Below are 54,759 nucleotides of genomic sequence, written 5' to 3'. Positions count from 1 at the left end.
GTTTACTACCAGAAAGCGTTATTGACTACTTTTAAAACTTATAGGGGTAGAAAAATCTCATGCACACTCAGAGGGAGGGGATATTGGAGAAAAGTCTTCAGTAGGGGGCCAAAGCAGGAGAGATCTTAATCTAAAAGATTCCCTTTTCTTGGGCTTATAAAAAAGTTAAAGGAAAAAAAACTTTTTATTATAATTTTTATTTTATGTTAAAGCTCGAATTCAAAAACTCTTGTTAAAGGTGAAAGAATTTATTTATTTCACAACTATAATAACATAGTCAATGTAGTCTCACAAGTAAAATTTGAGGATGATAGCGTGTAGCAACTTTACACCTACTTCGTGAAGATAGAGAGCTATTTGGGATAGCCAATAATCCTAGAGGTGGGGCTATTTTGATATTTCTTAGGTATATGCATTTACTAGAGTCTAACGTGGTGAAGGAGTCGATGCTTTATTAGTGATAGAGACTATAATTGTGTCCCTTTCCCACTCTATGCATGTGCATATTCCTGGAAGATCTTCTAGTTTTACTTAAATGTAAATTCTAAAATCAAGAAAAGATAGGGTTAAGAATGTAATTTATTTGTAAATGGGGATAGAGTGGTTAAGAGAATAAGGTGTGTTATACATTATATACACACAGACGTTGTAACGATACTTCTACATAAATTGACTTTATCATAGCATATTACCTCTGTCTCAATTTATATGATACAGTTTGGATTTCAAGAGTTAACTTTTTTTATTTTGACCGTGTTCGGACATACAAACTTAAGTTTTTAGAAAAATAATTTACATATTTAGAAACTATACAATAATTAACAGTTCACAATATTTAAAGGGCATACGAATAAATCGCGGTCAAAGATTTTCTTGTTTGACTCTCGACATAAATTGGGACAAAGGGAGTAGTATTTATTATTTTTATCAAGTCATCAATTACGTTATTACAGAGCCTAACGTATTTTTATCAAGTTATCAATTATTTTTATAATAGAACTTAATATATAATTATTATTGTATAAGTGAGCTGATTGTACAAATACTTTTTTTCCTGTCAATAAGAACTTAAACATTATTCACTCTAGTCCATTTTACTTGTTATTTTTTTTTGCACGGAAGAAAATATTAACTTGATTAAATATTCTTATTTTAAAAAAAAGATACTTCCTTTTTTTTTTTTACCACATTAATTTCTCTTCACATTTATTGAGTAGGGATAACACTGAAAGCTACTCCCTCTGTCCCAATTTGTTTGACATTTTTCGCTTTTTGAGAGTCAAACTTCTTAATTTTGACCGCGTGTTTGAACAATTTTTTTTTTATTTTTCGAAATAAAATTTACATATTTGGAAACTACGCAAAAAGTACAATAAGTCACCATATTTAATAATTAAATTTTTTTAAAAGTCATATGAAAAAATTACGGTCAAAGAACAACTAATTTGACTTTGCAAAAGCGAAAAGTGTCAAATAAATTGGGACGGAGTGAGTAATAACTAATTGAATCTTAATCTTTTAAAATGATATTTATTTTGGACTTTTTTTTTTGTAAGGACAAGAAGCCATATGAATGAGAGTGAGTAATACGGAAGGGCAAGGGTATTTATGTGAAAGGATCAAGTTTGTTACTCCAAGGAACGGCGGTTTTACTGCATTGCACATGTACCAGGAATAAATGGATAAACATGGAGAGAGATTTGCGTGGAACTATATCCAATATGCTTTTAATGGGAAATATTTAAATGGTACTTAGTAGTTAATACTGACACTGAATTTAATAAAGTTCCCTTGTAAGAATTTTGAATATAAAAATATTAGAAGATCAAAGAGTAGGAACACTGTATTTCTTTCGTTCAATGCATCTCCATGATTGTCTAACAGGTACTTACTTCCTCTTCACTATTTCTTCAACTGTCCTTCGTACTCTGTTCCACTAGCTTTCTTTTTGATTGTTCATAGAATTTAGAAACTGTTTGTACTCTCCTTTTTTTTTTCCTGATCTGAACAAGACTGACAGTTATTTATGTATAATAATAACTAGATAAAGGGTGTTCGGGAATTTTTTCTTTCAGCATATAGTGCGGCCATGAACTGAAAAATTTGAATCTTTCTTGGTTGTTTTGTGATGGAAAAGGGGTTTTCCAGGTGGGATAAAAGATTATGATAATTGGAGGTGTAAAGTAAAGATGATATGATCTTGTGTTGATTTAAAGTTAGTTAATTCTAGGTGTATGATTTCTTCAAGACTTGATCTGATATGTTTATCAGAAACTCACAAGGGATAAAGAAATAGGACAAATCAATAGTTAGTTATGCGTTGACTGGATAATTAAGCTGTGTGGAATTCATATGTCTTATGGTTTATCTTGACCTTTATCTTATTTCCTTAGCTGACTAGAATCGATTTCTGTGCATATGATTTTTCTGTCTGTCTGATTTCATGATCTTGATAGAGGCTTGACAAAAGGAATGTTCCACAATGAAAAAGTGACATTTGAATCTTCTCCAGATGTACTTCAATTTGTAAAAAGGAACATTTTGGTCCTGTTGCCATAAATATAAGTAATACAGGAGAACTCTTTCTCCTTATCTGGAAGTATGGTAAAGTGAACTTTTTTCTAGCTACACTTACCTTGGTATCTGGATGATGAAGACAAATGATGCATTAGTGCTTTCGCCATGAGATTCTTATCGAGCAATTTTAGGAAGTAAATATCTGATTTCTTGTAGAGTTTGTCGAAAAGCTGTATGCAGAGTGAAAATAAATCATTCGGATATCTCTGCTCCAAAAGAGTAGTTGCTGCGGTTGCAAAAAATTTCAGTTGATAAGTGAAGGTTCTTCTGGTGCTCAATTCAGTTTTTTGGTCTATAACCAAACTATATGGCCTAACTTATTAATTCCTCTCGATGCTTGTCTTTGAACCAGATGTGTTTTATTGCTGCTACAATTATATCCTTCTGCTGCTTATTCAGGATTAAAAGAAATGGATGATAAGGTATCAAGCTGGTAAAGTGGGGTCAATATGAGGGTGAACTGCAACTGTTAAATTAAAAGACAGCTCGAACATTCTCTCTGTTCCTGATGTCTTCTGCTGAATTAAGGTCTCGCCACAGTTCTAGAAATGCAAAAAGAGAGTCACGGGATCCTTCAGGCTGCAAGGAATTTAAACTTCATGAATTTGAGAAAGATAATTCACATGAACTTTTAAGCATGGTAGAGCCTGAGCTCAAAGTCTATAGCTCAGAGAGTGTTGATATTCTGAAATTATGCGGGGAAAACCAATTGATCGAGGAGTTCTATCCTCAAACATATTGCGATGATGTTGCAAAGCTAGACCACCAGCTCAAAGGCTACAATCCCTCTGCATATAGTTACAAAGATACGCCATCACTCATGCTCGAAAATGTAGTGGGTGACGGTTCACAGAAAACACCAGTAAAAACGGATGCCGGAGGATTTATGGACTTTGAATATTACAGCCGCCTTGATCCTGGAGACACCAAAAAAGCTTGTTCTAAACTGGACTCTGAATGGATTGGAGTAGAGAAGGCGGAACCATGGTGGCGCACAGCTGATATGGAGTTAGCTGCCTCAAGTTCTCCCAGGTCATCTGGACGTATTGCGAATTCGGATCTTTCATGGCGTCAGTGTTTGGGAAGTGAGTCATATAATTGTTCTCAGTGGTCTAACCAGGTAAGTATGACAGAGATGGAATCTCTGCCTACTCCTGATTGTTATCCAGGACAACATCCTTCACACAGCCAACAGAGGATACTGTGTGTTCGCAAAGGGTGCTCGACACGTGGGTTAGGACAACTAGTAAGGTATTTATCTAACTACAGCTACCTACTATCTTTTCTGGTTGAAGAACTAGCTTCTAGCTTTCTCCACCATAATGTTCTTTCTAACATATTTTCCTTGTCCAATTTTGCATGACTTGGGAAGACTTCCACAAAGATTGAACAAAAATGTTTCAAGGAGTTATAGTGTGCGAGTTATAATGGTTGAAAGATGTGAAGAAGAACTAGGATGTCACATTGAATTCAAAATAATCTGAAGCTGTATTAGATACAAATACTGATGGAATTAGTGACTGTCTTTTCCATTTAAGCAAAAAGATAATAGTTTTAGGATGGATTAAAGTAGAGGGTGGTCTATGGTAAGAGTAAACTTAGTTCGTTGAATTTGTAACAAGATGCGGCACATGAAAAAAGAAAAATATGAATAATCAAAGTTGAAAGATGTTCAGGTAGTAAATTAGACCTGGAATGTGGATAAATTAAAGTGTCAACGCCCTCAATTTGTTGAAATTTCATCGACATGAGTGCAGCTGAGTCGAATCCTCTACTCTTTTACCCCTAGGAGGCTTCTCTCAATTCAAGTAACTTTTTTTCTTTGCATCTATTCGGGTAATGAATCACCCACCAACTTCACGTTCGACATTTAAAATGATGTTACTGCTAAAATCACTATACTTGTTAGTGTCATTCTGCTCGCATCAAGTTTTATCTTATTAAAAACCCAATAAGAAATTATCAATTTTCTTTTTCTTTTCTCGTCTGTACTAAGGAGACAAAGGAAAAGGAGAAAAAAGATTAAGACTGTCTTTTCTCTTCATTTTCTGCAATTTCCACCCACTTTGATAAGCTGGTTGGGGCTTACTGTTGACAAGTGTGGTGGAACGATGAATCCTTGAGAGTGATATTACATATCTCTTATAGTTGGTATTTTCTTTCAAGCACCTAACATTTCATAGTTTCTCTCTCTCTCTCTCTCTTTAAGGATTGCATAGTCTCTTCATTCAAATGAATGAATAAAGTATGTCTTGGGGCTTATGAAATTCTTCGTAGTGCTGAGTCTTCTGCAATATTGTGAAACACCATAAACAATTGCATGACATTCTAGCATATTTATGACATGTTTCTAAAACATTTTTGTTCACAAATTTAAGCATTTTAATTAAAATCATAACACCAACTCTACCATTTGAATCATGCCTGAAGCAACTATATTTACCAGGAACTCCAAAATATATTGTGGTTGACCTAGCTTCTCATTTCTTCTCTAATTATTAAGAACACTAACATGTATCGTTCTAATTCCAGTGGTGACGACAATTTAAGTACTGCCAACATCCTCTCAGCAGAAACCCAACCAGGATCAAGCGATCTCAGCAAAGGACAGCTGTTAGAAGCACTGTGTCATTCTCAAACCCGTGCAAGAGAGGCCGAACAACTGGCACAGCAAGCCTACAACGAGAAGGAACATGTGATCAAGCTATTCTTCAGACAGGCTTCTCACCTCTTTGCTTACCGGCAGTGGCTTCAAATTTTGCAGCTTGAAGCTCTTGTTCTCCAGCTCAGGAATAAAGATGAGCAAAATTCCGTCAACTATTCACCTTTCTTTCCCGTTATCCTAAACAAAGGCAGGAAACTGAAGAAGTGTGGATATAATAAGCCTATTAAGAGGAAGCCAGGAAAGGGAAAAGGCAAGATAAACAAATCTGCTATAGCTTTTGCCTTGGGTTTGAGTCTTGCTGGTGCTGGTTTGCTACTTGGTTGGACCATGGGATTGCTATTTCCTGCTTTCTAAACTATCTCTGGTTTACTATATGACATTCATCACATCTTCTCTCTATTCACACGTGTTGCTAAATTTAGCATATGTATGTTCCAATGTGTTTTCCAATCAGATTATTCTAGTAGGTAGGATTGCCCATTCTGTAAATATATGACTACTACGCCTTAATCCCAAAGGCATTCTCTGTAAATATAGTTGGGCTACACTATAGTATATATGTTGTGTGTGTTTTCATATCAGAATGCTTTAGAGATTATTCCAGTGGGTAGGATTCTGCATTTCTGTTACTCCATATTTGGGCTAGCTGTTCTTTGTGCAGATGACTAAAAAGTTCGTGAAGTTTTCATACGTATAACCCCGCAGTTCCAATTTATATGATGGAGTTTGACAATTTAAAAAGACAAAGACTTTTGAAACTTGTAAATTTAAACCTGTAATAATATTTACGCCAAACTCATCGATAGACACCTGTGGTCATCCGGTTCTTTCACTTGGAACACTTCAACTAAACTTTGTTTCATTTAGACACATGAGCTAGACACCTGAGGTAGGGTCCGATGTGTCATTTAGACACTTTTCGCTGAATCAGTCAAATTTACAAAGTGTGTGTGATACACTCGCTGTTGACGTGGCAAATGATGAATAAAATAAGGTTAATTAAAAAAAAAAAATTAAAATATTTAATAACAAATTAAAAGTAGTACTCTAAAAATGAAAAGAAAAAATTTGATTTACACCCAATCAGAAAAAAGACAGACACTGTTGTAAATTGAAAGCAAATAATACAATATAAAACAAGATATATAGACAAGAGATATGGGAGAGAACACCTTTATTATTTATTTCTTCTGTGTTCATAAAAGGATGAGATGAAACATCGATTTTATAGGATATGAAACCACCAAATGTAACATCTCTTTATGAGAGTATTAATAAGATACATATATATCTAAATAACATCCACTTCAATTAATGAATACAATGAATTCATAACACTCCCCCTTGGATGTCCATTTGAGAGATAGTGTGCCTCGTTAAAATCTTACTAGGAAAAACCCAGTGGGAAAAATCCTTAATGAAGGAAAAAGAGTACATACATCTTGTAATAAGCATTGAGTGCTGCCTCATTAAAAACCTTAGCAGGAAAACCCAATTGGGACAAAACCTTAGTTAAGGGAAAAAGAGTACAGCGCGTATTTGCTCCCCCTGATGAGAACATCAATCCAAATGATTGAGTCTTCGCATTCCGATCTTGTGCACTATCTTCTCAAAAGTTGCAGTTGGTAGAGACTTAGTGAACAAATTAGCCATATTATCACTTGAACGAATCTGTTGCACATTTATATCACCATTGTTTTGGAGCTCGTGTGTGAAGAATAATTTTGGTGAAATGTGCTTTGTCCTATCTTAATTTTGGTGAAATGTGCTTTGTCCTATCTCATTTGTGAGTCCTCCCTTCAATTGAGCAATGCATGCTGCATTATCTTCATGTAAGATTGTGGGTATTTTGTCACATTTCAAACCACACTTTTCTCAAATGAGATGTATCATTGACCTTAGCCATACAACTTCTTGGCCTGCTTCATGAATTGCTATTATCTCAGCATGATTTGATGAGGTAGCTACAATAGACTACTTTGTAGATCGCCACGATATGACAACACCTCCACATATAAACACATATCCTGTTTGAGATCTAGCTTTGTGCGGGTCAGATACATACCCTACATCGGTATAACCAACAAGATCGGGACTGCAATTGTTAGAATAAAATAAGCCCAAATCGATTGTCCCTTTTAGATACCTCAATATGTGTTTAATTCCGTTCTAGTGTCTCTTTGTAGGTGTGCAACTATATCTTGCTAACACATTAACTGAAAATGATATGACAGGCCTTGTTGAATTGGCAAGATACATTAGCGCACCAATTGCACTAAGATATGGTACTTCAGGACCAAGAATTTCCTCATTCTTTTCTTGAGGTCGGAACGAATCTTTATTCACATCAAGTGATCTAACAACCATGGGAGTACTTAATGGATGTGCTTCATCCATATAAAATCGTTTCAACACTTTCTCTGTATAGGCAGATTGATGGACAAGGATACCATTTGTCAAATGTTCAATTTGCAAACCAAGGCATAATTTTGTCTTTCCAAGATCTTTCATCTCAAATTCCTTCTTTAAATAATCAATTGCCTTTTTGAGCTTTGCAGGAGTTCCAATAAGGTTTATCTCGTAAACATATACAACAAGTACAACAACTCCGATATTGTTTTCTTTATAAAAACACATGGGCAAATGGCATCATTTGTATAGGCTTCCTTCAACAAATACTCACTAAGACGATTATACCACATGCGTCCGGATTGCTTCAGACCATTCAATGATTTTTGCAATCTGATTGAATACATTTCTCGAGTCTTTGAACTACATGCTTCAGGCATCTTAAATCCTTCAGGGATTTTCATGAATATTTAACTTTCAAGTGATCCATAGATATAGGCTGTAACCACATCCATCAAATGCATCTCAAGTCACTCATGGACAGTGAAACTAATGAGATAACGTAACGTTGTTGCACCCATAACGGGTGAGTACGTCTCTTCATAATCGACATCAGGCTTTTGTGAAAATCCTTGTGCAACAAGGCGTGCCTTATATCTTTGTATCTCATTTTTCTTATTTCTTTTTCGCACAAAAACTCATTTATAACCAACAGGTTTAATACCCTTAGGTATTTGGACTACAGGTCCAAAAACTTCCCGTTTGGTAAGCGAGTTTAATTGTGATTGAATTGTCTCTTGCCACTTTGGCCAATCACCTCTTTCTCGGCATTCTTTAATAGATTGGGGTTCAAGATCCTTACTATCTTGCATAATTCTTGTTGCAACATTATAAGCAAAGACATTATCCACATTTATTTCCAATCGATTCAAATTAGTCCCAACATCAATTGGATTAATTGATATTTCCTCATTTTCTTGAGTCTCAGGCTCATTGATTTCTTCAAAGAATATCAGTATTGTTCAAATCTTGAATTTCTTTATGAGGTTCTTTCGTAGTGTCATCTTGACCATTTATTTTTCTTTTTCTAGGATTCGATCCTTAGAACCCAATGGTCTACCACGCTTAAAGTGTGCTTTGGACTCACTTGCTATGACACTAGTAGATGGTCCTACAGGGATATCAATGCGAATTGGGACATTCTCTGCAGGGATATGTGATTTGGTAATCCTTTTCAAATCTGTAAATACGTCTGGCATTTGATTTGCTATTTTATGCAAATGAATAATCTTTTGGACCTCTTGCTCACAAATAGAAGCACATGGATCAAGATGAGACAATGATGGATTATTCCACAAAATTTCCCTTTTTATTTCATTATTCTCTCCCCCTAATTTTGGAAAAATTGTCTCATCAAATCGACAATCTGCAAATTGAGCAGTGAACAAATCTCCTGTTAATGGTTCAAGATAGCAAATAATGGAGGGCGATTCAAACCCAACATATATTCCTAATCTTCTTTGGGGACCCATCTTAGGCGATGTGGTGGTGCTACAGGCACACATACGACACATCCAAAAATTCTTAGATGGGATATATTAGGTTCTTGACCCAAAACCAATTGCAACGGAGAAAATTTAAGATAATTTGTCGGTCTTAGATGAACAAGTGTTGCTGCATGCAAAATAGCGTGACCCCAAACAGACGAGGGCAACCTCGTTTTCATAAGTAATGGTCTTGCAATCATCTGCAGACGTTTAATTAATTTTGAGTGTGAACATGAGCTACCGGATGTTCAACTCTTATCCCAATTGATAAACAATAATCATAAATGTTTGGGATGAAAACTCTGCATCATTATCAAGGCGAATAGACTTTATCGGATTATCAGGAAACTGTGCCCGTAATCGAATTATTTGTGTCAATAATTTCGCAAACGCCAGGTTGCGAGATAACAGTAGGCACAAATGAGACCATCTAGAAGAAGCATCTATTAGGACCATAAAATATCTAAATGATCCACTAGGTGGGTGAATAGGTCCACAAATATCCTCATGTATACGTTCCAAAAATTCAGGGGATTCAAACCCAACCTTTATAGGTGATGGCCTTATAATTAACTTGCCTTGATAAGAAGAAGGACAAGAAAATTCATTATTTAAAAGAATCTTCAGGCTCTTTAATGGATGCCCATTTGAATTTTTTATAATTCGTCTCATCGTTATAGATCCAGGGTGTCCCAGTTGATCATGCCAAAGTACAAAGGTATTGGAGTCAGTAAACTTCTGGTTTACGACAGAGTGTGCCTCAATCACATCAATTTTTGTCCAATATAAGCCAGAAGACAAAGTAGGAAACTTTTCTGTAAAACTTGCTGGCCAGAGACATCCTTGGTGATATCAATATATTCAAGATTCATCTCTTCCATTGTTTTAATGCGGTATCCATTTTGACGGATATCATTAAAACTTAATAAGTTCCTTCGGGACTTAGGAGAGAACATAGCATCGTTTATAATAAGTTTTGTTCCTTTAGGCAAAATTATGATAGCTCTTCCGGAGCCTTCAATCAAATTAGTACTACCAGAAATGGTATTAACATTTGCCTTACCCATAATTAAATGAGAAAAACATTTCTTGTCTTTGAATATTGTGTGTGTAGTAGCAAAATCAATCAAACAAATGTCTTCATAACTGGATTTTAATCTAAGCTTACTCTGAGAGTTATCCATATCTTCAAATGGAATGACATACACAAACTAAAATAATAATCTATCAAATATTAGTACTTCCAATAAAAATAAATACAAACCAATAATATTGTATACACAACTGAAACTTTACTCCAATATAACGTTTCAATTTAATGATCCAAATCAATAATCATGTAGGCATATTGTTTAATTTACAAGGTCAATGTAATAATTTAATGGTACATTTCAGTGATACCCATTAATTTCGTTATTAGAACTATTTGCAGACTGATCAAGTAATAGTTAAGTCGAATTAATATCAATCACACATAGTAAATAAGTCATTTAATGGGTTAGATAATATTAGACATACGATAATGCAAGAGTAGTATTTGAAAGAACAACAATGACATGAGACGTGATGTAATGAGAAATAGGTCCTCTGCCTAGAAAAGTTTTCATCATGTAATAGAACTCTTCTCATATTCTTAACTATTGGTAAATAAAATATACATAATTCACACTCCAGATAATCAATGCATGTCCTTTTCTTAGTCTACCAGAACATGATGCCTCATTTTTTTTAATCAAATGTTTACGACATTACAATTTAACACAAATATTACATGGGACCCAATTCCTCACTTTCAATGAAAATTACTCTTTGCTAGTTCATACTATAAATAACACAGAAGTTAACCACTGATCCCTCCTCTTCTTTTTTTTTTTCCTTTTTTTTTCAACGAAATATTCAGAAATAGAACACCAAAACAAGCATTATCTAATCAAAACAGAATGAGTAGATTTCATTAATAACTAACTATAATAATATGGCTAGACTAATTAGTGCTAATTGAAAAGCTAGTACTGATGTAAACGACTATTGTTACATGATCATTTATTCTCTAGTTACTACGACTAGAAAAAATTAAAATAAAATTACTCAATCACCTCTAACAATAGATCCATCACCAATCAAGTGATCTATCTTTCCTTCAGGGTGCTCAAAGAAATCTACTACATCCATGATGTCATCTTGATTTTCAGAGATAAAATTAGCTTCGGGATTTTTCTCTTTCCTTTTCATTGATGCCTGATAAAGCTCAACCAAGTGCTTCGCCGTACGATAGGTACGTGACCAGTGTCCACTTCCACCACATCGATAGCATTTGTCTTCTGAGCTACGTGCTTCTGGCACTTCATGCTTATCATCCTTCTTTTTCCCTATCTGGTAGTGATTCTTCTTTGATGAATGATTAACACCAAGAGAAGAATTTATTCCTTGACCATTATCACAACCACGACCACTATCATGACCACGACCATGACCACGACTGGGGCCACGACCTTTTCCACCCCTAGAGTAGCGGGCGTACACCTCATTCACTTAGGGGAATGGTGCAGCGCCAGTAGGCCGATTCTCGTGATTTTTCATCAGCAAATCATTATTTTGTTCAACCACAAAAAGATGAGCAATCAAATCACTATACTTTGTGAAGCCTTTCTCTCGATATTGCTGTTGCAGGAGCACATTCGAGGCATGAAAGGTGGAGAACGTTTTTTCCAACTTATCAGAATCGCTAATCGTCTCTCCACATAGTGTCAATATAGAAGTAATTCTGAACATCTCAGAATTGTACTTCGTAATTGTCTTGAAATCTTGTAGCCTTAGATTAATCCATTCATGTCGTGCTTTTGGGAGGAAGACCATCTTCAGGTGGTCATACCTTTCTTTCAAGTTTTTGCATAAAACAAGTGGATCCTGAATAGTAAGATATTCAATCTTTAGGGCCTCATCAAGGTGATGACGCAAGAATATCATAGCCTTGGCATTTTCTTGGTTGGAAGCTTTATTTTTTTCTTTAATGCTGTCTCCAAGACCCATAGCATCCAGATGGATTTCAGCATCTAGCACCCATGATAGGTAGTTCTTGCCTGAAATATCAAGGGCAACAAACTCAAGTTTCGTGAAGTTAGCCATAAAATAGAGATAAGAAAAATAGTACCTTAGCCTTCGAAAATTTCTTTAGACAACAGAGTTTCGTGCTGATAACGTGTTGTAAATTGAAAGCAAATAATACAATATAAAACAAGATATATAGACAAGAGATATGGGAGAGAACACATTTATTATTTATTTCTTCTATGTTCATAAAAGGATGAGAAACATATCTTTTATAGGATATGAAACCACCGAATGTTACATCTCTTTATGAGAGTATTAATAAGATACATATATATCTAAATGACATCCACTTCAATTAATGAATACGATGAATTCATAACAGAGACATTGAAAATTCTGAAATGAATAGTTGTTCTTGGTGTTCTTCACCATCTTTCATGTTGTTCTTGTTACAACTACAATTGTAATCCAAATTTTCAAGAGAAACTCCTCCAAATTTGTTATAAATTCAGCTAAGTTTCCCACGAAGACCCAAAGACAATCCAACATTTAATTTCTCAAAATTTTCATCAAATCAATTAACCCATTTTAAACCTTCAAGCTTTCTAAAGACTCCACTAATGGCAAGTTTTTTTTTTTTTTTTTTTGGTTAATCTTTTTGGGAATTTTATTTTTCTTTTGTTTATTAAATAGATTTATCCAAATAAAAATCATCTTTCTTCACCTGTAAACGCTTAGGGAGAGAGAAGGTGGTGGCGGTCTTAATTTTTTCCGATGAACAAGATAGCAATGGTGGAAGGTTTGTTAAACGGAGAATAAACAGAGAAAAATAAAGAAGAAGAAGGAAATAAAAACAATAAAAAAAAATAAAAAAATCTGTTTTTTGGACTATTCACGCACCATTTTGGTGTAGAAATCACGCAAGTTGCCAAGTCAGCAAAAAGTGTCTAAATAAAACAAAGTTTAGTTGAGGTGTTTAAGTGAAAGAACCGGACGACCACAGGTGTCTATCGATGAGTTTGGCCTAATATTTATATAGCTATAAAGCATGCTATTAATCCAAATATAGAAAAAGGAAAAACGATATTCTCTTTAAAATGGACTTATTTAAGAAATTGCACGGTTTGCCCTTTAAATGGATTGATCTTTAATTTTTACCCTTCAAAATTAAATTTATGTGTATAAATTTTTTCAAGTGAGCTGACATAACTTGTGAATATTATGATGCGTAAATTATGCTCCTCTAGACATAAGTTCAATTTTAAAGAGCAAACATTAAAGACCAGTCATTTAAAGGATAAAAATTAAAGATCAACCCAAAATAGGAAAAAATCTGCAAATGGCCGATTTAAATATTCATCTTCCATGGGAGGAAATGAGATGTCATGCCAATGAGTTGTTTTATTCGATATGTTATATGCTGAAATTCATAACTTTCATGCCTTTTGTACTGAGTGGATAAAGGTTCTAATTTTGTCTAAGAGTGTTTGCCGAATCACCTTTTAACATCAAAACGCCCTCACATTTCCTCTCCACCACAAGCTTGACAGTTATGTTGGAACAATTCTGTCCTCTAAAACTTAAATATCTTTATCCTTTTAACTCTCGTGAAAAAGAAAAAACAAGGAAAAACGTTAAATCCATGTTGCACGTGAGGAAAAAGGGTGAAAATTTTAATTGCTAACACATCTAGGGGCCGTTAAGAATTGCAACGCCAGCATTTAAAAAGAACAAGATTGTCAAAGATTAACAATTACGTTGAAAAGGAAATGCCAACCGTAACAAATCAATAATCATTTAGAAGAGTCTAGATTTATGAATATCAAACAACTCATCATAGTTTAAGTGACAAAATTAATAAAAAAAAAGTAGTAGTACATATACTTATTAATCATAAAATGCAGTGATATATAATATTATTAACTGGGAGTAATTTTCTTTCTATATATTTGCTTATTTATGTATTTAACTGGAAGGTTCCACTCTGACTCAAAATCAAAGACCATTTGTTGTAGAATTCATTCATACTCCCTTCCCTAGGCCAAAGCGATTTCTTTGACTTTTGACCTGCTCAAAGACGACGGTTCCCACTAACTTTTCCATTCACCGTTCCTTATCTGCCACGTATATAACCAGCCCCACTTAACCACCAAATAATTATAAGAAAAATATAATTAAAGTTAAAAACCAAAATCGAGTAGCCATTGTCAATGGAGGTTTATTTAAGGAAACCAACATTATAGAAAAACAAATTACATCTTGTTCCCATTTTAATAATTCTTCATTCTGGATTTCATTCATTCATAATAATAATACCAACATAACTTGCTTCTCCAATTTTCTTGCTTCTTCTTTTTTTTTTTTTTTCTGGAAACCTGAATTTTGGAGGAAAAAAAAGAGCCAAACATGCCTTTCTGCGAGGTGAGCAAACGCCAAAACGGTGTGGATGCAACTAACAATAATGGAACCAATATTTTTTATAGAACTTATGGTCAAGGCCCTGTCAAAGTTCTCTTAATTATCGGTATTCTTCATTTTCCTCTACATTTTCTTGATGTTTCTTTTTATAGAATTGGGTTTGTTTTGATTATTTTTTTTTCTGTATTGAATAGGATTGGCTGGGACACACAGTTCATGGTACCCACAAATCAAGGCACTGGCCGGAACTGTTACACCGAATGATGCAGAATCGCCGGCCGGTGAAGGTGGTGTTGAGGTGTGTGCTTTTGATAATCGTGGAATGGGCCTAAGTTCTGTCCCCACTAAAAAATCTGAGTATACGTAAGTCCCATTTACCATTACTTTTCCATAGTTGGTATTTCCATCCCTTATGGTAATTCCCTAAATACTCAATCTTTTTGGTCTGTTCCAAAAAGAGTAGATTTTTCAATTCAACATTTTACCTGACAAGTTTAAGACCACAAGATTTGAAGATTAAACACATTTTAATTTAAGACTAAAAGATTCAGAAGTCTTCCTTTGTTTGTCACCTAAATTGGGACGGAGGGAGTAGTTATTTGAGGAAAATTCTGATAGTGAAGGAACTTTGATCTACAGTTTTCTAGAAAATAATAGGAAAAAGCAAAACTTTTTATGGTTAATATAGACAACTAGTAGGAGTAATTCAAGATTGAATTTCAGTTCGCGTGGAGGCTCTAATTAGACATATGAGAAGACATTCAACTACTTTTCTATTACTTAGCTAACAACTAAAGTTAAGTAGTTAGAACGTTAAATTGATGATGGGGTGTTTGCTGGTGCAGCACAAGCATTATGGCGAAAGATGCAATTGCATTAATGGATCACTTGGGGTGGGAAAAAGCACACGTCTTTGGCCATTCCATGGGTGAGTTTCTGAATCTGTCCTTTTGGTTGGCATTGCTGACCTTGTCCATCTCTATTATTGACTTGGTACATCCTTTAATTAAATTTGCATTGATATTTTTGAGCATAAAATGTGCAGTATATCGTCTTCAGTATAATCCGGTCCCAACGCACTAACTTGACTAGATGAGTATAGTTGAATAGTTCCAGTTGAACTTTTGAGTAGTTTAAGGCATTTCAAATTTTAGAAACTAATTTTTGCAGTTCAGCTTAACTCAATGGCTATTAACAACTTGGATAAAAGGTGAACAAGATATTTGAGAACCAAGTTCATCCCGTAGCTGGGAAAACACTTTTTTGATCATGGTGCTAACTTATATGTTTACTTGTACTTTTTTACAATCATTTAGGAGCTATGATAGCTTGCAAATTGGCGGCAATGGTGCCTGGGAGAATTTTATCTTTGGCTTTACTGAACGTCACAGGAGGAGGCTATGAATGCATACCCAGGGTATGATCTTCTCTTCAACTATTGGTGATTGGTCATATTGTTCAAGATTTAGTGAATGATTATATAAAAATCAGCTTACTGAAAATAAAAGAATAGAAGATATTCCATTAATTGAGATTACTTGAGGCCATTCTAGCATTTTTCATGTTTTCCCATTATAGATGGCGTTGATGGTCATGTTATGAGAGGTGGAATTTGCACACTGCAAGTGCTTAATCAGAACTTGGACTTCCTAAGCAATTTAATCGTTATTTGATTCTTTTATTGGGGATAATACTTGCTTATTCTTGAAATAATAAAGGTTATCAAATTGTTTAGAATGCTTTGTTGCTCACTAATACCTATGAATATTTGAAATTGAAAATGGAAATTCCATGACGTCTCTATCCTGTCCTGAAGTCCTGATTGCACTAGCCAAATCATGATGTAAGCTTGAACACACAGGTGCAGCAATCAGCATTCAACATTTGGTACTTTTGTGCTGACTGGATCAGTTTTATGTCTCTTAACCAATAATTGGGCTTCACTAGCATGGATTGTAAGACACAAAATTTACCTTCTTAAATAGGATTTGCTCGTAAGATTTACAAACTGGCTTTAGACTTTAGTGCATGATCTTATTGGCGATTGTTTCGTGATTTACTGCCGGGATGATTCTTATGTCACAGGCCTCACGGCATATAGTTACTTGGTGCTTATAAGGTGATATCAGTTACATACTTATCCTAATAATAGTAAGAATAAGAATAAGGTGCGTTACATAATTATTAAGAATGTATCCATTAGCATATGTAGCATTGAGGCATGTCGGTATTTTGTCCTATTCCAATAGGAAAAAACACAAAGATTTAGGTTTTTGTAGAATATCTTTATCTTGTCCATGTGTGTCTCTGTGTGTGTGATAGAGAGAGACAAATTCCAGTTTCTGTATGAGAAAGGAGCGAATACTATTCTTATTCTTCTGGCAATAATGAATAATCAGTTGCATCACTCCACTTGATACCCCTGCAAATCTGCAATTGGATTAATCATAAGGCGATTATGAATAATCAGTTGCATCTTCTCCAACTGTATTACTGTAGCAGCAATCCCATGTGCGAGGAAAGGGGAAGTTTGTATACTCAGATTGTCATATGAGATAAATAAATATCACAAATATTGCGTATACTTGTAGGTTAGGCAATCCTACTCTCCTTTGCTCTGAGAAGGCCAGGAGATACTTGATGTTGCTCTCAAAGGGTCAGAGAACCCTCTTAATCCAGTAAAATGCTATAGGCCAGTCTGCTGCTTCGATAGGCAGCACAAACATTCGATGGAGTAGTTCCTAATTCCACAACGTTTTTCTACATGGTAGCATAGAAGACTCGAACAGTTGATCTGAAAAATAAAGAAAGAGTCATGTTTGCATAGATAAAATGTACTTGCTGGAAAGACATCTTTGTTTAACAATTACCTGACAAAATTCATCTACTGATAGAACTGAAGGAAGTCAGGTAGTACAGAGATGAATAATACCGATTAAGGGATGGGAGGTAACATTATGCATGTGATTAAACAATATTTTGCTGTCTTTGGAAGCAACTCCCGAAGAGTTATAGATGGCTGGGATGAGTCTGTTGAGATGGATACAACAAGAAGAGAAATCAGTACTTATCCAAAGGAGCGAGAGAGTGAAGAATAGTGTGTTGAATAGCTTTTATGGAAAAGGTCCATAAAAAGAAAGTTACCTTAATTTGGTGGGTATCTAAAAAAGGTTGAGTGATGCATCCGTTGAAGAGTCTGAAAATTGTAAATCCATAAAATTGGAAGATAAAGAAGAGACAACAATTACAAGAGAAAATGAACACTGTATCTTAGTTTAGCGCTGGTGTACCCTAAACATTTATACAACTCAACTGTACCCCAATTGATGATATAGGATCAAGCAAACATCAGGTTAAATTGGTCAGCAATGTCTGAGGCATTTGAACTTCTTTTAATTGATAACGGATTTATAGAAGTGATCCCATCTAGTTTGGAACTAAGACATACTTCTTGATGGTTTCGTACATTTGAGGTATTTCCGTAGTAGGCCCTGAGTCAAAGTAAGGAAGTTCTGACCTAGGTAATGGAGCAAGCTGTCACCCTTATGCAAAACCAATTCATGTTAGATCTATATTAACAAGGCACCAGAGTCAAAATCCTTCTGGTATACCTCTTGTATATTGGAGCTTTTCTATTATCAATAAAACTATACTTGATCAAAAAAGATATTAACTAGCAACATTATGTCAGATGCTCAAAATATTCCGAAGAGTTTCGTGCTTGTTATGAATAAGATCCTGTAATATTCACGAGGAATTGTATCAAAAGATGCTAACCAAATTACTGTTATACCTTAAAAGCAATGCTTCCTCTGTCTGTTTCTCATTATATACTTGTACTGAGTGAAGAGTTTCTTTTGTTGATTCTCGTGCTCATATGGTCTTTTTGCCTGCAGCTTGATCGTCAAACTCTATCAATTGCTGTCCGGTTTTTGAAGGCAAAAACTCCTGAGCAGAGGGCTGCTGTTGATTTAGACACCCATTACTCAAAGGTTGATTCATTATCCATTTAATAATGCTGAAAAATTCACTTCCCTCCTACTGCAAAGTTGCATATTCATGCCATGTATTGGTGTAATCTAGATGGTTTTATATGCATAATTTTTTGTACAATTGCTGATTAGTTGGTTTATCATCACTAGATATAAAAACTCTAATCAGTGATAATATTTACATGGCTAGGGAATGATATATGACTAACATATTTGTGTTTAATGGTTTGCAGGAGTACCTCGAGGAATATGTGGGAACTACAACACGAAGAGCAGTATTATATCAAGTGAGTGACCTAGATGTTTCTTAGGCCATCTTTTATGTTTTTCAACCATTGTAAAGTAATCTACAAGAAACAAGACTTAAGGTGCTTACTAGGTTTTTTCCCCTTTTTTTTTTATGGGGTGTGCCAGGAATACGTCAAAGGCATATCAGCATCCGGGATGCAGTCAAATTGTGGGTTTGATGGACAGATAAATGCTTGTTGGACTCATAAGATATCACGGGCTGATCTTGAATCTATCTGCTCTGCTGGATTCCTAATATCTGTTATCCATGGCAGGTAAAGGCATTATCCAATAGATGCAATCTCAAACTGCCAGATACATTATTTAGACATAAATCAGCATTTTCTTCTGTGTAGGGATGATGTCATTGCTCAATTAGGCCATGCAAAGAGGCTTGCGAAGAAGTTATATCCATATGCTAGAATGGTAGAACTTCACGGAGGACATCTTGTTAGTCATGAAAGGACAGAAGAGGTATAGTTTTATGTCTTCATTATGCTAACACAAAAACCATCGACTAATAAAGAACTTTCATATGTATAAGTGTGCTGCATATTATTAAACAACAAAAAAAAAAAACGTGTGCTGCATATCATGTAAAAGTGATGTATTGGGATGGTAGTTAGTGAAAAATATCCAATTCTACATAAAGAGATTGGGAATTTGTTCCAAAGAGCCTGGGGGAGGGGTTACTCTTATTAGAACTATTGATCTGCAATTTTGTAGGTGATTCTGAGAATCATTTGGCCAACGCAAAAATCAATTATTTTGTGGAGACTCTAATAGGCAAAAATCAATCTTTAGGTGGAGTCACCAGTAGGACATTTCAAAATGCACAATATCTTATTAGATTCTCTAAGTTTTATACTTTTTGTGGCGTCAAATGATTTAACTATGCAAAAAATCTGTAAACACCACGTAGATGCTAGCATCTTTTTAAACACGCTGGAAAGTATAATCTGCCAATTATCCTAAATTGTTCAGGCATCTGAGTATATTTATTTGCGTTTGGTTTTATTAACGGGAGGGTATTTTACACAATGCAGAGTTGCAGATTGTATAGATCTCTAGCAGTTTTTTTTTTTTTTTTCATTTAAATTTTGTTTTTTTGGAGCTATGGCCCTGTAGTGTCATGCAGACAATGAATATTGCAACAGCATACAGCTTGTAGGTTCTTGAAGAAGACAAAAATAAATAGGAGAATCAAACATTCACGTGGATATCATGACCAAATGAAATCATTATGTTGGACTTTTATATTTATGAGTCAGTCATCAGTTTGACCTTGTAATTATGTTTGCTGACCTGGTTTTGTTATATCTCTCAAGTAAAATATAAAATTTTAGTTATGTCCAATCTATTGGCATTTGCGTTGCTGGTTTTGTTATAGCTCATATGTGTGCTGATTGTTTATGGAAGAAGTAAATGACAATTATTAAAAGTTCTAGGTCAATGACGCACTTCTTGAGTTGATCAAGGCATCCGCGAGTAAGATTAGCCCGCATGACTGGACAAATTTGCCGGAGAAAAGGTCTGGTAAGTTTAATATCTGGCGTTCCTATTCCTATTCTTCTAAGAAAGAGGCAGCATGAAAATAGACTATTTGGAGAAATAGGAGATAGAGGAATAATGTATCTCTGTAGTATATATAAACTTCCATGAATCACAAAGTCCCATAAGTTTAAGCTTATTGGTTAAGTTGCATTTCTCTAATAGGTGCGTATCTTTGTCAGGATGGAATATTACCCCACTTACAAGAAAAAGCTCTCCAGAAGGAAGCAGATCGTCTGTCATGGTTGACATTGTAGGAAGGCTCCAGATATTCTTGGTGTTCTTTTTTGGCCTGTTTATGTTGGCATTTGAGTATATGCGAAGAGGTGTAAGTCGTCTAAAACCAGTAAGAGTAAACGCAGCCCTCACATGAAGCAATGGTGGCAAATTCAGTCCCACTGGTAACTTAACCGGTGAAATTAAGCACGGGATTAATATGCTTGATCCTGTTCTAAGATGACCACGAATTAACTGTACAACGTTTTACATACAAGAATCGCATTACGAAAAGAAGGAAAGGAGGACGGATAAAATGGCAAAACTACACTGTGCTGACAAAAAGATCAGCACCAGGCATTACAGCCCTTGCCACTTTTTATTTTGTAGTTGGTTAGGTCGCAGAGCAATTTCTAAATTTCAATGTGTCGAGTGCAGATCATATTCCTTTTTCTAATGATAATTATCTTTTTTGATGAATCAAACAAGAAACTGCAGTTCTCTGATATTGTACTCTGCATTATGCTAAGTCTTAATACGCCATATTCTGATTCACTTTGTATACCCTGACATACGCATAGTTGCTTTTCTGTATGAATTTTTAGCCAGCATCAATTTCCGACTCCGTCAAGTTTTCAAGCAATGAAGTTAATGAAGATCCAAAACCACAGGTGTCAAAATTTTCAAGGCTTAATAAATGATTTAACTGCTTGATTGCTGTAGCATTATTTAATGTTAATCAGATAGAGTTCTTGTTCCACAGCAAACTTAACCATAACAAACTGGTAATGTGTACATAGTTTCATCGAACAAAATCAGGAAATTTGAACTACCCGACTAGAATCTTAACGGAACCAGGACCAGGTAAAACAAACAAGAAAACAAGAAAATAAGCTAACCTGAAATAGGTCAAACTTTCCTCTCTTCCCTTTGTTCACTCCAGGGCAACATCCTACACGGGAGAAAAAACCACTTTTCAAATCATTAACCCGGCTGTTAAGTAGAATAAGGATGATTTTTAAGCTTGATAATAGCGAAACAATTGACCACAGCTCAAGCATCACATTTTACTCTGGTTCAGGAACTTCCAGTAGCTTTTACCAATAAACCATATCCAGTCTATCCCCAGAATACACACACACATTGTGGTATCTCTAGACATGTAATTTTATATATTATAAGAAAACTACAGCTTGTGGTCAAGGTTTGAAAGGTTGACATAAAATTTCCACGGACCCTTTAATTAAAGAGTTTAATAACTGGTAAAGATGACCAATTTCTTAGACTGACGATATTTATAACTTAAACTCTTAATTAAAAGTTGAAAAGCAACGGCACATGCGTTACAGGATTGATTCCTAAAACGGACTACCTCAATTCCTCAACTACCAAAAGACATTAACATGAAGCCATATACTGTGAGACAACCTGTTTTTTCCCAGAAGTGGAGTTTCTTAGCCAAATAACAAAGTAAGAGTAGTTAAATTCCCAAACAAAAAGCAATTATACCTTGAATCATCTTTATTCATCTCTCTATGTATGGTTCTTAAAAGAATCAAGATTTCAAGGAACAAAGTCACAAACAACAACCAAACCTCAAACTAGGAAAGAACATTGAGACAGAAGTAATTAACCAATACTGTTATGCAGTACTTTTTATTTTGATAAGGTAATACAGTTATCCAGTACGCGTGGTGATGAAAGCTAGCATGTACTTGATAAAATAGCGTGCAAGTTAATTAAGACACCACTGTCATAAAGAAAGAAGTACTAATTAGCAACATACATACAGAGGGAAAATGAAAGAACTTGCCTTGCTTGAGTAAACTTTTTCATTGGAGAAGTGAATTTTCCAGAAGAGAAAAATGCATCAGCTCATGGTTATGGTTAGCATCAAAAGAAAAGGGGTAACGGACAATGAATGAAAGATTAAAAATAAAGATGCTGAAGTTGGCATCTGAATTATACCCTTTCCAAATTTCTTTACTTTGAAAAACAAATAATAAGGAGATAGATGGGCCAATAGAGGGGTATTATACCAGTGGAATATTCTTGTGCAACTTACACATAGATTTTTAGCCAGACAAGATTAATATACCACTTAAATCGCCTGTTTAGCTTTAGACTTTATAGTGGATAATTCCCCTGATTACTAGTTCCATTGATTCAATTACACATTAACACACGCCACCATTTTTTACATTATCTTTCCTTCTTTTTAACTTTTTGGACAAGTTACGCAACTTACCCAAAAAAAGAAACGAAATGTTATTTTAATACTACTCCCTCCATCTCAAATTATTTGTCGAGGTTACTAAAAATAGTTGTCTCAAATTATTTGTCGTTTTAGAAGTTCAAGACAAAATTAATTATTTTTTCTCCATTTTACCCTTTTGTGGGATTTTGTTATTAACAAATAACACATAAATAGAATAAACACTTAGTGAAAAAACATTATAACATAGACATAAATAATGATAAAGCTGTTAAAAGCCCTTCCTAATTAATATTTCTTAAAAGCGTGTAATATAAAAAGGCCAACTTATACAAATGACTACACTTTGGGGATTCTTTTTTAGGCATAGATACACTTTTGTTAATTACATTTCGTAGCTACAGTAACGTGTATTCAAATTCGGTTGTATTCCAATTCGGCTGTATTTCGTTGTATTCAATTCGGATTATTCAATTTGGTCGTATTCATTCGCAACAATTTTTACAATGTATTCAACTTATTGTATTTAAATTTGGTTGTATTCAAACAACATAAATGCATCAAAAACAAAAGGCATACTCAGCTGTATTCAAAATTCATTGTATTCAGCTGTATTCAAAATTCACTATATTCATTTGTATAAAAAAAAAAATCTCTTTCGAAATACAAGTGAAAAATACACAAAGAAACACTCTATTTTACACTAAAAAATAACTAATACACTGAAATACACTTAGATTTGAGATACAAGAGAAAAAAAAAATACACTTAGATTTTGAGATACAAGAGAAAAAAATACACTCAAATATGAAATACAAGAAATAAATACACTCAAATCTTAAAATACACCGCCGGAGATTTTTCCATTGCCGGCAACGGCGCCATCGTTCGATAAGGATCCAACCAGAAACCATTTCTTTCTATGTATTCAACACAAAAACAAATACATCTCATTCAACACAAAAACAAATACATCTCAAACAATAATAATCGATATTATTTTAAAAGCATGAATATAAATGTTGACTGACCAAAGTATCCTTCAAATATTGAACAACTTATATTCCCTTAATTTAAAGATAAAATTGTAATTTTTTAGACGTTGAAATCAACTAAAATAGTGACAAAGTGCAACAAGGATTCTAATAGACACAACATATATATAAACACAATAGCTAATAACGTAACAAGCAGTTAAAACAATGAGGAAAAGTACAGATTAGCCTCTAAACTCTATTCATGTATTTTTTTTCTGGTTCTTTTTTTTTCAATTGAATGTATGTAATTATAGCTTATGGAAAGGCGACACATATACGGATTGATTAATATGGGGAAAGTGTTGTTTTTTTGTCTACGAAGATGTAAGTTTCGTATTTAATTTCTTTTGGTCATACTTCTATGTCTAAATTGCTGCAAATAAAGTAACATCAGGAATGTTTTTCTTTTTTCGAGGAATATGAATGTGTTGTGGTTGAGCATTACTTATTTCTTAGCTTAATTAGCTAATCAACTTTAAGTTAATTTAAATAAGAAAATGGATTATCGCAAGTATCCTGGAATTTAGCCAGTACATTATAAAAGTTAGGAGAACTTTTTGTTTATATGAAGGCATTGACAAACAGATTTATGTCTGAGTTTTTCGAATGTTTGCAACATCTGTCCGTGCAACTTTAGAATTGTTATCACCAAAGGATATGGTGAGGTCTCGGGTTCGAGCTCTGGATATAAAAAAAATCTTTGATAGGTAGGTAGCGCTACCCCCAGAAATGGGTCTTACCCTCGCGAATAGTCGAGCTCCAATATGAGTACCGGGCACCAGGTGAAACCATTAAAAAAAAAAGAATTGTTAGTAGAACTTGCATTAAAATTGATTTTTTTTTTTTAAAAAAAAGGTTTGCATCCTTTTGAAAACACTTAAACTCCTCCATGGAATGAAAAGTGGTGTGCATAGAGATTTAGATAATATTAATACTTAAGATATCATTACGCTGGCTATATGTTTTATATTCCTAATTATCATGGAATATACGTGATCAACAGGATATTTCAGTGGAAAAAGAAAAAAGAAAAAAAAAGACACTCCGTAGACAGAGGTTGAGTTTTAATTGGATACTGACTCTCAATTTGATCCTCTTTCCTTCTTAGAAATCGGAACCAAATCCTTAAAATTATCCCCTTCAGTATGAACAAATGAATTCATGCCATTGCAGTTATTACTTTATTTGCAAACAAATACTTAGGTAGAAAGAAGGGGAAAAAATGCTGAGACAAAAATATGTTATAATATTATAAAATGTCTTAAGAAGAAGAACCAAAAAAATTATAACGTGAGATGCAAATTATGTTATAATGTTGAAAATTCTTTTATTCACGTGAAATTATTATTATTATTCACTAAAAAAATTAAAATTAGCTAGGAATTTCGTTGCTAATCCGTCGCTATATTTTTCGTAGCTAACAAAAGTTTGATAATCCGTTGCAATCAGGATCAACAACTTAACTTTCTGTTTAGCTACAAAATTTATTCATCACTAATTCATGTTTTTGTAGAATGATTATTATTAAACTTAGGCTGAGGTTAGACTTATAAAAGCACGATTGTTCAACACAAAATGTTGATCGTCGGAACATCTATGTCTATCATTAACGTGCAACGCACGTTCGTAGAAACTAATAATAATAAATACTCAAATCTGAGGAATACATTCAGACAGAGGCGGACCCGGGATTTTAAGACGGCGGGAGCACCATTATCTTAACATACATGGCAACAAAAATTTTAATGACGACTAAGGGATAATACCGTGTCGGGCCGGTCACTAATAGCGTAGCAGTGGAGAAAATACAAGTATATAGGCGAAAAAAATTGTTTTGGAGCCGATATTTGATCTCGGATGGTGACCAGTGAGCACTCAGGGGCACTCCTACCAACTGAATTACTTTTGCAATTATGTTTGAGGGGTCCTTTTAAAATATATTATAGTTTTTCAAGGTATATATATATATAGGTTTTTTTCGAAGTTGGGAGGGGAGGGGGGCACGTGTCCCCCGACCCAGCACGTTGGGTCCGCCCCTGCATTTAGATCTAAGCAACTACACTCAGATCCGGCAACGGCGCCGTCGTCCGGGTCGTCTAAACTCACAGACATGTGACATAGCCTTCCATAATAGTTCAAAGTGCTTCTCTTTTCTAGCGGTACGCCTATAAATAGAACACAGTTTGTCCATTGTAAAATTAGTGATAAAATTATCATGTGTAGGACTGCAGCCACCAATTAAGGAAAATGTGGACTCTTTTTATTAATACAGTATTATTTTCGGCGACAGCTAGCCGACGGAGAAGAGAGAGTGAAAAAGGAGAGAGAGTTCATGGAGAAGAGAAAGAGGGAATTGAGGAACAAGATTGATATAATGGAATAAGACGAGATGAGTTTTGAATTAGTTATCTTGTGTAATTGAAATACAATATTTAACTACCAGATATAATTAAAACAAAGTGTAGCTACTAAATATAAATAACTCCTAATGTCTACATCACGTAAAACTTTCTTTAAAAAAAAGGACAAATAATTTTATTAAGCTGAAGAACAAAAGACCTTTCAATACAAAAAATACCCACTTATATTAGTACGGGTCGGGTTTCCCTGCCAAAATTCCAAAACCCTAGCAATCAACAACCAATAGCTTCACATCTGCTGTAAAACAACTCTGTCCATGGATTCCAACGTGGCGTCTTCATGGGACTTCAACTGGTATTTTCTCTTCCTATAGTCCCTCTTTCCTTATATATATATCGACAAATGCTTTTCTGCTAATATTATGTGAACATATGTATATTAAAAGGATATATTCATACTCTTGCAAGTTTGTTCTTGGTTTTAGCAAGTCATTTGAAGATTACCCATATGGTTTTACTTGATTCCTTATTACAAAGCTGTTTTCTTCTAGGAAGAGGGACTAGGAGGTAGGTAACTGATTTTCAAGTAATGGGGCATAGCAGAACTATCTTTCAATTATGTTTTCAGAGAACGGAGGAATCAAAGTGCATATATTGAGATACTTGTAGAGAAGCTTAACACTGAACCTGTAGTCTCAAGACTCGGCGTAATTCAATTTTACCTTACAAAGAAGTACTATTAGCTTTGTTAAGTTTCATACTGACTTTTTCACTGAGAAAGCTTGTTAGTTTCTTGTTTATTTTTTTCTATACACTAGCCTGTTTTCAACTTCAAAAGTGGATAGTTTAGCTTCACGGACATCTTCCTAATTTGTCGAATCTCTTCTTGATGCCATGCCACCCTATCTTAATGTCTCCTTTCCTGCAGAATACTTGATATAGTTGAAGTATTTATGTTCTATATGTTGTTTGTCCATTTCTTTGCTGTTCTTTTTTTTGTCAATTAATTAAAAACAAAGACCTGTCTATATACGGTTCCATTTTGGTAGTGAAATGAGAACTTGATGCATTCTTAAACTCAAGAATCTGAACTGAAGAACAGAGCAGCGAATTTGTGACATCTATACACTATGTTAATGCACTTTTGATTTGTATTCATGTGCAAAGGAGTGAATTTTATGAGGTATACTTTCTGCAGCAACTTGGAAGTAGATCTTGGATCTGAAGAAAATGCTCAGATTGTCTATACTGCATTGACTGTTGATAAGGAGGTGAAGTGTGATACTGATATTCTTTTAGTCATTGTAGCATCTGTCTCATTCTAACTATTGCTTCAACTCTGTTCAAATAAAAATTGCAGTTGCAGCCTGATAAAGTGAAGAGGCATATGTCTGTATCTAACGGGAAGCTTTCAGTGTGAGCACTTGTTTCTACTCACTTACTTGTTGAAACCAGTTGATTTTCTCACTTTTGCATTTTGTTGATCCTACTGCAGTTAGTAAGTTACTTTTGTCAATGTGTTCTTATATGTTCGGGGATATCTGATGGTAATTTGTAGATATCTTCATATTGTATACAAGTTCTTAAGAGCATAATTGTAATGTCGTGGTTGCGTATTTTATATTCCTTTGCTCACAAGTATCATTTACTGAAATCAAGCACTGCATATTGCACTAGAGTTTTCTTTGTAAACTCTTTCGTGTTTGCTGAAATATACTTAGCAGCAGTCATTTATCTTAATAGCAAATGGCCTAGTCAGAGGAAAACTTGTTCAAAATGACATTTCTTCCTTTACCCCCTGATTAGGAAGGAGGAATGTCACTCTTATATGCCCAAAATTTCTGAATGTTGACATCCAAGGGTGTGCCCTAGTGGTCAATGAAGTGGGTTGAGAACTATGAGGCCTTAAGTTCAAATCTCAGCAAAGACGAAAATATTAGGTGATTTCTTCTAGCCTTGGTGGATAGAGTTACCTGGTACCTGTTGCTGGTGGGAGGTAGCAGGTATCTCGTGGATTTAGTCGAGGTGCGCGCAAGCTGGCCTGGACACCACCATTATAAAAAATAAAAAAAAATTGAATACCGAGTCTTCAAGTTAATATGCTTGCTATTTCTTGCTAACATTCTGCATTATTCAGCTTTCTGAACTCTTTGATGCTTTACAGGAATTTTGAGGCTGTTGAAGCAAGATTTCTTCGTGCATCATTTAGTGCATTTGTGGATGTACTCACACTCGCAACAAAAACCATTGAAGAATTTGGTCCAAAGAAGGAATAGATACCTCTATTGAACATTGTTGGACATTGTTCATTTATTGATGTGCCATATAGAGAAAGCCCATTGATGTTGTAATTGACTTTGTGCCAGCTGATAAATTAATTTCAGATTATATTCATCTTTATAATTGATAGCAGGTATCTCTTGAACTACAAGAAGCACTAAATGGAGTACTTGCTTTGGCCTTGATAAAGATGCTCAAGCAATCTCTTACTGCTCAAATCCTCATGAATCGTTGATAATAAAAGGTTTTAACAAAAAAAAAAAAAAAAAAAAAAAACCTGACATGTAACCTTTCGCCTACACCAAAGTTCAGATGATATCCTCATTCCTTATGCTTCAAACATTCCACCGGAATTTCGTCATATACATTTTTTGTTGCTTCAAAAGGCAAGGATAAAAGAAAACGAGGGAATCAGGAATTATTGACTTATCAATAATTTGCAGATGCATTATTTGTATAAATTGGAGAACTATGTGGCAATGTTGGTTTATGTCAAATGAGGCAATCATGTCATAATCCACAAACAATTTTTCAGCTTCAACTACAAATAACTCTTTTCATTTTCAACTCAAGTTTTCTCCAAACGGACCCTTAAAATCCTTGCTATATTACTTTATCATCTGTCAAGACCATGTCCAGGACCACTAATCAATATTATATAATTGCAATTACGAACTGCCAATACATTGCCAAAATTTAATATACAATTGAGGAAAGGTAAGCAGTGCACCAATAAAAAAGCCTGTCCCTGGTTTTCTGTATACAACTGGAGAAGGGTAAGCACTAATGTAATATAGTAACAATAAAGCATGTTCCTGGTTTCCAGCTGCAAGTGCTACCACATCCACCTCCTTTAGTCACATTTTTCTTTGAACTTGTTACTGTTAATATTCATCTATATATGTATATAGCGTTTCATCTTTCTTTGATTTGCGTCGACTGAGCAAAGATTTTAGCAGACGTTTACTTTTGCTGGCATGTTGTTCAAGATCTTTGGTGTTTATATTGTCCACATGAAGCCGCATTGAAGCTGATTTACGAGGCTCTGCACCATACTGCTAAAACACAATTTAACAGTTAAAAGAAAAAAAAAACTAAAAGTCGACTATGCACGAGTCAATTTGCAGATTTCAGGATAGAGGAGCATGATCTTATTTGACTGGACCTGTTAATTTCAGCAGCAGTTAAAAGCTATTAAGACTGGACCTGGATATTAACATATTAAACAAATGAAAAACATATAGGATGCAGTAATTACCCGTCTCCCATTGGAAGGGTTTGGAGTAGTAGGCCGACTCTTATTTGGGGTGGTTGGCCTAGAACTTTTGGGGGTGGTTGGCCGACTAGCAAGAGATGCGGTTCGTAACAGAGGAAACCGATGTGGTGAAACTGTTCGCTTGTCTGTTGGCCCATTACGCCAGAGTACAAAAAGAAGGATAAAATTAATTACAACCAGCAATGAGAACGAGAAGGTCAAAATTATAAGCACTGGGATGCAAAGATATTATATAATGCAAGAAAAAGATGGGTAGAGACCTAATTCCTTTTTCGGTGTGGTTGTTCCGGAGAATGAAAATTTTCCATACTGCTGAAGAAGTCGTGGAGAAGGTGATGGGGAGAATCCTTTCCTGCAGCGTACAAATCATTAGATGGTCATGCATGGTAAAACATAAAGGGCTTTTAACACATTTGACCGCTCGGCCAAAAATAATTACAGCTGCTAACCACTATACAAACTATACACTACTACATTTGTGGGCTATTACTTTGATGGGCGGCTCAGTGTAAATATCGTAAACATAAAAGGTATCAGGTAGCTGGATACAACAAGCAGCGAGAAAAAATTACCCAGCTGTAGATGGTGGAGTCTCTCTAATTGTTGCTCGCACAGCTGCGTTAAAAGAAACCAGCTTCGGTCATATCATTTTTCCACAAACTATTTTAACAGAAACTCAAAAATTGAAGGCAATGCATAATATGTTACCATTTCTAAATTGATTCCAATCATCTTGATCGTCAAGACTACACCCTTGGTACTTTATCTTGGTGGTGAGATCAGCACCATTCGCTGTCTCGCCAACTGAAAGAAAATTTTCAAAAATAGTTGAATGTTCTATGTTCTGACTTGAGAGTGACAAATACTGCTAAAGGAACAGAATTGAAAGATGTACACTCATGTGATATAATCATAATTACCTGGTAATATATATCGCTTGTGGTACTTAGGAGTATGAATAACCAATGACTGCTGCAACAGGCCCTCGTTATCAATGTAATCCTGGCATGTCTTTAGTCTCTACAAGAAAACCAGGCAAAATGAATAAGAGCCGAGTCATTTACAGGTAAATTGACAGTTCAAGTCAAGCATATATTGCTCCAATGCTTGATCCATTTAGTAGAGCAACAAGATGAAATAGGCATATATCTACACATATATGCTGGATCCGAGTCGTTCTGACAGTTGAGTTCCAGCTCTATATATCCAAATTAGGTCCGCACAAGCAAGCCAAACAAGAAATAAGACACAAATAGATTAACTAAATCCTGATCACATGTATACAATTCTTGAATTCCCAGAGAAAGTCTAATGAATTAGGATAACAGTATTCATTTTTATGAAGTAAATTAGGATCACACCATAACAATATAAAACAGCAGAAAAGGCTCATAACTAGCTTCACTATTTGTGTGTGTATAATCTTCTTGAAGAAAAAAAGTGTGTGTATTTGTGCATTCACTTCACCTATAAAACATTCTAGACACAACACAGAATTCTTCAGACAAAACACCAAGAAAAATGGCATATTGCGAAGCATTTGATATATTCAAGCATTGGATCTTCAGAAGGTGTTAGCATGTGGCAGTCCTAGATTATGGCTACTACCACTACAATACTTAATGAAAACCTGTAAAAGTTCATTTGCAAGGATCATGAACGAATTATATTTCCTCAACCACATGGAACTTGATATGCATCTTGATTTCAATTATGGAGTTCATTCGAATAACCTATCTATAAGAAGTATTGCAAGATCTTCATATGTTTATGTGGTGAGGAGGACGAAAGACCAAACAAGTACATTTTTAAAGGTACAAAGGTATTTTTCAATAAAAGTCACGATCGATATCGTCACTACTCACTAGCATCAAGACTGTCACTATCGTCGGTATCGTCATTATCATCAATGTCGATCTCATCAAGAAGAAAGCCTTTAGGCTGGTTATCCAGGAACTTGTTCAGAAGTACCGTAATGAAAGGAATATAGGAGTTTGTAGCTAGGTATTTGACCAAATAGGATCATCCAATTCCTATAGAACCTATCACTAAAATATCCCTACAGGGGGATAAGGCTACGCGAAGCGAAAAGGGTTTTCCATGAGATGGGAAATGAAAACTATTTTCCCCACACGAAGTTTTTGAATAAGTGATTGTCTGATAATGACCAAGGAATATCAATCTTTCTGCTAAACAGGATGGATTCAATTCATAATTCATTAGATGCGTTTTATGAATGTCAACTAAGTATCATAAGTAAATAGCTCCCGGTTAATCAATCATTTGATAACTAGAGTCATTATTTGATAAATGATCACTATGAATCAGGCTCAACAGAATTGATCAATCCTTACAACAGTTGAATATATGACATTAAAAAGAGGATTAGTCACACATATGCTATTACATAGTGGTCACTTTTTTGTGCAAATTGCCATGGTTTATCCTACGCATAATACATAAATAGGCCCTCAAACTTGGTCTCATTTTTTAAGTATGACCTCCAACTTTGGGTGTGCACAAGTAGGCACCTTAACTTGTCTCCACTTTGTCAATTGAACACTTTAACTTAAAAAATGATCATCTAGACACCTCCAAAAGTATGTGCCACGTCAATGCCACGTCAGCGCCACATCAGCATTTGTGTTTATGTGTTCAACTTTTTACAAGTTGAGGTGCCTACCTGTGCACACCCAAAGTTGGAGGGCATACTTAAAAGATGAGGCCAAGTTTGAGGGCCTATTTATGTATTATGCCTTTACCCTATCAGAATTCTTTAAACGATGGTCTTCATAAAATTTTGATATCCAGAAAAAAAGACTAAAGGAGTAAGTTATTACCTGCTCAATGCAAGATATACGCAGCTCTGTTCCAGAAACTTCATCGACTTTTTCATCCAAGAGATCACTGACCTTATATGTCACAGAGCCTAAATGATCCACGGTGTTCACAAGTGCTTTAATGGCATAATCTTTCAACGTATCTACCACACTGTAAGAAGAGAAATATGTCAGAAGCCATAACAAAAAGACATGGAAAATGAATTGAGCTTTCCAGCAAGTCGACAGATAACTCACACATCTTTTTGCTCGTCATTAGAGTAAGATAATTCAAAATATTCAGCTGCTGTGTAAAGTTGTTGCCTCAGATTCTTCAAATCCTGAAGAAACAAATGCGAGTCACAAACACATAAGACCTAGATACATAGCAAAAAATTAAAAACCAAGTCAACAATGAAAGTATTTTAAGAATCCAGATTCTTTACCACTCTTTAATGTCTTTCTTCAAGATCTCAAATGACTAACTAGCAAGTTAAAATCAGAGAAACTTTCGATATGCAGCTTCCAAGTTCTTAAACATTGGAATCAAAAGTTTGGGATGAATATTAAAGGTAATCATTTCTACATTCTCTAACAAAGAGACATACCTTTCATGTTCCAAAGATCCTATTTTGAAGAAAAATAATCAATGTTTAGCAAATAAGAGGAGGTACCTCAAGACTATCAGCAAAGAGCATGCTTTGATGCATAGAAACTTCATCAAAATTGGCTGGCTCCCTGGGAAAGGTCATTGTAGCTGGTGAATTTAGTGTCTCCATTCAGTAACTGGTAATCAGCTCTTGTCCTGTAACAACCCTGATGCCAACATTAATATAAATAAAAAGGAAAAAGCTGTTAAAAACTAGTAATTCTTTGCCAATATACCCTTTAAATTCACTTCTGCAACGATTACTAGTTAAAAGCTAGCATCCAATCTCATAGTGCTAGTTTCATTTCCTTTCATAAAAAAAAACAATTACTACAGTCCAGAAAAGCGACTAATGAATCAACAAAAAACCAACAGTTCACACCAGACAGAGACAATAAGAAAAATCAAGATACTGCTTTATATTATTCTCTGCAACTATTTCCAGAATAATTAAATCATTAAATTTGAGCTAGGAACTTCAAAAAAGTCAGTCTTGTCTGAAACTTAACAATTACACTCCCCATTATTCAGAACAAACTTAAAAGCAAGAAACAAGAAAAAGCTGCAATCTTTAAGTTAAATGAGAACCCAAGTTAGGCAAATCCAAAATAAATAAATAAAAATCTACCCAAAAACTACAAGATAAATAAACTTGCAGGGAGCTAAAGAACTCATCACATTTTTCCAAATTTGAAATCTTTATTTCACTATCTAGTCTAGGCAACAAAATAGAGCAAACCCCACAAGCAGAACTTAAAAAAAAAAAAAAAAAAAAAAGTAACAAAGAACCTAACCTGTGAATTTTATTTTATCCTAGTAGAGCAATGAAACTGACACCAACTTAGTTATATAACAAAACATGAGTTTGTTGAAAGAGAACTGGGGAAATAAATAGGCCCTCATTCAATATAAGTTGGTACCAAGAAATTTGACTAAACCAAAAGAAAAAGACAAATAAGCTTTTTTGTGGGTTATTATTGAGAGAACTGATAATGGCAAAGCAGTAGTAGAAGTAGTGAGTAGAAGATGGGGACAGCCGTGCATCAAGGCGAGCACGTCTTCAAGAATTCAAAAAAGTAGGAAGGGGGTGATTTGGGAGAATATTATTAGAATGTGTACTGGTTTGGGTAGCAGAAAAAAGAAATGGGGTCATCTTGCAAATCACAGAAAAACTCCTCTTTGTAATCATTGCTACAACGTTTGCTTTAATTTTGTATAGTAGACCATGTCGTCCTCGTGTCTCCTTTTTTCTTTATAGGTTAAAAATAGCATTTGGCCCTCTTCTCTACTAGGTTGGATTACCCTTTCCCCTCTAATATTTATAATAAAGAGTTTTAGGCTATATACACGATCAGTTCTAAGAGTTTTCATAATATTTAATAATAAATCTTAAAATTTGTAACGATGAAGGAGAGGAATCACCACCCAATGGGGATTTTATGAAAGTATGGTTATCTGTGATAATACCTTTACGCAGAGGCGGCGTCAGGATCGGGATTCTAATTCGTTTAAGTTACAGGGTTCTAAATTAACAATTTATACATATTCAATGAATTTTTCAACACAAATACAGGATTTAGACCAAAGTTACTGGGTTCGACCGCACCCCCGACTACCATGCTAGCTCCGCCTCTGCCTTTATGAGATTATTGAATCTGGTTCTTTTCAACGAACACGCACTCTTGCATTCAAGATCTTCACACCGGTTCATTTTCTGATTAATTAGAAAGACATAAAAATAAAATTGATTACATTTTATTGACGGTGCAAATATTTTTTACAATAACGATGTATATAACTTAAACTCGTATTTAAATGATCGTTCTCTTATGTATTTACTTCTTTCATTTTAATTTATGGTTGGTGCCTGTTTGGATACAAAGTTTAATAGATAGACAATTTTTAAAATTTGTTAAAATATGGTTTATGTGGCTATAAAAAGGGAGAAAATGAATGAACTTAGCCATTTACAATTTGTACGCGAAGACTTCTTATGTATTATTTTCAATTTTTTTATATATCAAACAAAAATTGTTGTAACTTTTTTTTTAAAATTACAAAATTAATTGATCCGTTTCTGTCTGGTAATAGATTGATTGACTAGATTGGAATTTCGGCGTGCAAAGTGAAGGCATCCACATAATCCTTAAAAGCATACTGGTTCAACAGGAATAATTAATAAACATTTCCTGTTTCACTTTATGGTGAAATCTTCATTCCGTTGTCAATAATCACACTTGAGTTTACCACTTACTTTAGGCATACACTTACAATATTTAATAGTACTCTGGGATCCACTGTCCAACCTATCTATTCTACTTCTCGATCATTTGAAACAATTCAGCTTATTGAGATGAATGATACATGGACTAAAATTGAAAATAATTCCATTTCTTAAAGGCATTAAACCTTTTTAGCAAACCAAGACCATATTTCAACAAAACAAAAAAATATATATATATTTTTCTATTTATTACGTTCCAACAAATGAAAGTATAACTTTATTTGGGGTATATACAGGGGCAGAGCCAGAGTGAGCGTTACGGGTTCGGCCGAGCTTAGTAATTTTGGTCCAATTATGTAATTGTCTTAAGAAATCCATTGAATATATACACATTCTTAATTTAGAACCCAACAATTTAAAAAAACTAGCATTCCGAACTCAGTAATAACAAATCTTGGCTCCGCCTTTGAGTATATACCTAGTTGTCAATTACTTATTGGAAAAATCATTTGACTTATGAAATTTGATATGACAATCTCGATGAAGCTGAATAATGATATTTTAATTATGTTTTAGAAAAAAAACCTCTTCGTATAATTTATTGTTTGCCAATAAGCATGACTAGACAAGTTGTGTGTGGTCGCTAAAAGAACAATCTCGTACTTTTTCTAAATTATCTTCTACTTGATCCCAAATAAGTAATAAGAAATTCTGTAATTAGTTAAAATTCGATTCACGTGTTATCGTCTATCGTTTTTAAAAAAAAAAAAAAATAGATAAGGAAAGGAGCACTATCCAGAAATAGTGTTTTAAAAGGCGGGGGCGTAAGGTCAGGCGTAAGCCCCGAGGCACGGGGCGTAAGCCTCATGGGACTTTAATTTTTAGTATTTCATAAAAGGATATAATTATAATAAACACTTTTAAATAGGTAAAATAACGTAAAAATTTGAAGAAAACTATAAATATATGCTCCATCTCCACAAAAAAACTAATCAAAACAATTTATTATACACTACTTACAAGCACAAGTGATTGCTCATTATTTTTTTGAGATAGTAGAAGACAAGATAAATAATTGGAAAAGAACATATATTAGGCATTCTAGCAATAAAAAAAAGGTCGTGACTTTTAAATTTAATGTTTCGGTTCCTTTTTAAAATATTTGAGTAATTACTTGTTGACTTTTGAGAATTTGAGCATTATATTGAGGACTTATTTAACAAATTTTGTTTTAATTTGAAGAAGTTTTCTGGGCTTACGCCCCAACACGCCCCAACGAAAAAAACTCGTCCCAAACGCCCAGACGTATTCCCCGAATTGCTAGGCGTACTCTTTTTGAGACTTTCGCCTCGAACCATCGCCCCGGTGCATTTTTGATACGCCCCGCCCCGAGACTCGCCCCGAAAATGTCTTTTAAAACACTCTCCGGAAATACATAGTAGTGGGTGAACTACAATATCATACTTCCCTACTATGTAGTGCTACACAAACTTGAAAAATATATGTGAACTAATTAATAAAGTGATTAAGCCAAAGTGCGTATAAATAATGTGAATCGAGTATTGTGATATTGTAAAGGGACCATGAGCTCCTAAAGTGACAGTCTTTTCAGTATAGTAAATAAATCAATGCCGTGAATGGTGGAGGTCCCACAGGAAAGACTCAAAAAACTGGAATTATGGTCTTCTTCTTTTTTCTCATGCCACAAAAACCCAAAAGTCAAATGTCAAAACCAAACCTTATGGACGGGACTAAGCATTAATCTCAATTAATTCGTATTAGTTATACGGAATCTTCTCCTCGCTATGTGTTTTCTATTTTGCTAAATTTGCATGTACTCTGGAATACTGTAGATATTTCAGGTTTGTTTCTTTTCATGTATTTTTTAGGTCTACCTTATTCTTCTTTTAGTACATTTAATTATTATAGCTTCACACTTGTAGGCCTATGCATTTAGATATTTACATAGGAGATAACTAAACCATCTAGACTATCTTATCTTATACAATATTGGCTCATCTTTTGGATCACGCTTAACATTGAAGGTCTTACAACTATTCTCTGTAGATTTTTATATTTTTTGGTGTGTCTTCCTGTCATATAACACTACACTGTTCTGTACTATATTTCAACCATCACATTTTAATATATATATTGTACTTCTTTATCTATCATATTAATATGTAACTCCATAAGTGTGAGTTCGCTCATATTGTGACTCTTAAGCTCAAATATACGAGGAGGGTTATATAAGGTTGACAACCGATTCCCAACTAAAAATGCATTTAATCAGTTTTTCAAATAGATTTTGATTTTATGAATTAACAAGTGAAAAGATGGTGATACTATAAAGATGGTCGTAAAAGCTTTGTATGTATATTGGTTCGATTATCAAAATTGGCTTTATTTTGTTAATCAATGAAATCAAGAAGAAAAAAAGAAAACGACGAAAAATCGGAGAGAGGAGAATTCATGCATATTGAAGACAACAAAATCTGGGTTTGGGCTTGGGCTTATTAGTGACAAGAGTTGCATCGGGCCATTCGTACGATTGCGTAGTCTTTAATTTCATTTTTTTGCGCGGATGGTTCTTCTAGTTCTTTTGGGGCGGTCTTTAATATTTGTCCCTCAAATTGTTGGTCTTTAATTTTTTACTTTAGCTTAAAAAGATGACCGCAAATATCCTGAGGTTTGAACTTGAACCCCAGCTCAGTTAAAAACAAAAAAAAAGGCAAGGCAAGATTTTGGGAAAAGTCTGTCTTATGCGGCATAGGTTGCCTTAAGACATAACTAAAGTTATGCCGGATCCGGCATAGGTTGCCTTAAGGCATAACTAAAAGTCTGTCTTATAAGGCAACCTATGCCAGATCCGTCATAACTAAAAGTTATGCCTTAAGACAACCTATGCTGTCTCTGGCAAAGGTTGCCTTAGCATAACTAAAAGCCTGTGTTTTGTGAAAATCTTGCCATGCGAATTTGTTTTTTTTTTTTTTTTACTCTACTGGGGTTCGAACTAGGGGCGGAGCTAGCCCTTCGGGCGTGGGTTCGACCCAACCCAATAGCTTTTATCCGAACCATATATTTGTTTTAAATTTTTTGTCAAACATGTAAAAATTATTAATTAAGAACTCAATAACTTTAAATAATTAGAACTCCGAACCCACAAGTTTTGGATCCTGGCTCCGCCTTTGGTTTGAACCCAAAATCTATGAGTTCATAGACCAACAAATAAACGTACTTTGGCCCACAATTTTTCACTAAATGAAAAATATGGACTAAAATTAAAGACCAGCTATATGAAGGCCAAAAACTAAAGACCAGTCCATATGAAGGACAATCCGCGCCAAAAAGTGGATATAACTTAAAGGATTCATTGGATCGCACTTGAATCTTGATGGATTTGTAGTAGAGAAAAGGCCCATCACAAAACCCTAAAACCAGGGATGTGCTGATCATAAACATACTCCGTCTATCCCATATTACTTCGCAACTTTTTCTTTTGCACGCCTCTTAATATATCATAAATAAAAGATGTATATTACTACTTTACCTCTAACTCTTTCTAATAAATACATTCTAATCAATATTAACTATTTTCAAGAATATTTAATATTAAGGCTAAAATGGGAAAAATTTAATTAATTTTATCTTGGTTTTGTAAATGAACAAGTAATTTGAGACATATATGCCACGCCCCGAACCATGGCCTGGGCGTAACACGGCACTCGGGCCTTGCTTGCATGTGTCCGAGCGAACCTCATGGCTTGCTTGTCAACATGGGCATCAAAACAATATAATCTATATGATACAATTTAAATAAATCATGAAAATGTAATTTGCGGAATAAAGTCTTGAAATTATCTCATAGCATGAAATATCATGGAAACACAATAGTTTGCAAACATAAAAGCATAACTGACTCTGTGAACTAACATATGTCTATGAAACCTCTAAAACATGTCTGAATACTAACTACTAGGACATGACCCTGGACTACCATAAACTGAATACTAATGCAGACTCCATGTTGAACCCCGAGAGAAGTGGGGCTCACCAATAAGCTGATATCTGAAATGATCCTACTGCGCGGATGTATGCTCTTGAAAACCGGTATCTGCACCGTAAAGTGCAGGCCCCGGGCAAAAGGGACGTTAGTACATGGTGAATAGTACTAGTATGTAAAACCTGCTGAAATGAAGAACATGGCACGACATAGATATAGGATATGAACTGAAACTGAATGTAACTTGAACATGAACATGAAACGTGAGTGAAGTCTTAAAACAGTAATCAATAGAAATACTTGTATGTAAAACTACTTGTAACGTGGGGAATGCTTTAGTATAACCGACAACATGGTCTGGTACTTGCGTCCTACCAGCAGAACACTCACAACCTTGCCAGGGATATGAGATTTAAGTAATAATAAGCATGTAAGGATCCAAACTGCATAATGAAGGTGTTGCCTCCTTGCTAACAACCCTTATCCTACGGTGGCTACGTAGTTTCAGGCTATTTGAGCCTTCTCGGTTAACTAAGCAATTCCCAAAACATGAACATAATATAGTTGACTAAGAAGCCCATGATTTTCGTGAAATAACTTGTAAATAACTTGTAATTATGATTTCACGAAATAACTTGTAACTTGGTTTCATGAAATATCTTGTAATATGGTTTCATGAGATAACTTGTCATAATCTTGCAAACATGTTCTTGATTCATGAGTAATAACAATAGTTCATATATATATATATATATATATATATATATATATAATTGACTTGAAAACATGCTTGTAACTTGCTACATAAAATCATAAAGTTTCATATAAACATAATGAGAGCACATGAGGAAGAATTTATGATTCATGGATTAAGCTAGGGTTCCTAATAACCGTAATGGAAGATTAGAAATACAATAACGAATATAGATACAATATTCATGTACATAAATATATAAATACGGGTTACCAATATGTTGGGTTTAATGCCCTAGGATTTGAACTTCATGGATATCAAGAAACGGAGCATGGGGAAGAACGTAGAGATACCCACATGTGGATGGAAGTTCTACATACCTTAATTGCTCCAAAACTTGAATTAAAGACTTGAGCTTTGAAGAAGATTTCCAAAATCTTGAATTCTTGAACCTTGAGATGGGTTTTCTTGAAAACCCCAATTTTAGAATGATAATTTCTTGTTTAGATTACAAGGATAGGTATTAGAATTGAGTTGGAATAATTAGGGTAGGCTTACCTTGGTGTTCTTGATGATGGAAGAGGGTAGGAAGTCGTTCTGGGGCTTGAAAGAATGAAAAATAATGACTTGAACTGGTATGGACGAATATATACTGTACTGTGAAATTGCAATTTACGTCCAGCATAGTGCTGGCCGTATTTCAGTTTACGGTCGTAAATTGAAATACGGTCCGTATTTTGCAATACGGACTGCACTGCGTCTCTTCAGTAAAATGGCCATAACTCTTTGCACAGATGTCCGTTTGACCCCCAATAATATACCGTTGGAAAGGTATTTCAAAGATCTACAACTTTCATCAAGGAAGTTTTCCCAAAATTCAAATACGTTTTGAAATACGGGCCGTAAATCGAAATACGGTCCGTATTTAACCATGTGACATCAAAATGCCAAATTCCAGAATGTTCAGAAATTCTTGGTTTCAGTTTACGATCACTGTTCATGGGCGTAAACTGAAATACGATCACTGTTCATGGGCGTAAACCACGATCTTACAACTGAACAGAGAAATTCTAACTCTCACATTCTTTATCTGATTTTCTAAGTCTAGAATCATGATCAAAATTCAAGTTAAAGGTACGGGGTGTTACAATATATTTTTAGTAATGTGGCCAAGTAATATGAGACGGAGGGAGTAAATATTTTGTGAACGCATTCGAGTTCATTCATTATGTTCATTATTATTCCTAATAATACTCTCCTCACACTTGTTAATTGTTTTGTAACTTCCATCTACGTTAATCCCAATATTTTGACTCCACGCACTCATATTCATACAATCTAATTCTTAGAAACATAAAAAAGAAACTAGAATTGAAGCAATATTTCTGGAATTAACTTTTTCAATGACAATGTAAAATTATACTTATTTTACACTACTAGGCTATCAAGAAAGTAATTACAGATAATTATCCATAATAAATGAAATTAACAACTTAAATTCACGTTACTTGCTACAAGTTAAAATTCATTGAAATTCTTATATTGTCTATTTATGTATATGCATTAATTTTTGTTTATTTAATACTCATTTTTCCACTGCCAATTAAAATAGGAATTTCATTTAGTGATAATTCTTTTTAAGTGTTTTTTTCTTCCTTTTTTCGGCTAAACAAAGTTGTGAATCTCATTTAGATAACCATGCCTGGATGGAGTATTGCTAGTGTAAACACACATCGAAAACACACGCGTACATACGTATGTGGTGTATGTAGATGAATTTTAGGATGAATGCATTAATTCGTGTCCCACAATTAATCATATCATCAACAACAATTAATAGCGCATTTTCTTTTTCTACACTAATTCATATGTAAAAGCCGTGCGCATTAATAAGAATCCATAATTTCTATACATTGTAACTCCCATAATCCTCTCGCACGAACTCCAATTTATTTATCACTCATTTACTCTCCATCCAAATCCCAATTTATAAACCCCCTCCCCAACTTGACTATTCAATTTCTCGAATCTCAACTCTCTAATTATTTTCCAAAACATGAATTCTCAAGCACTTAGCGTTCTAAAGATGGAAAATCAAAATGATCAATTTGATTGGTTGTATTCAGAAGAACACCGTCATTCCCTTTTCGGGTAAGTAACATAAACAAGTTAGCTACTATTATGTTCTCAACCTTTTATTATGATTTTTTCGTCTTGGTGAAATTTCGATTATAGGGTCATTATAAAAAAATCTCAAAGCATCAATATACATATATAGGGTCGAAAAATTAGTAAATTATGTTTTTTTCTTGATATGTAGAACCCATAAATTTAAAATTCTAGTTCTGTTTCTCAATATGCATGTACATTTTTTTTTTGGAGCAAATATGTCATTATTATATATTCATTTTCGACTAAAGTTTTCATTTTCTTGTTTTGATCAATAGAACATGGCAACAAGATTCAAGATTGTCCAATGGAGGCTTATTCAACTTTGACTTTGACCCCTTTCAATTTCCCAATGATGTTCAAGACAATCACTTCCCATTTTTTGGGCTTGACGACTTTGAAGAAATATGCCAAGATTTGGGCACGTTCGACTTCAAATTACTACCACCTCCATTAATTCAAGAAGATAATAATATCCCCATTGATGCCAATGCTAATGCCATGCCTCTGAACATGACATGTAGTCCTTTAGACGAATGTCAGGTTACTAATCCCACCTTTTATGGAACAGAAATTTGCAGCGGTACTAATAAGGAGCTTATTCGGAAGCGAAAAAATAATAATGGAAGGTATAAGAAGAGTGATACATTAGAATTGGATGAGATACAAAGGTATTTTCATGTACCAATAACAGAAGCAGCCAAAGAGTTGAGAGTTGGATTGACAGTGCTGAAGAAAAGATGTAGGGAACTTAATATCATGCGTTGGCCTCATCGCAAGCTTAAGAGCTTGCAGACTCTCATTCATAGTGTTAAGGTACGTACGAGTAGGATTTAAGTTGCATGTACTAACAATTTAATTAATTTTTTTATTATCATTGCAAGTTAATTGGTTAGAAAGGTTTTTCTCTATTTTTCAAATTGTCATATCAGACTTGATATACATTATGGAATACCTATTAGTAATTGTTATAAGTTGCTTTTACCTGGTGTGATGCATATTACTTAAAACTATTTCTAATAAACTTAATTAATGGTTGTATTGGTAAATAAATTAATGCAGGAAATGGGACTGACAAGTGAAGTGGAGATGCTGGAAGAGCACCAAAGAATGCTAGAGAAAGTGCCTGAATTGGAATTAACCGAAAGAACAAAGAAATTAAGACAAGCCTGCTTCAAGGCTAATTACAAGAAAAGAAGGGCCTCCATGGCTGCTGCTTTCTTTTGATTTCATTTCTTGATTCCCCTAGCTTGGACTAGATCTCTTACTATCCCTTAGACTAGATTTCTTAATTACAATTGGTACTAATGTATGATCGATGTCAATATATCTAGCCATGTGGCATTGATTTCTCTTTACATCTCTTCCCCTTTCTGTTGTCTTAATACAACAAGTCTAGCTAGCCATGCCGTTTCTATAGAATTTCCCCTCAAGTCTGCTACACTATTTGCTTTTTGTTTTAATTTTGCGTGACATAGTTTGATCGACACACGCCCTTTAAGAATTTTTTTACTAATTGGGTAATTTGACTAAATTATTTTTATATATAAGTCTTTCATCTCAGTTTAATACTAATTTATTTTTCACCACATTTATCCGCCTCCACATTCATTGAGCGGGGGTTAAGTGGAAACTAATAATTAATTATATCTGAATTTTCTAAAATGACAATTATTTTGGACCAGTTATTTTTATTAAGAAACTAATAATCAATTATATCTGAATTTTCTAAAATGATAACTATGTTGGATTAATTATTTTTAGTAAGCACGACAACTAAAATGAACCGGAGGGAGTATAACATAAACTGAAATTGAGGATGTACCTTTTTTCCTCCTCATTAAAACTTAACGATTACCAAAAAGATATGTCAACGACGACAAAAATTCAATAGTCAAATTCGGATCTGGTCTTAATTCTGTTTTTCTTTCATTTGGTTTAATTCGCGTCATCATCTTGACAAATTAGAACACGTAGGTAGAAAATTTAAGCGAAAACACGAAGAACTTTCAAAGTTAATTACACGGTGCATGTATGGTAATTTCATTGCGTAAGTCTGTAAATAAATAAGTTCACACGTAAACGTGGTGTATAGAACCTATATATACATAATTAAGTTGCAAGTACGTCTAAATACAGGTAACAGATTCGTAATTCCATAAACGAACCTAGTACATAATCAAAGTCATTACATGACTTAAATTTATAATTTACCATGTTAAAACTAGTCCACACGTCCGTGGAAATAATAAGATAGAATTTTCCTTCTTCGTGGAAGTCAAGTTGCCCTGTTGTGGAACATTCAAAGAGCTCTTTTACTTTTTGTCCGTCTCCATCTCCATGGGACCGCCTGCTTAATGCTATCGTAAATTCCTCCCTGTAATTTACAATTAAAATGCAATAATACATTATAAACAGATTATTTGCCATTTAATATAAAACAAGTTCAGTGTCAGTCTGAAGCAATTTTTATATTCAGTGTGTTTTACTAAATTTTTTATTGTTCGATTTTAGTGTTGACTTACCAAAAAAGTATAATCGCCTTTTGTTGAACCACTGAATTTGTATCTTGTTAGAAAACATGGATCAACTATGAAAGTTATCGCTAATTTATCACTAAACCTCATGTGCATAACAATTTTTTTAATAATCCATCACTAATCCGGTCTTAAATAGGGTTGGTGACAATTTTTTGTTGTTTAACGACAAAAAAACAACAAAAAATATCCGTTACTAATTCTTATTTTTCTTTAGTAAAGATGAAAATGTTCTTTCATTACAACAAGAATACAATATCTTTCTTAAAACTAATACTCACATATCTTTTAGGCTAATATTAGGAAAGGATATTAGAAGACACTTACCAAGAGGTTAGAATTGTTACGAGAGAAACTGAAGAAGCTTCCTTTCCTTGTAAACCTTAGGACCTTCCTTTGATGTATATCAAAATCATAAGCACTTGAAGTAGTACTACTGAGAGGACCGGAAAAGTCAAAACTACCCTTGACAACAACTCCTCCATTATTCTCCTTGAAGCTTTCCCATCTACATGATCTCATCAACATGTCCTTATTATTACCACTGATATCTTTCTTCTCAAGTGCTGCTTCATTAATCGAAGAAAAAGACCGGCCTGCATAAGGCCCGTCCAACACCGTCGTTGGCGAGGGCGTGTTAGTAATTTTCATAGCTTCACTCAACAACAACCTTGGTGGCAAGTCTAGACACCTTGCTACTTTGGACTTGGTAGGTGATTTTGGTTTTCCAGGTGCTTCTTCCCATTGAAATGGGATTGAAACTAATGGATGAAGTGGTGGAGTAGTATATGCAGCTAGATGATGATTATTATTTCTAATTGGCTTGTTTGGAAGTTTAGATAAAGAAAGCTTTGGAGTAGAATAAGAATTAGAACACGTCTCAAAATCTTCATGATTATGAGAGGCCATTTTCTCAATTTACGACTTCTTAACAATTCCAATCCCCTCACTCACTTCATATATATTTATTTGTAGAAGATATATAAATGGGATAGCATGAAAAATGAGGTGTTAAAACGCTCCTCTGGCGCTTCTTATTCACGAGTTACGTATTGGAATAACGGATATATATGTTCGTTGAAGAGTCTTTAGGGTTAACACTACTAATAGGACAAGGGTGTGGGGGCCCTTTGATTAATTATTTTAAGTAGCGGTAGGACCCAATTTTAAGATGTTGAATTAGTCATAAAGCACACATGTAAAGGATAACGACCTTCTACGGTCACTCCAATGACTTATCAGTGGGTTTATGGTCTAATGGAGGTCAACCGTCCGGTTTTATATAATTTAAACAAGAGAAGATAAATAAAGGGTTAAGCTGTATGCACTCACGTAACAAATATTTCGACAATTCAATCATTTAAATGATATAATCAATAATCAATTCTCTTTAATTATTAATCTGATAAAGTTATTACGCCCTCTGTTTTAATTTACTATATTTGACAAGACATAAAGTTTAATAAGAAAATGATTTCTTAAAAATTTATTGTCCAAATATGCCATAAAATTTGTGTGACTATTAAACTTTTGAAATTTATGATCTAAAATACATCATAATATTTATATGACTATAAAAAAGTCATTCAGAAAATATAGAAATCTGTCGACAAAGCGAGACGGAGAGAATAATAGCTAACATGTTATCAAAAGTTATAATTCAAAAACTTTTTTTACCGTAACAACATGTATAACGTAAATCCGACAAATAATGCCACTAATAGGAGGTCATAGAAAAGGTCGTGGAGATAAGGTTAGTGTGACGGCGAAAGAAACATCCAAATGGCATTGAATTTTTAGCCGGCCAGGCCCTACAAATACGAAACTGTCAGACGAGTTAATTTTTATCAGTTCAGAAAAGTATTTTTTACATAATCCAATACTCTTTTCATTCCAAAATAAGTGTCATTTTAGCTCATTAAAAATAATAATAAATATATGATATAGTTTATTAAGTTATCATTATTTATTAGTAGATATTTTTTAGAATTGAGCATTATTAAGAAGAAGAAATTCTTTAATATAAGTATAGTTGAGAACAATTATTACTATTTTTTATCTTGAATTCTAAAGCGACACTTTAAATAATTTTTTCTCTAAAGTGATACTTATTTTTGGATGGAGGAAGTAACTATCAACGATAGGCATATATTGGTGATGAATAACATTTTGTTTTAAAAAAGGGCAACATATAACATGGTAAAACAAAAATATGCTTTTTAGAAATATTTAGATGGGATGATCAACGCATTTTATATTCACCAAAACCAGGAATAGACCATTTGCGTTCAGTATCCTTTCTGTCCCACATTGTAATCGGTTCTCATTTGCTTTCAATCCCTTCTTGTATTCTTTTGGTAGTTTGGTTGAAAATTTTAGTATTCATAAGTTTTAACGTAGATGTGAGGTACGATTACACTATTTCTTTATATTCTTGTGTGTCTTTTACGTGTCTTAGTTTTGTTGGGCACATAGTTTAAAAAAATATATATGAAAAAAAAACTTTTTAATATTGTGATCTTAAATTAAGATGTGTATAATGTACTAAAATGTTCTTAAATCTTGTAGGCTTAAACATATCATGAGAATGTTAGAGCTAATAGTTTCTATTCATAGAAAATGACATTCTTTTTTAAACAAGTTAAAAAAAGAAATACGGCATAAATTGAAACAATAGGGAGCAATAACTACTAGCTAGTAGAGTCAGAGCTCTCTATAACGACGTTTTACTATAACGACCAAGTTTTCTTTGGATTCACTTTTCATGTTACATTATATATATTACACGTTCTCTACAATAGCCTCTTGCTATAACAACCAAAAATCAGATTTAGTTGAAATGAAATCTTTATGATAAATCCATGCAATTAATTAAGAGGAATCATGAGAGATTGAGAGTACATCAATTCAAATCCTGAACTATAAACTGCACGATAAAAGAAAGATATACCAATTCTAAGGATTCACATGATTTATTGTGAATCCAAGCAACAATAGAAAGATTTATGTCTTAGATTTGATAACACTTGTGTTAAGCAAGCGGAGTAATCAAATCAGAGAGGGGAAAAAAGTCTCCTCCGCATGATCGCACCGATATCACAATAAATTACGCAGTTATAAAGAGATAATTTGATTGTAATATACTTTTAGAAAAGATAATCACTTGACGGTGCTTAATTTAATTGGTTAGCACTTGATCGGTAATTTAATAGAATGCAGGACTCGGGATTTGCCTTTGATTGCTAGGTCAATATTTCAAGCTGACAGGAGTTTACCTCACCCACTCCGAATTCGTTCATTCTGGTAAGACTATTTTTCATTTGCCTTTATTTACCTTTTTGATGTAAGAAAAGCGCATAATTTGTTAATTATCTTCTTCCTATGGCAGATGCTTTCTATGATATTAACTTACCTAAGCTCTCCATTGGTGGAACTAGGCGTTTTCTATCCACCTATAGAGATGCTTGTTGAACACTAGGATGCCCATAATAAAATTTCTATTTTTTATAACAGTTGCTAGCTGAACTTATTCAGACTGCCGGTCTAAAATAGAGTACGAAAAAAGCATAGAATTATGGTACGTTCGTGATAAGTGGTGGAATTTTTAAATAGAAAAATATAATCAGTGAGTATTCATATAGATAACCCACTAACTTTTATTTGTACTGCTGGTGCTTACGTAGTAGAGAGTTAATTCCATTTCTATGCTATTAATTTCCATCTTTCTTAGGTTTATCATGCACAAGCATGTCACGGCATTTTTATTTTCCCTATAGGAACTTTCCAATGATTTGAGAAATGAATCAAAGCTAAGAGCTAATAAAAGATGTTGCAAAAAGAGGGGACACAAGAAGATGCCTTAAGCCATTAGCCATACAGGGCATTCGTTTCCACATGGAATGACCAGAAATCTCTTTCTCTTCCCAGCCTTAATAATACTTTATCCATCTACCCTCACTCACATACATCACTGATGTTGTTTGGTCACATCTTAGTTAATTTCTGCTGCCACAATGAAATCGCTGTACCATTTATTTCTCATCCAAAAATTTACAACTAATCAGAAATGAAAATCGTAAGGCTTGATTTCCAGAAAAAGAAATTACAGAGGCTCCAAGCGGGGGCGGAAGGTAGTTCATCTGAACCCCTTAACGAAAAAATCACACGGTATACACAACTCACAAGGTCAAATTTCTTTTATGTATATACCCTGGGAAAATCTTGTCCTGCCACAACAAATTAAGCAATTAAATGCATCTTACTTTTTGGCCTATCTGCATTTACTCTACTCGACCAGAAGAAGAAAATACTAGTCACAACAGGTACCTAGATGCAGGCTAGACAAATGGTCCAAGGCCATTAAGTCTCCAAGACAATATGACCAAACGGAGAAAAACTCACTTGCATTTAGTGTAAAAATTTATTAATACTAGTCATTTGTCATGTATAAACTTTTGTTAGTTTACCATGGTTAGATGATATGGTAAAATGTTTGATTTGATGTACATTTGGTGCGAATAAGTATTTTCCATGACCAAACCTTTCTCTATTGTTTTATTATGCTCATTTTTTTGTCATTTACAAAATCTACTTCTTATGAGAGTCATATGAATCTAAATGTTCGGCTAAATAAGGAAACGTGTTAAAGACTTATCTGCACTGCTAATCAAATTTATGTGGAGTTACACCTAAAATTTAGTTGCATCTTTAGGATATGAAAGACAACCAAATGAAACCAATTTGACGGCCATTAACATAAAAATCCAGCATCTATCTTATGAGCCAATAGGATTTTCCTTTTCTTTTGACTTCTTGAAGCACATTTTTCGTATTTGCAGTGATAGCACATACGACGACTAACAATTTTATAGATGTAAGAGTTAAAGTGTATCATTCAATGTAATAGTTGAAAAATGTTGGGTTTTGATATTGATGAATGGGAAATGATGGGATGGAAAGTGAAGGAATGTAAAAGGTCTCTTTTGCTTTGGTTAAAGAATTTGTCCCACATAGGAAAAAGAGAGGAAAAGAGAGGTGTATATATTACATTCACATTCTCTAATTGCTAAAAGGGTTGAGGGGGCAAGGACCCCTCATGTTGCCGTCATCGCTCGCTTGGGTTTGGCTTTGTCAAAGATTGATTAATTATCTTTTTGGACAAACTTTTCTTTAATTAAATAGGAAAAAAAAAACCAAAAACATCCATCGCGGATCGACCCTGACCTGCGACTTGTGACCGACCCAGTCCGTTTTTCTCTTCCCATATATTTTCGAATTTCCCTCCAAAAACGTAGTGACTGATCTGAATGGTTTCAAACATTTAGAATCAGTACCTCCAACTGATACATATTCCTGATTTGTTCCAGAATTCATAACGAATTTTCTGCGCTAAAAAACGAAATAAAACCTTTCTCTCCAAAAACTCTCTTGTTTTATTTTGTGTGATACACTGCCGTTGAGTGGTTCGCCGCTACCTGAATTTGGAGTACTACTATTCTGGTAAGATAATCGTTCTATCCTGGGAGGGGATATTCCATCAACCTCGAGTACTGTGAGGGGAATAATTTCCTTAAGGACACACTTTGAACTAAGTGGGCTCGATTATATTCTAAAAATATTTTTATTTTCCAACACTATTTCTGTTCATTTTCCAGTTTATGTAGTTTACTGTTTTAAGTATTTTACTGTTAACTATTTTATACTGTGTAATCTGGTTTTACTAAGTGTTTTACGGATTGTGTTGAAACTTTATTTCAACTTATACAGATTATTTTAAAACAATCTTAAGGAAATTTCTTATAAGATTATAATATGTATTCAGTTTAAGGAGATTAAAACTTGTGTAGTTTTCTACTCCATATGAATATTAGTATTCTGACTCGAAGATATAAAAATTTCGTTGGAATACCAAAGTTCATAATTACACTGCGATTTGAAGAAATAAAATCTTCATCGTTTAAGTTTGTGATTTAATTGCTATTTTGGTTTTATTAACTAATACAGTTTGTCGATTTGACAGTGACAAAGAAATAATGACAATTGAGACTGGAACTCCCTGTGCGACTGGAACTCCCTCTGCGAATATTGCACCAGCGGTTACTCCTACAACTCGTATCGCTGTGCCACCGATTGAGAAACCTGCGAAGTTCATCGGTGCCAACTTTAAAGGATGGAAGCAAAGAATGTTCTTTTGGCTCACCACCCTTGGTATGCAAAAGTTCACCAGTGAGGACCCTCCCGTGCCTGCCGCCGACATGCCTGACAACCAAAAGTTCATGGTCACTGAGGCTTGGAAACAAGCTGATTTTTGGTGCAAAGGCTACATTTTGAGTGCCTTAGAAGATGACAACGTCTACAGTGCAGTATAGACCTCCAAAGAACTATGGAGTGCACTTGAAAAGAAGTACAAAACCGAAGATGCTTGCTTGAAGAAGTTTGTGGTTGCCAAATTCCTAGACTACAAAAAGGTGGATGGAAAAACCGTTGGAACCCAAGTTCAAGAGCTTCAACTTATCTTCCATGACCTTATTACTGAAGGTATGGTAGTGAATGAAGCGTTCCAAGTGGCTGCAATGATTGAGTAGTTGCCGCCCTCATGGAAAGATTTCAAGAATTATCTTAAACACAAGAGAAAGGAAATGAAGTTGGAGGATCTTGTGATTCGTCTCAAGATCGAGGAAGATAACAAAACCGGTGAGAAGAGGTATCGTAAGAGTTCACCGATTGAAGGGACAAACGTTGTTGAAGATGCTGCTCTGAAAAAAGAACAAGAAAAAGAAGAGGCCTTCTGGAAAGGAGAAGGATCCTAACAAGAAAAAGTTCAAGGGCAACTGTTATAATTATGGTAAAGCAGGCCATAAAGCTCCCGACTGTCGTGCCCCCAGGAAGGACAAAGAGAAAAACAAGGGTCAGGCAAACATGGTGGAAGTTGTTGATGACATGTGTGCAATGCTGTCTGAGTGCAACCTGGTTGGTAACCCAAAGGAGTGGTGGCTTGATTCTGGCGCCACTCGACATGTGTGTGCCGTTAAGGAAGCATTTGCAACCTACACTCCCGCTGGACCCGAAGAGGAGCTAAACATGGGAAATACTGCAACAGCCAAAGTTGAAGGATATGGAAAGGTTTGGTTGAAGATGACATCCGGAAAGGTGCTGACTCTCAACAACGTCGTGCACGTTCCAACAATTAGGAAGAACCTAGTTTCAGCCGCATTACTCGTGAAAAATGGGTTTAAGTGCATGCTGGTTAGTGATAAATTTGTACTTAGTAAGAATGACATGTTTGTAGGAAAGGGCTACCTCACCGAGGGCCTTTTCAAACTTAATGTAATGGTATTTGACAGTATTAATGGAAAATCTGCTTCTTCTTACTTATTGGAGTCAAATAATTTATGGCATGTTCGTTTAGGACATGTCAATTACAAAACCTTGTGAAAAATGATTAATCTTGAAATATTGCCCAAATTTGAGTGTAATATATCTAAATGTCAAATATGTGTTGAATCAAAGTTTGATAAGCATTCGTATAAGTCTGTTCAGAAGAATTCAAATCCTTTAGACTTAATCCATACTGACATTTGTGATATGAAGTCAATACCATCTCGCGGTGGGAAAAAGTATTTCATAACTTTTATTGACGATTGCACTCGATATTGTTATGTTTATTTGCTAAATAGTAAGGATGAAGCAATAGAAGCATTTAAGCAATATAAGAATGAAGTCAAAAATCAATTGAACAAAAAGATTAAAATGATTAGAAGTGATAGGGGTGGGGAATACGAATCTCCTTTTGCAGAGATATGTTTAGAATATGGGATTATTCATCAAACTACTTCCCCCTACACACCACAATCAAATGGAATTACGGAAAGGAAAAACCGAACATTAAAGGAGATGATGAATGCTTTATTAATAAGTTCCGGTATACCGCAGAGCTTGTGGGGAAAAGCTATCCTTACAGCTAATCGAATACTCAACAGGGTGCCCCACAGCAAAACACAATCTATTCCATATGGACTATGGAAAGGAAGAAAACCCAACTTGAAATATTTCAAAGTGTGAGGGTGTTTAGCAAAGGTCCAAGTTCATTTGCCCAAAAGGGTAAAAATCGGACCAAAAACTGTGGATTGTGTTTTTATTGACTATGCTACAAACAGCAAAGCTTGTCGGTTTTTGGTTCACAAATTGGACAACCCCGAAATTCATGTTAATACGGTAATTGAATCAGATAATGCTGAATTTTTTGAAAACATTTATTCGTATAAAACGGAATGTGAGTCGTCAATTGAAAGATCTAAACGACCGCGGGAAGAACCAAAGGAAAGTACACCAAGTGAAGAGGATCCAAAGCGTAGCAAACGTCAAATAACATCTACTTCCTTTGGACCAGATTTTGTGACATTCTTGCTTGAAAATGAGCCTCAAACATTCAAAGCAGCGATGTCATCTTCTGATTCAGCATTTTGGAAAGAGGCAGTCAATAGTGAGATTGAATCAATTTTGAACAACCATACATGGGAATTGGTTGAACTTCCTCCTGGAAATAAACCTTTAGGATCAAAATGGACTTTTAAAAGGAAAATGAAAGCTGATGGCATTATTGACAAATATAAGGCAAGACTTGTGGTCAAAGGTTATAGACAAAAAGAAGGCCTTGATTACTTTGACACATACTCGCCGGTAACAAAAATAACATCTATTCGGGTGTTAGTGGCACTGGCGGCCGTATATGGTCTTGAAATCCATCAAATGGATGTCAAGACAACTTTCTTAAATGGAGAATTGGAGGAAGAAATTTACATTGAATAACCTGAGGGTTTTGTGGTTCCTGGTAAAGAAAGGAAAGTGTGCAAACTTGTTAAGTCACTTTATGGACTTAAACAAGCACCCAAACAATGGCATGCGAAATTTGACCAAACAATGTTGGCGAATGGATTTAAGATTAATGAGTGTGACAAATGTGTTTACATTAAAAATACTCCAAATCATGAAGTCATTGTTTTTTATATGTTGATGACATGTTGATAATGAGTAGAGATATTGCCGATGTAAATACTACGAAGCGTATGCTCCCTAGCAAGTTTGACATGAAAGACTTAGGGGTTGCTGATTTGATCTTAGGAATTAGGATCCATAAAACTCCACAAGGTCTAGCATTATCACAGTCATATTATATTGAAAAGGTACTTGACAAGTTCAAGTATTTAAATTTCAAATTGATGTAAGTTTTGCACTTCAAAAGAATGAAGGTGAAAACGACTCACAATTGGACTATGCACGAGTTTTGGGAAGTTTGATGTATATTATGAATTGTACACGACCATATATAGCATGTGCTATTAGCAAGCTAAGTCGATTCACGAGTAATCCCAATCAAACTCATTGGATGGCAATGAAACGAGTCTTGGGGTATTTGAAACACACCCAAAACTATGCTTAATTGAGGGATATAGTGATGCAAATTAGATCACTGGATCGTCTGAAGTTAAATCCACAAGTGGATATATTTTCACAATTGGGAGTGGAGCAGTGTCTTGGAAATCATCCAAACAGACTTGCATCGCCCGTTCCATTATGGAATCTGAATTCATAGCTTTAGACAAGGCCGGTGAAGAAGTTGAATGGCTCCAAAATTTCTTAGAACATATTCGATTCTGGCCCAAACCTTTGGCTCCTATATGTATACATTGTGACAGTCAAGCAGCAATAGGTAGGGCAGGGAGCGTAATGTATAACGGAAAATCTCGTCACATACAACGGAGACACAATACCGTTAGACAACTCCTTTCTTGTGGCGTTATCACGATTGACTATGTAAAGTCAAGAGATAACGTAGCGGATCC

General features: G+C 34.5%; 7 protein-coding genes and 1 long non-coding RNA gene across 22 annotated transcripts; 4 read left to right on the top strand and 4 right to left on the bottom strand.

Moving 5' to 3' along the window:
* Positions 1 to 1,653: 1,653 nt before the first annotated feature.
* LOC132632102 (uncharacterized) lies at positions 1,654 to 5,820 on the top strand. 5 transcript variants are annotated; one of them, XM_060347927.1, is made up of 4 exons: positions 1,654 to 1,884; positions 2,734 to 2,838; positions 2,930 to 3,828; positions 5,110 to 5,820. In XM_060347927.1, the coding sequence occupies exons 3-4, from the start codon at positions 3,086 to 3,088 to the stop codon at positions 5,594 to 5,596; spliced, it is 1,230 nt and encodes a 409-aa protein (XP_060203910.1). In that variant the 5' UTR covers positions 1,654 to 1,884; positions 2,734 to 2,838; positions 2,930 to 3,085; the 3' UTR covers positions 5,597 to 5,820. The 5 variants fall into 5 exon arrangements, with proteins under 5 accessions (XP_060203910.1, XP_060203911.1, XP_060203909.1 ...); XM_060347928.1 differs by having other exon boundaries at positions 2,457 to 2,838; XM_060347926.1 differs by lacking the exon at positions 2,734 to 2,838 and having other exon boundaries at positions 2,977 to 3,828.
* A 5,406-nt stretch (positions 5,821 to 11,226) lies between these two features.
* Positions 11,227 to 12,264, bottom strand: LOC132631205 (uncharacterized). Its single transcript, XM_060346798.1, has 2 exons — positions 11,774 to 12,264; positions 11,227 to 11,641 (listed from the first exon to the last, which is right to left on the bottom strand). The coding sequence occupies exons 1-2, from the start codon at positions 12,262 to 12,264 to the stop codon at positions 11,227 to 11,229; spliced, it is 906 nt and encodes a 301-aa protein (XP_060202781.1).
* Positions 12,265 to 14,371: 2,107 nt separating this feature from the next.
* Positions 14,372 to 21,209, top strand: LOC132632100 (uncharacterized). Of its 5 annotated transcripts, none has more exons than XR_009579245.1 (10): positions 14,373 to 14,713; positions 14,802 to 14,970; positions 15,453 to 15,535; positions 15,924 to 16,024; positions 18,504 to 18,599; positions 18,833 to 18,886; positions 19,014 to 19,162; positions 19,244 to 19,361; positions 20,330 to 20,418; positions 20,621 to 20,759. XR_009579245.1 is itself a non-coding variant. In XM_060347921.1 (10 exons), the coding sequence occupies exons 1-10, from the start codon at positions 14,596 to 14,598 to the stop codon at positions 20,809 to 20,811; spliced, it is 1,167 nt and encodes a 388-aa protein (XP_060203904.1). In that variant the 5' UTR covers positions 14,376 to 14,595; the 3' UTR covers positions 20,812 to 21,209. The 5 variants fall into 5 exon arrangements, 3 of the variants coding, with proteins under 3 accessions (XP_060203905.1, XP_060203906.1, XP_060203904.1); XR_009579246.1 differs by having other exon boundaries at positions 20,330 to 20,423; positions 20,621 to 20,665; XM_060347921.1 differs by having other exon boundaries at positions 14,376 to 14,713; positions 20,336 to 20,423; positions 20,621 to 21,209.
* Positions 16,733 to 21,610, bottom strand: LOC132632101 (uncharacterized). Of its 4 annotated transcripts, XR_009579249.1 has the most exons (6): positions 21,554 to 21,610; positions 18,976 to 19,195; positions 18,401 to 18,570; positions 17,752 to 17,803; positions 17,478 to 17,637; positions 16,733 to 17,401 (listed from the first exon to the last, which is right to left on the bottom strand). It is a non-coding gene; the product is annotated as an uncharacterized LOC132632101 (long non-coding RNA). The 4 variants fall into 4 exon arrangements; XR_009579247.1 differs by having other exon boundaries at positions 17,752 to 18,570; XR_009579248.1 differs by having other exon boundaries at positions 17,752 to 18,570; positions 18,976 to 19,146; positions 21,554 to 21,608.
* Positions 21,611 to 26,440: 4,830 nt separating this feature from the next.
* Positions 26,441 to 28,669, top strand: LOC132632099 (uncharacterized). 2 transcript variants are annotated; one of them, XM_060347919.1, is made up of 4 exons: positions 26,441 to 26,621; positions 27,465 to 27,537; positions 27,627 to 27,682; positions 28,431 to 28,669. In XM_060347919.1, the coding sequence occupies exons 1-4, from the start codon at positions 26,584 to 26,586 to the stop codon at positions 28,540 to 28,542; spliced, it is 279 nt and encodes a 92-aa protein (XP_060203902.1). In that variant the 5' UTR covers positions 26,441 to 26,583; the 3' UTR covers positions 28,543 to 28,669. The 2 variants fall into 2 exon arrangements, with proteins under 2 accessions (XP_060203902.1, XP_060203903.1); XM_060347920.1 differs by having other exon boundaries at positions 27,434 to 27,537.
* Positions 28,670 to 29,184: 515 nt separating this feature from the next.
* On the bottom strand, positions 29,185 to 34,475 carry LOC132632098 (protein ABIL3). 3 transcript variants are annotated; one of them, XM_060347915.1, is made up of 10 exons: positions 34,085 to 34,475; positions 33,316 to 33,457; positions 32,900 to 32,982; positions 32,663 to 32,813; positions 30,743 to 30,842; positions 30,531 to 30,626; positions 30,395 to 30,437; positions 30,083 to 30,174; positions 29,805 to 29,947; positions 29,185 to 29,601 (listed from the first exon to the last, which is right to left on the bottom strand). In XM_060347915.1, the coding sequence occupies exons 2-10, from the start codon at positions 33,418 to 33,420 to the stop codon at positions 29,431 to 29,433; spliced, it is 984 nt and encodes a 327-aa protein (XP_060203898.1). In that variant the 5' UTR covers positions 33,421 to 33,457; positions 34,085 to 34,475; the 3' UTR covers positions 29,185 to 29,430. The 3 variants fall into 3 exon arrangements, with proteins under 3 accessions (XP_060203898.1, XP_060203899.1, XP_060203900.1); XM_060347916.1 differs by having other exon boundaries at positions 33,316 to 33,446; XM_060347917.1 differs by lacking the exon at positions 34,085 to 34,475 and adding an exon at positions 33,527 to 33,899 and having other exon boundaries at positions 33,316 to 33,446.
* Positions 34,476 to 42,267: 7,792 nt separating this feature from the next.
* Positions 42,268 to 43,733, top strand: LOC132631204 (protein RKD4). Its single transcript, XM_060346797.1, has 3 exons — positions 42,268 to 42,362; positions 42,659 to 43,196; positions 43,443 to 43,733. The coding sequence occupies exons 1-3, from the start codon at positions 42,268 to 42,270 to the stop codon at positions 43,605 to 43,607; spliced, it is 798 nt and encodes a 265-aa protein (XP_060202780.1). The 3' UTR covers positions 43,608 to 43,733.
* Positions 43,734 to 44,413: 680 nt separating this feature from the next.
* On the bottom strand, positions 44,414 to 45,957 carry LOC132632097 (uncharacterized protein At4g00950). Its single transcript, XM_060347914.1, has 2 exons — positions 45,245 to 45,957; positions 44,414 to 44,757 (listed from the first exon to the last, which is right to left on the bottom strand). The coding sequence occupies exons 1-2, from the start codon at positions 45,824 to 45,826 to the stop codon at positions 44,683 to 44,685; spliced, it is 657 nt and encodes a 218-aa protein (XP_060203897.1). The 5' UTR covers positions 45,827 to 45,957; the 3' UTR covers positions 44,414 to 44,682.
* Between the last annotated feature and the right edge of the window lie 8,802 nt (positions 45,958 to 54,759).

This window comes from Lycium barbarum, chromosome 3, assembly GCF_019175385.1.
Source record: "Lycium barbarum isolate Lr01 chromosome 3, ASM1917538v2, whole genome shotgun sequence".
Lineage (NCBI taxonomy): Eukaryota > Viridiplantae > Streptophyta > Magnoliopsida > Solanales > Solanaceae > Lycium > Lycium barbarum.
The sequence above is the reverse complement of the archived record's forward strand: the minus strand, read 5'-3'. Positions and strand labels throughout refer to the sequence as shown.

What these genes read in the sequence shown, in the direction of transcription:
- LOC132632100 (XM_060347921.1), top strand. Translation starts at nt 14,596, where the DNA reads ATGCCTTTCTGCGAGGTGAGCAAACGCCAAAACGGTGTGGATGCAACT. An exon ending in ACTAAAAAATCTGAGTATAC is followed by an intron (nt 14,971 to 15,452) that starts GTAAGTCCCATT and finishes TTGCTGGTGCAG; the next exon opens with CACAAGCATTATGGCGAAAG. An exon ending in GTCATGAAAGGACAGAAGAG is followed by an intron (nt 19,362 to 20,335) that starts GTATAGTTTTAT and finishes TAAAAGTTCTAG; the next exon opens with GTCAATGACGCACTTCTTGA.
- LOC132632102 (XM_060347926.1), top strand. Translation starts at nt 3,086, where the DNA reads ATGTCTTCTGCTGAATTAAGGTCTCGCCACAGTTCTAGAAATGCAAAA. An exon ending in GGGTTAGGACAACTAGTAAG is followed by an intron (nt 3,829 to 5,109) that starts GTATTTATCTAA and finishes TTCTAATTCCAG; the next exon opens with TGGTGACGACAATTTAAGTA.
- LOC132631204 (XM_060346797.1), top strand. Translation starts at nt 42,268, where the DNA reads ATGAATTCTCAAGCACTTAGCGTTCTAAAGATGGAAAATCAAAATGAT. An exon ending in CACCGTCATTCCCTTTTCGG is followed by an intron (nt 42,363 to 42,658) that starts GTAAGTAACATA and finishes TTTGATCAATAG; the next exon opens with AACATGGCAACAAGATTCAA. An exon ending in CTCTCATTCATAGTGTTAAG is followed by an intron (nt 43,197 to 43,442) that starts GTACGTACGAGT and finishes AAATTAATGCAG; the next exon opens with GAAATGGGACTGACAAGTGA.
- LOC132632097 (XM_060347914.1), bottom strand. Translation starts at nt 45,826, where the DNA reads ATGGCCTCTCATAATCATGAAGATTTTGAGACGTGTTCTAATTCTTAT. An exon ending in GTAACAATTCTAACCTCTTG is followed by an intron (nt 44,758 to 45,244) that starts GTAAGTGTCTTC and finishes TGTAAATTACAG; the next exon opens with GGAGGAATTTACGATAGCAT.
- LOC132632098 (XM_060347915.1), bottom strand. Translation starts at nt 33,420, where the DNA reads ATGGAGACACTAAATTCACCAGCTACAATGACCTTTCCCAGGGAGCCA. An exon ending in TTGGAATCAATTTAGAAATG is followed by an intron (nt 30,438 to 30,530) that starts GTAACATATTAT and finishes CTTTTAACGCAG; the next exon opens with CTGTGCGAGCAACAATTAGA. An exon ending in ACCCTTCCAATGGGAGACGG is followed by an intron (nt 29,602 to 29,804) that starts GTAATTACTGCA and finishes GTGTTTTAGCAG; the next exon opens with TATGGTGCAGAGCCTCGTAA.
- LOC132632099 (XM_060347919.1), top strand. Translation starts at nt 26,584, where the DNA reads ATGGATTCCAACGTGGCGTCTTCATGGGACTTCAACTG. An exon ending in CATTGACTGTTGATAAGGAG is followed by an intron (nt 27,538 to 27,626) that starts GTGAAGTGTGAT and finishes TAAAAATTGCAG; the next exon opens with TTGCAGCCTGATAAAGTGAA. An exon ending in TCTAACGGGAAGCTTTCAGT is followed by an intron (nt 27,683 to 28,430) that starts GTGAGCACTTGT and finishes GATGCTTTACAG; the next exon opens with GAATTTTGAGGCTGTTGAAG.
- LOC132631205 (XM_060346798.1), bottom strand. Translation starts at nt 12,264, where the DNA reads ATGGCTAACTTCACGAAACTTGAGTTTGTTGCCCTTGATATTTCAGGC. An exon ending in CGAGAGAAAGGCTTCACAAA is followed by an intron (nt 11,642 to 11,773) that starts GTATAGTGATTT and finishes CCGCTACTCTAG; the next exon opens with GGGTGGAAAAGGTCGTGGCC.